The 56,234-nt window shown below is 40.0% G+C and overlaps 3 protein-coding genes across 4 annotated transcripts; 2 read left to right on the top strand and 1 right to left on the bottom strand.

The window, feature by feature from the left end:
- Window positions 1-22,992: 22,992 nt before the first annotated feature.
- Window positions 22,993-28,956, top strand: LOC108991631 (probable disease resistance protein At4g27220). 2 transcript variants are annotated; one of them, XM_035685665.1, is made up of 7 exons: window positions 22,993-23,123; window positions 23,425-26,023; window positions 26,428-27,117; window positions 27,473-28,171; window positions 28,465-28,519; window positions 28,594-28,661; window positions 28,802-28,956. In XM_035685665.1, the coding sequence occupies exons 2-6, from the start codon at window positions 23,492-23,494 to the stop codon at window positions 28,620-28,622; spliced, it is 4,005 nt and encodes a 1,334-aa protein (XP_035541558.1). In that variant the 5' UTR covers window positions 22,993-23,123; window positions 23,425-23,491; the 3' UTR covers window positions 28,623-28,661; window positions 28,802-28,956. The 2 variants fall into 2 exon arrangements, with proteins under 2 accessions (XP_035541558.1, XP_035541559.1); XM_035685666.1 differs by having other exon boundaries at window positions 22,996-23,123; window positions 23,425-24,640.
- Window positions 28,957-32,356: 3,400 nt separating this feature from the next.
- Window positions 32,357-32,803, bottom strand: LOC108991630. The gene has a single exon (XM_018965961.1). It carries the CDS (start codon window positions 32,801-32,803, stop codon window positions 32,357-32,359), a length of 447 nt encoding a protein of 148 aa, XP_018821506.1.
- Window positions 32,804-41,367: 8,564 nt separating this feature from the next.
- Window positions 41,368-42,916, top strand: LOC108991629. The gene is made up of 3 exons (XM_018965960.1): window positions 41,368-41,919; window positions 42,026-42,151; window positions 42,407-42,916. Exons 1-3 carry the CDS (start codon window positions 41,368-41,370, stop codon window positions 42,914-42,916), a joined length of 1,188 nt encoding a protein of 395 aa, XP_018821505.1.
- Window positions 42,917-56,234: the final 13,318 nt, after the last annotated feature.

Below are 56,234 nucleotides of genomic sequence, written 5' to 3'. Positions count from 1 at the left end.
AAACCCAAAACTAACATCTTAACGAAGGAAAACCCAAAGTATCCAAACGACACAATCCTCTAAGAACCCGAGGCAAATTATAAATATTAAAAAAATCCCAATCAGAACCCGAAGCCCCTTCCTTAGCTAGCCAATCCGCCACCCTATTACCTTCACGAAAGACATGCTGAAACTGACATTGAACCGAGCATGTTAAATCAACAATTTCCTCCCAAAAATCCTCAAGGTACCACACTCCACATCTTCCTCTGAGCCACCAAGAAATAATTACCATAGAATCCATTTCAACAATCACATTTGAGATATTCAAAGATTTGCATTTTCTCAATCCATGCAAGAGAGCTACAAGCTCCGCCTTATTATTCGAACCAAAGCCAATATGAGAAGCATAAGCCTGAACCATCCCACCAGAATCATCCCGAATAACCCCACCAATGCCACGAGAACCAGGATTACCAATACTACTACCATCTGTATTCAGTTTAAACCACCCCAAGGGCGGTTTCTCCCACCTCACCACTCTACAACAAGGAGCTTTCGGAATCACCGGAATAATCCGCAAGGCTTCCAATATCAAGCCATCACGACGAGATAACTTGTTCTTTTGCTTAGCCACCTGAGAAAGTGACCCTAACCACCCACAAATAGAATGAACAACAGTATTATGAGATTCCAAGATACCTTCCATTCTAACAAGACATCTCCTCCTCCAAAGACACCAAGTAATAATAATGGGAATAATGCCAACAATAACACCCACCTGTGAGGAAGAGCTAGCACGTCTAAACCAAACCTCATCATTTTGTTTCCAAGTCCTCTACCAAGAGGTAATCCAATAAGAGAACCAAAAAAAGACCACACTCTATGAGGAAATTCACCCTCAAAAAGCACATGATTAATGTCTTCGATATGACCACAATTGCAACAATCACATTTAGAAACAAGCGGGATACCAATGCGACGTAATCTATCATCCACACTCAAGGCCATAAACCATGACCTCCAAAAATGGATAGACATTTTTAAAGGTAGAATTTTATGCCATATCCATGCATGCCAATCCATAGCATCACCTCTCACACGAATACAGTTCCATGCAGATTTAGTAGAGAACGTACCTGAATCCGTCGAAGTCCAAATTAGAACATCCTTCCCATTCTTCAAACCAGCTAAAGCAATGACAATCTCATCCACCTTTTCCTACCCTACCAACTCCTCCAATAACTCCACATCCCAAAATTCCGAAAGCCTACAATCTTTTACTTTCAAAAAAGGAAGACCCGTAATATCCATCTCATTAATTAAAGGACCATTATTCCTCCAATTGTCATACCAGAAAAAAAGATCACCCTCTTTAATCTTCCATTTAGAATTATTTAATAATAACGGAATACAATTAGCAACCATTCTCCAAACACAAGCACCTTTATTATTACCAATAAGCGACCACGGACGGTTTCCAACATATTTGGCTTTAAAAAAATTAGCCCATAAAGAATTACCTTGAAAAAGGCTCTAAGCAAAACGCATATGCAAGGCTTTCTGAATGTCACCAAGGCTTCGTAACCCAAGACCTCCTTCTTCCACAGGCTTACAAATCTTATTCCAACCCAACCACTTTTTTTTTTCCGCCCATCAGTTTCTCCCCAAAAAAAAGAGCTCATCAATCTATGAATTTTGTCAATAGTAACTTGAGGCACCTGTAAAACAGCAAGAAGATGAATATGCATACTAAAAATAACATGTCTTAAAAGAACCAATTTTCCTCCCGAAGAAAGAAGCCTCATCTTCCATCCACTAATCTTCTGCCTCACTTTATTCACCATATCTTCTAGATGAACCTGAGTCAACCGCCCTTGAATGATAGGCACACCTAGATATTTGAAAGGAAAAGTCCCTTCCATAAAACCCGTTTGACGTAAAATCCATTGCTTACGCCGATGTGGAATTTTATTAGAACAATACAAAGCAGATTTCTGAACATTAATATTTTGACCCGACCACCTCTCATATTGCATCAAAATTTGTGGAAGAACCCGCACAGATCTTTGGCTTCCATTAGAAAAAACCATGATATCATCAGCATACATCAAATGAGAGATAATAGGCGTACCTCGGGCCTGAGAGAAAAGGCCAAACTGATTTCCTTGCACACTCCTATGAATCAAACGGGAAAGGACCTCTTGTTGAATAATAAACAAGTAAGGAGATAAAGGATCACCTTGGCGTAGACCACGACCACCCGGAAAAAAACCCTTAACAGTGATGTTCATCATGACAGAATACCACGGGCTAGAAATACAAGAATAAATCAAAGCACAAAACTGAGAGGAGAAGCCAAACCTTCGCAAAACCGAAATAAAAAAACCCCAATCCACCCGATCATAAGCTTTCGCCATATCCACTTTTAACAAAATATTACCCCCATGAATTCTATTATTGATAGACTGCACCAACTCCTGAGTGAGGCTAATGTTCTCAAATATACTTCTTCCAGGAATAAAGGCACCTTGCTCAGCAGAAATAAGGCGAGGTAAAAAACCAGTTAATCGAGAAACAATAATCTTGGAGCAAATTTTATAAAAAACTGAACAAAGACTGATAGGACGAAACTTATCAAAACCTGTAGGAGACTCCATCTTTGGTATAAGAACCAAATATGAAGCCGTGAAAAATTTGGGAAGATTCTTGATCATAAAAAATTCCACAACAGCCTTCCAAACATCAACCTTCACCACCTCCCAACAATTTTTATAGAAGCCCGATCCAAACCCATCAGGACCTGGAGAGCTTTGATTAGGAATGGAAGATAAAGCCTCAAACACTTCCTCTAAAGTGGGCGGTCTAAGCAAAAAATCATTCTCCTCCTCAAGAATAACCGGCTCAATAAGACCTTCCAGATTAGATTGCTCTAAAGGAGGTTCTCCACGAAGAGAATTCTGAAAAAACTCCACCGCCCCTTGGTGTATAGCCTCCGGACTCTCATAATTAACCCCATTAGAACTCATTTCAATTACCCTCTTCCTTCTCTTATTGGCAAGACAAGCATGAAAAAATTTAGAATTACTATCCCCCTCCAACTGCCATTTAAGCTTAGCCATTTGAGCCAATCTTATCTCTTCCCGCTTTCTCCACCCAGCTAGATTTGAGACAACTTCATTAAGTGCAATCTCCAAGTTAATCTCCCAATTTGATTGAAGCTGAATCTCAATCTCCTCCACCTGTTTTTCAAGGGCCTCAATACACCCTTGAGTGTGACCAAATACTCGTTTATTCCATTCCCGAAGCATCACCTTAGTAAGTTTTAATTTCTTACTTAAACGCAAGATCGAGGAACCTTCCATTTGTAAACTCCAAGCAGCTCTAACACAATCCAGAAAATCCGGATGATCCACCCACATTTGTTGAAACCGAAATGGGGACGGCCCATAAGAAAACGGATCTTTCTTGAACTCAATAACCATGGGAGCATGATCTGACGTCGATCTAGACAAATAAGAGCAAATAGAATTAGGAAACAACATATTGAAAGAACTATCCATTAGAGCATGATCAAGCCGAGCCCATGAACGAGCCAAACCCGATTGCCCATTACACCAAGAGAAACTACTCCCTTTTTTTGCCATTTCCATAAGACCCCCTTGATGAATCCAATCATTAAAATCATCCATAGCCACAATCGGTCTAGGCCTTCCTCTTCTCCTTTCAGAATCATTCCGGATAATATTAAAATCCCCTACAACAACACAAGGATCTAAACCCAACTGATTAATATTGAGTTCTTCCCACATATAGCGTCTCTCCACCCATGAACATTTGGCATAAATCACATGAAGAAAAAATTTCTCCATACCATTCTCTATCATAACTGAAATAAATTGCATCCCCATCCTGACAACTTGCACTTTATACAAACTACTCCACAAAATCCAAATTTTCCCCCCTTCGATCTCATTAGAAATAATCTTATCAAAATTTAGACTTCTAGCCAATTTACGGGCACCCTCTAAATTTTCAAAAGGTTCTAAAAGAGCAACAATTTTCGGCTTATATCTTCCCACTAACTTCTTTAATTTGATTCTAGAGGTACCAACCCCTCTAATATTCCATACCAAGATGGAATCAATCATTAATCAATGTTAGAATTTCGGGCTAGCACCCGAGAAGAGCTACGCATTTTTATAAATTTCTTTTTGTTGTACCTCTTTTTACCTTCATTCACCTCAGATTCAGTAAAATAGTCTTTCACTTGTGAAAATACCTCTAGTTGCATTTCTAGTTCCGGTTCCGAGACACAATTTTCATCCAACAGAATTTTTTCTGCACCTTCCTCATCAGATTTCTCTTCCACCACTGACTTATTCTGCTCCAGACCAGCATTGTCAATCCGTTCCGCAAGCAACTCCTGAGCCTCATCCATAGAATTCTCCACATCACCCATACCCGTAATCTTCCCAGCACCATTCAGATCAACAACATTTAATACTTCTTCAGTATCCGCCTCTGTTTCCTCAGGATACAACACTTGCACCACACTGTTATTTACAGGAGGAATAGAATCCATCCTGTGTATCGATTGTTCCTCCTTCTCAGGAATCAACTGCACCATTTGATCTCCCAACTGCAAAGACACTTCCGTCTCAGGAACCAACTGCACCTGATCAATAGCAATTATCTCTGACTCCTTACTCACCCCAGCATCCTCTGTTTCCTGCTCCATCCTCCTCCTATTTTCTGCATGAACAATATTATCCACAACAACCAGTGAGGGAATATCCACATTATCAACAGATTGCTCCACCCCCTGATCATCTGCCAGAATCTTTGTCTCTTGGTGAATTTTTTTAATCACTTTTCTTCCCCCAATCTTACCAACTTTCCCAGGATTACAAGTCCTTGCATTATGCCCCTGCATATTACAAGAAGAGCAATATGCCGGGAGTGTTTCATAGATAATTTCCTGCCTACGACTTGAAGGCAGCCCAGGCGCTCCAATCCAGAAATGAGACAGCGGTGGTTTCGCAGCATCCACTTCCACACAGAGTCGTGCACCATCCGTTCTGGTTGCACACCGAGTCGGGTTGTCACGACGGATGAAATGGCCAATAGGTGCCATCAATATGTTCAAGAACGCTTCTTGATAAAAATTTGGAGGGAGACCCGGCAAGGTAACCCATACCGGGACCCTAGAAGGCTCTGCATCCTCATTAAAATCTGGTGACCATCTGAAAGCACGGTAGAATACTCCATTTATCTTACAAACCTCCCGTGATAAAGCCCTGGTGAAATCAACTTCATTAGCCATGCAGACGAATACATTACAAGGCCTCCTCATGGATGATACGACAGGAATGGCCGTAAGACCCCAGCGACTGTGAATAAAAGCCCTCACTGCATCCAACGAAGGTCTGTTCTTCAGAAACTTCAGCACTACCGAATAGCGGAAAGGCTCTGCCGAACGTGCGATCTCCTCTTTTGTGAATTGAAAGTAAACCTCTCCTTCCACCATCTTCGCAGGTCTGGGAGCAAGAAACATCTCAGGTATAGGTTGAGGGACAGCAGCCACCAAATCGGCAAGAGAAGGCCGACCGGAGCTACCATCAACGGCTGCCATGCCGCCTCACGTAAGGGCCAGACACAGCGGCAGCAAGAAACCTATTCTGTAGAGAGAAAAGGGTAAAAACCCTATTCTGGATTCCATGAAATTGCTTAAATTAGCCGGAGCAGCATAAACTACACATTTGAAGTACAGGTCGCCAAGTCTCTATCCTTCACCTCAAATTTTTGAACTCCATTGATGAATAATATTGTCATGGACAGTAAGAAAATGCACATTGATTGTGTAGACAACAATTAGAGCAGCCTTACCTTAAAGTTTTCTAGGAATAGAAGCATAAATGAGAATGGCTCTTAGAATGTCTAAAGTGTGACAATATTTTCTTTCTGTTTGTCTATTTTTTTTAGCAGTATATGGGCACGAATAATGTGAGAGTATCCCTTGTCGACTCAAGAAATCAAGAAAATATTTGTAATTATATTTTATAACATTGTTTGAACGAAGGATTTTGATGGTACGAAAAAATTAAATTTGTACTATTTTGTGAAAGTTCTGATAAATTTGAGCAAATTTAGAATAATAGTATAAGAGATATATCCAAGTATAGGAATAATAATCATCAACAAATATAACAAAATAATGTGATCCCCTATGTGCAAGGGCATAACTACTAATAGGCTTGGTCCCCCCCAAAATTTTCAAAATTTGATGAAAATGAAATTTTGGAAGGTGTTTTTATAAAATAGACTATATAAAAATTAGTATTTGTCTTCCCCCCAAAATTATTATTATTTTTTAATTTGGCTCCCCCAAATCAGATTTTCTTATCCTGCCCCTACCTATGTGAAAATGGGAGCGGGTCGCCAAATACCAAAATGTGCATAAGAAAATAATCACTTTTATTAAACAAAAAATGTGTTTATTTTCCAAATTGGCATGAAACACAATCAAAAGACTCAAATTGTATGAATCTAGATAACTTTGAGAAGCTAATAAGTCTCTCTCTCTAACCGTTTTCTCTGAAAATGACTGAGAGGAGTTTTGTTAGTCCGTTTCTACTTCCGCTGCTGCTCCATGCTGCTGCTGAAGGAGGCGAGGGTCGTATCTGCACGTTATGGCGGGTAGAGGTGAAGGTATGGAGGAAGTGACAAGAATCTGGGAACGATTGAATTTGAGCGAGGTAGAAAATATGCCCATAGGGGTGAACTGTAGGTATTCGGAAAAGATAAAAAATAAAGGGAAGAGAAGTGTAGTTGGGAGAATATGTTCGAAGAGGAGGATAGGGAAGGAAATTGTGAGATCAACAATGGATAAAATATGGAGGGTAGGAAGACCAATGGAATTTCAGGAGTTTGGGACAAACTGTTTCATTATCACTTTTGCTTCGGTGAATGATAAGGAGAAAGTTATGAGTGGTTGTCCATGGTTCTTTGATAATTTTTTGTTCGTGATTAAGGACTATGATGGTGAAACACAACCGCATCTGATGAATTTTGATCAAGAGTGCTTCTGGATACAAATGCTAAACTTGCCGCTAAGCTGTATGACTCTGGGGATGGGAGAACAGATTGGTGATTCTGTTGGGACTGTGAAGGGTGTTGATGTACATGAGGATGGGGTGGCTTGGGGTAGAGTTTTAAGGGTTCGAATTTCTTGTGACTTAAAAAAACCTCTGGCAAGGGGACGAACCATAGAAGTAGAGGGGAAGAGAATGTGGGTTCCATTTCAATATGAAAAACTGCCAAAATTTTGCTATTATTGTAGGGATGGGAAGATGAGTAAACAGGGGATGAAGGGTGGGGAATTACAATATGGTACTTGGCTGAGAGCTCCATCAAGGAATCGAAGGTGGTTTGAGAGAAGGGAAGAATACAAAAATAATGAATCAGGGAATGAAGCTTCACACGGCTCTTTTACAGGGTCAAAGGATAGGGAGGACTCTTTTGGAGATGGGATGGAGAAAGGTGTGGAAGTTGAGGGTGAAAGAGAGAAGGGAGGACTGGGAGTTGGGATTGAAGGGGAGAATGTTATGGTGTGTCAAATAGATGGGATTGATGAAGGTGATTTTAATCAAGAAGCTGAAAAGAATTCTCAAATGAACAATAGTGATCTGGATATTTCCTCAAATGAAAGAAACGTGACTTTAGTGATGGCTATGGAGGAAGTGCAGAATAAGGAGAGTTCTCGTGGGGGAAGGAGGGGCAGTTGGAAGAGAAGAGCCAGAGGTAGATCAAATACTGGTAAAATCTCAAACTCCTTTCTTTTTCTGAACAAAAGAGATGCTGATAGTATGGAAGGGGATAAGGAGGAGGGTGTAATGAAAAAAGCCAGAATGGAGAAGGTAGTTGTTGAGGAAGGAGATTTAGGGGCGGTGGCTGTTGAGCAGCCCCGCCTAGTATTATGAATATTATAAGTTGGAACTGCCGAGGGCTTGGCAACCCTCGGACAGTTTATGATCTTTGCCTTATGGCGAAGGAAAAGAAGGCCAACATGGTATTCTTGATTGAAACCATGCTCACAGTTGGGAGAGTTGAAATTCTAAAGAGAAGACTTGGGATGGAGGGATGTTTTGTAGTAGATTATGTTGGAAGGAAGGGGGGTTTGGCATTGTTCTAGAGGAGTAATGAAGAAGTGGAAATAAAAAACTATTCTACTTGGCACATCAATGCTGAGGCCAAAAGAACAGGAACCTTGGTGTGTGGTAGGGCATTTCAATGAGATTCTCTTCCAAAATGAAAAGGTGGGAGGAAGGGCAAGACCTGAAACACAATTGAGTCAATTCAGAGAAGTGTTAGAAGATAATCAACTTTTTGATTTAGGCTGCTGCAGTGGTTTCTTTACATGGAGCAATAGGCATGTTGATCTCTCTTTTACAAAAGATAGGTTAGATAGGTTTTTGGCAAACAATAAGTGGAAGGAATTGTTCAGAGAAGTAAGAGTGGAAGGCTTGCCAGTAAGAAGTTCAGATCATTTGCCTATATTGATGTCAACAAATGGGGCTGTCAATATAAAAGGAAGATGGCAGGCTTTGTCAGGTTTGAGGCCAGCTGGATTAAAGAGGAGGACTGTGAGAACAGAATAAAGATAGAATGGGATAAAGGACAGCAGATAAAAGACCATGGGAGAAGGGTGCAAGCTCGATTGAATTGTTGTAGCAAGACTCTTATGACATGTTTTAAAAGCAAAGATAAAAGGAGAGCAAAAGAGATTGAACAGATTACAAGAAGGATTAAGGAAGTACATGAAGAGTTGGGGCCTCATAATGTAGAGGAGCTGAAAAGCTTACAGAAGGAGGTGGGAGAGTTGATGGAACAGGAGGATATTATGTGGAAACAAAGGGCCAAGAGGAACTGGTACAACCATGGTGATCGAAACACAAGGTTCTTTCATAAGTGTGCAAATCAGAGGAAGAAAAGAAGTAAAATATCTTCAATTGTAGACAGAAAAGGAACCTTGAGGTTAGAGCAAGATGGAGTTGCAGAAGCTTTCAAAGACCATTTTGATGAGGTGTATAAAACTGCTAGTCCGAGAGTTGAAGTGATTGAAAAGTGCCTTGAAGTAGTAGAGAGAAGGGTAAATGACGAAATGAATGAATCTTTGGAGAAGGTTTTTATGAGGGAGGAAGTAGAGGAGGCTCTGAAGATGATGGGACCTTTAAAATCCCCAGGACCAGATGGTTTTGGGGCATGTTTCTTTCAATCTTTTTGGCATATTGTGGGTGATGATGTGTGTGGAGCAGTGCTTCAGTTCAATGTTGTGTATAAGCTTGCAGCAAAAACTCTTGCCAACAGATTAAAGAAAGTTATGGATGTTATCATTTCTAAAAATATGGATGTTATCATTTCTAAAAATTTCTGACAACATTGTAGCAGCTTATGAAGTGTTGCATTCTATGCAAACAAGGCAAAGAAGTAAGGATGGCATCATGGCTTTAAAATTGGATATCTCAAAGGCTTATGATAGAGTAGAATGGTCTTACCTTGAAGTAGTGATGCAGAAGATGGGATTTGGGGATAGGTGGACTGGTTTGATAATGGATTGTATTTCTTCAGTGTCTTATGCAGTTTTAACAAATGGTAGAGCAGGAGAGACTATCTTCCCTACAAGGGGACTGAGACAGGGAGATCCCTTTTCTCCCTATCTTTTCCTTTTGTGTGATGAAGGTCTAAGTGCAATACTCAACAATGCTGAAAGAAGATCAGAACTGAGAGGGGTGTCAGTTGCTAGAGGAGGTATAACGGTTACTCACTTACTATTTACAGATGATTGCATTATTTTTGGGAAGGCAAGTTGGTTGGAATGGAGAAAGATTAATGGTATTCTTGAGCTTTATGAAGCTGCCTCAGGCCAGAGTTTAAACAAGCATAAAACTACAATCTTCTTCAGTCCCAAAGTCCATGTTTCTATGAGAGAAAAAATGATGAAAGAGATGGGGGCAAGACAGCAGAATAATTGTGAAAAATACTTGGGTTTGCCAAGTATGGTTGGTAGATCAAAATACAACTTTTTTAGAGTCATTAAGGATCGAGTGTGGAAGAAGATTAGTAATTGGAAAAATCAATTTCTATCACCCTCGGGTAAGGAGGTGCTGTTAAAGGCTGTAATTCAAGCCATCCCAACATATCATATGACTGTCTTCCAGCTTCCAAAGAAATTATGCAAGGAGATAGCTGCTCAAATGGCTAAATTCTGGTGGGGTTTCAAAAAGGAAGAGAATAAAATTTAATGGAGGAGCTAGGCAAAAATGGGGGTTGCAAAAGCTAGTGGAGGACTGGGCTTTAGAGAACTTGTAAGTTTCAACAAGGCTCTATTAGCAAAGCAATGTTGGAGAATGTTGACAAATCCTCACTCCTTGGCTGCAAAGGTCCTGAAGGATAAATACTTTAGGCATTCTGAAATTTTGGTTTCAAAGCTGGGTCATAGGCCATCAGTTATTTGGAGGAGTTTATGGGATTCTTTGGAGTTGTTAAAGGAAGGGTTGGTGTGGAGAGTAGGTGATGGGGAGAGTATCAACATCTGGAGAGACAAGTGGATACCAAAACTGTCTCATTTCAGGATTCAAACTCCCAGAACTGTACTAGCAGCTGAAGCAAAGGTCAAGGAACTCATTGATGGGGATACTAAGACTTGGAAAATAGAGATGGTAAAAGACATTTTAAATGAAGAAGATGCAACTCTTGTCTGTAGCTTACCTATTAGTTCATCAGGGCTACCTGATAAATTAATTTGGGCTCATACTAAGACTGGTCAGTTTGATGTCAAAAGTGCATATCATTTGGAGTTGTGCAGGAAAAATAGAGAAAAGGGGGAGGTATAGAGAACTGGAAGGAGTTGTGGAGTTTAAATGTACCTGGTGTAGTGAAAATGTTTATTTGGAAAGCCATGAATAACTGTCTTCCTACAAAATTTAACTTGTCTTGCAGGAAGATAGTTAAAGATTACTACTATCCAATTTGTAAATTGCAGAAGGAAACAGTTTCTCATGCTCTATGGAGCTGTGGTGGAGCTATGGATGTTTGGGCAGATAATCTTAGTCCTGTGCAGAATGGGCATCTACTGAGAAGGATATACAGGAGCTATGGGCAGACTGGTGTAATAAACTGAAAAGAGAAGAAGTGGAGCTAATGGCAGTAGTACCGAGAAGGATTTGCTTGAGGCGAAACAGCTTTGTGTTTGAAAATAAATTTGAAGGGCCTGATGTGATTTTTCGGCAAGCTACTGACTTTTTGATTCAGTTCTAGGAAGCTCAACAAAAACAACCCAGGAGCCAGATTAATAGAATTCAAGTAAGAAGGTTATGCTGATGGAAGGCTCCTACAGAAGGCAAAGTGAAGGTTAATTGGGATGCTACACTAAAGGTTAATGATGGAAGGATGGGGATCGGTGTAGTGATAAGGGATGAGCATGGAGATGTGTTGGTCTCACTGTGTGCTCAGAAGGGAATAGTAACTTCTCCTCTAGTAGCTGAGTTGCAGGCTCTTTGGCGTGCTATGAAGTTGTGTGCAGAGTTGAACTTATCGAAAGTGGTCTTTGAAGGGGATGCTCTGGGTGTGATTAAAGCAATGAATGATTCTGAAGCTAGCTGGGAATGGCATGGTCAACTGGTGGAAGACATTAAAGGGGTTTTGAAAAATAGAACTAACTGGATAGTCATACATACATATAGGGAGTGTAATTGTGTAGCTCACTTCCTAGCAAAAACTTCTTTACTTGTACATGAGGAAAGAATCTTGATAGAAGAAGGCCCTGTAGGTATACAATACCATGTTCAAAAGGATAAAAATGTAACAGTTGAAAAAGAATGAATACAAGCTCGATGTTTTTGATTCAAAAAAAAAAAAAAAAAAGATAACTTTGAGAAGCTGAAAGTTGAACACAAGAAAAAGTGGCATGACCCAATTCATATTGCCATAAACGAGAGGAAGTAGTGAGAGTAGAAACATTTGTGGATGGAGGGAATCTAAGAAGAGAGCTCAAACAGACATCCAATGATCCTCCGGTTGGTCCCAAAGAGCTAGCCTGTCTAAAGATCTTGTACATCAAAGGCGATACATCCTATTCCTCAAAGAAATATATTTTGGTTTTATCTTTTCGTTTGTTTTTATATTTTGCATCGTAACTTTTTGTTTTGGGGGTATATGTCTTACCATATTGTTAATTTTAACTTATGCAGAAAAAGAGAGAGACAAATGAAATAATAAAAGAGAGAGCAAGTTTGAGAAATAACCAATTAAAAACATAAACGATAGTCTTCTTTAATCATACTAATCCAATTGAGCAGTACTTATCGTGTAACTCTATTACAAAAATAATCTTCTTATTGAAAAATCCAATACATGTAGAGAATTAAAGAGTAGTTATCTAATATTAATCATCATAGTATATAATCATCATATTTGTTAGTAATTTAAATTCGAAAGTAATGAGTGACATTTAAAGAAACTTATGTCGGGTAATTCTTAAATGAAAAATGATATTCACCATCTTTTTAAATTTTAGTTATCATTCTTTTGTCATATTCTAAAACAATATTAAATGATGAGTAATGCTATATACAGTTTTAGGGTGTGCAAGCCATATGTACTCTCTTAAATGATCTTCTCTCAAAGGAGCTAGGCATCGTCTTCAACTTTCTAAAACTTTAAATTTCTCCATTCTATTGTGAGATATGTGAGGTCATGAGAGATTGTAAAATTGTCTATAATAAGTCATTAAAGATTGTATAAAATCTTTTCTCAGTCTTACTCGTAACTATAAGTTTTACGTCTCATAGAACATTTGTGGTCACAAAGAGCACAGAAAAAATTATAAAATAAAACCCTACTTTTGGAAAATGGAAATTATTTTTCAAAAAATAGTAGAATACTCAATTGGTCCAATCAAAGACCAATGAGGCTATATTATTTTCTACAAGAGCAAAATCAATTCTCGTAGAGAATTCTGAAGCTACTTGAGAAGGGGGTAAGACTGTTTTTCTGTGCTGAATTTTTTTCTAGCCAGGTCTGAAATCTGAATGACAGGTTCCTATTGTGGGTTCTAGCCCAAAGAAAACCCGAGCTAGTAACCGCATAACCCGAGCATACCTCGGTCCGGGTACCAAATTAAAAAACAAAATATATCATTGAAACGACGTTGTTTTTCGATTTTTCCTTCATTAAACCCTTAGCCGGCCTTCAACCCCCTGAACAAATTCATGAGCCTAACTAATCTCATAAAATCGGATTTACAAGAAATGATTGCTCATTCCTTAAAAACATATCCAAGACCTTGTTCACAAACAATGTAAGATTATTCCTCAACATCCTCCCTAACGTGCATGTCATTATTTTTTCTGGTCTTTCTCACGGGGTGAGTAGCGTGGACCTCCATTTGTTCTGTGATAGACGCTGATACCTTGAAGTCAGCACTCTTCCCAATAGCTTAAGCTAATAGGAATATATAGATTTTATTATTTATTTTATATCTTAATACTCTCTCGTGCCGAAACCCTAGCCACTACATCGTGCCTTTGACATCATTGTCTCTCGTTGGACAATTGCAATATTGGAAAATTGCAATATTGCTACTAGCCTTTGGGGTCTGTTTTCTTCTCTCTCTGTTGAATTTGTTTTGTTCTCTCTCTGTTGATTTGGGTCTCTTTTTTTTTTATAAGAATGTTTAAATGGAATAATCTTTGTGGAGTATTTTTATGAGTTAGATCTGAATTTGTGAGGGCGATGGGATGTGTGGGTTTTTCTTTTGGGTAGGAGCCAGGAAGTGGAAACTGTGTGGGGGCAATCACTTTCCCAAAAGCACAAGGAAATAAGAATGCAAAGAAAACACCTTAGTGTACATAACTGCATGGTATGATCGATCAAGCCTTATGGAGTTCATATTGCTTTACAAATGAGTACAGTTAAGATTGCTTTACAATAATAAATGTACCTATTAGATAGTTATAAATTGTTTTGTTTAGACATGATTCAGGGCTTAACGATTTTATATATGGTTTTATTATTAAATTTATTTTCAGTGGAGCATTGTGGATGTTGGGCTTTTTTTTTTTATGAAACTATGAGATTTTCATATATGAAATTCTCTATAACAGAGAGACAGTATATAGTGAGGAGGATCCTCAATGTCTACAAGACATTCAGACAGTCCTAAGGCATTCTTGCCTTACATGTGTGCAATTACATTTGCTTCTCTTTGAATGTGTTTGATGGAACTGCATTCAAAACATTGAAGCTTGGTCTTTATATCTGTTATCTGCATCCCAACAGAGCTCCAATCTTCCATACATCCTTTAATAGCCTGCACAACTTCCTCTGAATCTCCCTCCAAAATGACTTTCCTCAGTCCTAGGTCAATACCAAAGCTAGTTGCTTGAAGAGCAGCATAAGTCTCTGCTAGTAAAGGATCAGGTAGTAAAGCTCGTCTCTTCCTCATTGTTACCAAAATATTGCCTTCACTGTCACGAACCACTATGCCAATTCCTATCTTACAATTAACCCTATCAACTACTACATCCCAGTTAATTTAGCATAATCATTTGGGGGAGATACCCAACCTGCATTCCTAAAAATGAAGCTTGAAAGTTGACTTGTTGCCACTTCCTGAGATGCTCTAAATTCTTGCAAAAACTGATAAGCTTGATTAACTAAATGATTAGGATGAGTGAAGGCATTTCTGAAAATAAGATCGTTCCTTCTCCACCAAAGCTTCCATAATACTACTGACAGTTCCTCCATCTCCTCTTTGTTTAGCTTCATGAACATGATATTTAGAAATTCTTGAAAGCTGTTGAAAGAGCTAATACTTTTTTGGATTTTCATAAAGCATTGTCCCCAGACATCTCTTGCTGATATGCAATCTCATAAGACATGTTCAATAGATTATGGTTCCTGCAAACATAAGGGACAGAGAGGGTCTACCAAAATTTTCTTTTACACAAGTTGAGTCTAGTAGGTAATATGTTAAGAGAAGCTCTCCACATAAAGGTTTTTGTTGCTGGAGGAATTGACAATTTCTAGATTTTACTCCATTCTTCTGCATTTTGTTTTCCTTGTGAGGTTTGGCCTTCTAATATGCTCTGTATTTAACCTTGCAGATGATATGCACTCTTTACATTGAATTTTCCATTTGCTGTACATCTCCACATTAATACATCTGGCTTGTTTGTGTGACTGATGGGTAGTTGGCTGATGAGGTCTGCTTCTTTTTTGGTAAAAATTTGTTTGACTAAATTGAGCTTCCAATCCATAGTGTCTGAGTTGATTAACTCCTCAACCTTAGCTTCTGTATCCAGAAATTTTATTGGACTTTTTACTGTGAAAGTAGTTGGTCGAGGCAGCCATTTGTCAGACCAGATTCTGATTGTTTTACCATTCCCAACCCTCCAAATGATCCCTTCTTTAAGCAAAGGCCTAGCTGAAATCAGGTGTAACACCCCCTTCCAGTAGTTTAGGTGTGTCACGTGTTTTTCATAAAATAAACCCGGCAAGAGATCTCATATTTAATAACTGAAATTAGGATTTATTTTGTAGAAAAACTGTCTAATAAAAATGTTTTCTAAAAACATTAAAAGAATAATCTGAATAAAATTTGTTATAAAAGTAGTTTTATTTTAAAAGGTCTGAAACTAAATTAACTGCTGCTTCTATTCATGGCATGCCTGCTCTTATTCATCATCCTCACCTGGGTGGTTAAAAACATGAAAACAATCTAAAATGAGTCGAAGACTCAGTAAAAAATCCAGCACAACGTAAACGTAAGAAACATAAAGTTTTCATAAAAGTTTTCATGCTGAGAGCATAAAATTTATGACTGTTTATACTGATGTTAATGCTATGCATGACTGATTTATCTGAAATAACTAACTGATCTGATTTAACTAATTTATCTGACTGGCCAACACATTTAACCCTGTGTGCGAGGTTGTGCATCGGCCCCACGTCCCGCGGTCGCAAGGGGAGTCGCTGATAATATTCTGGCATACTATAGTGGGCCACGACTGAGTTCGTGGCTTGCACATCCACCCTGAACTAAACTGCATTGGTACCATGCATCTGAATGACCATCTTATTATTAACTGATCTGATCTTATCTTGCACTTTGAACTTAAGATAGCTTACGTGTCTTATACACATGAGATGCATGACATAATACATACATAATTATAACTTCTGAATTTGAACATAATGCAGAATGACATGATCGTATGCTATGCTGGATGACATGCTTGCATATGACATGAACGGTTCATAAATATTGGTTGTCAATGAACTGTCTTGAATAATACCTATATATAAGCTAAACTGTGATGATCCTAATTTATGATCAAATTACTTACCTTGCTGCGCTTCTTCTTGAATAATACTTCGTAACTTGACACCTATATGCAATATTAATTATCACTAACTTTGTTTGGAAACAAATAAGTACTAATATCCTACATAATTAAATTCACAATCTAAAAGATAGTCAAACAAATTTTTTGTTTAACCCTATAATCAATAAATCATAGTATTTAAATTACTAATCTATAATTTAGTAGAATACTGGAGTTATTTTAAAATAATTCATAAAACTTAAATTCTTAAATAAGTTTCACTTCTTAACATAATTATTAAATCTTATAAGAAACCTAATAAATTCTATTAAATATTCTTAACATAATAATTTTATTAAAACCTTAACATAATAATTTTATTAAATTCTACTAAATCAACAAAGGAAATATTAACTAAATTATTAGGCTCAATAGTATACTTTAATATATTTTCAATTCTTTAAACACTTTCTTATAAAATAAGTCTATGACTAATATGTTTATTTAAGGAAAATTTCAACCTTAAAAATATTAATATTAAGCCTAATAAAATTACTAAAATAATAATTATACTTAAAACAATCATTCTTGATACCAGGTAAATAGAAATAAAAGGGCATATATGTAATATCATCTATTAACACCTGAACACTTAAAACGCAACATGTATCATTAGAGGAGAGAACAGAGGCTCGGGAGAGGGACGAGATACTCACCGAGAGAGGGACGAGATACTCACCGAGAGAGGGACACGCGACGGGGTTAGTCTGAACGACGGCTCAAGGTGGCCGGGACTGGAGGCGGCGCAACCAGAGGCTTTTCGGAATGGGGTGCTACACCGAGAGAGAGAGAGAGAGAGAGAGAGAGAGTTTAGAGAGAGAGAATTGATTACCGAAAACGAAAGAGAGAGAGAATGACCGACGGCCGTGGCTTACCGGAATGGGTGTGGGTGCGACAGGACTAGGATGGCCGGCATTTTATGGCACCGTGGGTGGTGCTCCGATGTCTTCTGTGGTGGACTCCGGCGAAGCAAGTGGTTCGGTTGCTCTGTTTCGGAAGTGCAAAACAGGGGTGCGTCCGATGTAATCTATGGTGGCCGGTGGTGGCTTCGGCGTGTTCTGGGCAGCGTGGAGTCACCGTGGGTGATGGTTGGTGCCGTGTGAGTGCGATAGGGTTGTGGGGGTATCGGGTTTACGTGAATGGATCCTCCTATGGTGGTTCACGGCATGCAAGTCAGCATGGGTGGAAGAGATGTGGCTGTCCGTTGGCTTACCGTGGTGCTCTGACGGGGTGGTTGAATTAGAGCTTCGACTTCATGGCTCCCTAACGCGAACTGTCGTGCATGGGGTCTGTTGATGTAGCGACGTGGTGCTTCGGCTAGTGGTGCGAAGTGAGGTCACGGTGGTGGAAGTCTCTTCACCGTGGCGTGCATGGTTGTGCATGGTTGTGCATGGTCTGGACAGTGGAGTTGCCGCGGTGGAGGTTTGCTGTGAAGCAAGGCTGAGACGTGCATGGGGAAGGCTTTAAAGGAGGTTTGCGGCTTGGAGTTTTCTCTGTATTCAGAACTGATAAGCGTAATATACATATATATATATATATATATATATATATGTGTGTGTGTGTGTGTGTGTGTGTGTGTGATGAAATCAAGAGGAGACCTAGAGGAAAGAGACGTGCATGGAGTGGAGAAACTGCTCATCAACTGATTTGGTTTCCAATAGAATTTGGATTTATCAAATAGGGGATAAGGATGAGGCTTATCAGATAAGAAAAAATAAGGCTTAAAATTCAAAACTATTGTAAAAAAAATCGGGTCATAATAAAATTACTAAAAATAAAATGATAAGAATCTTATTAAAATTAATAAATGTAAAATTTGATAAAATAATAATAATAATAATAATAATAATAATAATAATAATAATAATAGACTATTTATAGATATATGAAAAAAAATATATAAAACTTATATTATGACCTAAACTTAGGATCGAGTTGTTACATCAGGCTTCCCCATACAAAAGATGGACAACTACCCATATTAGCTTTGAAAAAATCATTTCTTGGGAAATATTTCATCTTGAGAACCTGATGCACAAGTGAGGTTGGGGATTGGAGAATTCTCCAACCTTGCTTTGCTAACATAGCAATATTAAAATTTTCAAAGTCTCTAAAACCCAACCCCCATGTTTTTTTATTTCCCCATTTGATTCCAATTTAGCCAATGCAATTTCCTTTCCTGTCCTATTTGTCCCCACCAGTAACCCCTCATTAGTCTATTTAATTCCTACAACAGTCATGTAGGAAGTTTAAACACTCCCATGTTATAAGTGGGGATGGCCTGTATCACTGACTTTAGGAGTATTTCTTTCCCAGCTTGAGGTAGCAGTTTCATTTTAAAAATGCCAAGTTTTTCCCTCACTCTATCTAAGATTCCTTTGAAAGCATTACTTCTGGACCTTCCTATTAGAGTAGGCAACCCTAGATATTTCTCATAGGAATCAATGGTTCTAACTCCTGCAATGGTGGTAATGATGTCTTTGGTCTCTAACTTGGTGTTTTTGCTAAAGAAAATGGAAGTTTTGTCCTTGTTTAACCTCTAACCTGAAGCTTGTTCATACATGTCTAGCAAACAGATTTACCTACTCCAATCCAATGAGGAAGCCTTGCAAAACAACAAACTATCATCTGTAAAGAACAGGTGATTGACATGAATCTGACCTCTTGCCATTGGAATCCCTGTAATTGAACCAGAGGCTTCAACTTTGTTAAGTAATTGGCTAAGTGCTTCAGAGCATAAAATAAATAGGTAGGCTGATAAAGGATTACCCTGCCTAATACCTCTTGAAGGTTTGAAAACTATTTAAGGGGCTCCATTCAAAAGTAAAGAGTAAGATACAATTGAAACACAGGTCATGATTAGGTCAATCCATTTCCTTGCAAAACCCATTTTTTCCATCATTGCCTCAAGAAAATTCCATTCAATTATGTCGTATGCTTTGCTCATATCCAATTTCAAAGCCATATAACCCTATTTTCCTTTCATCCTGTTGTTCATTGTGTGCAAAGCCTCAAAAGCAACAATCACATTATCAGAACTTATTCTTCCCTGGACAAAGGCACTTTGAGTGGTAGATATGATCAAGGGAAGGATGTGTTTCAGTCTATTGGCTAGGATCTTAGCAATAATCTTGTAAGTGACATTACAAAGACTTATTGGTCTAAACTCAGTCTATGAGTTGGATTTTTTATTTTTGGAATCAAAACAATGAAAGTTTCATTAATAACATCATTCCACCTGTTATGATTCAAAGCTGCCATTACTGCTTCACTAATGTCTTGCCCCATAATGTTCCAATGGTCCTGAAAAAAGCCTGCTGAGAAACCATCTGGGCCTGGTGAACTTAAAGGATTCATAGAAAAGATAGCCTCTTCCACCTCAGCAACAGAAAAATCTTGTATTAGCTTTTGATTCATCTCCTCTATGATTAAGATTTGCAATGGTTCTATGCATGCTGTAATTCCTGAATTATCAGTAGTAGTGAATAAATTTTCATAAAAGGTCTGAAATGTGTCACTGATTCCTTGTGGAGATGTGTTGGTAGTTCTAGTACCATCTGTAATGCTCTTGATAAGGTTGATTTGTCTTCTTTGGTTGGCACACTTGTGAAAGAAATTTATTTTTCTGTCTCCCTCCTTAAGCCATTTTTGTTTGGCTCGTTGTTTCCATTTCAAATCCTCTATTTCTAGCATCTGAACAACCTCTTTCTGAATAAGTTTGATCTCCATTGTGTGATTGCCAATGTTAGTTTCTTGCAAGGTTTTAATCTGAGCCAGTTTAGCCTCAACAACTCCCTTGTTTGTCTTCTGTAAATCTTTGCTCCAATGAATCAACTTATTTTTGCATTTTGTCATTCTGTTTGTAATTGCTGCCAATGACATTTCCTCATTTGTTTGACCCTTTCATGCTTCTTGAATTAGAGTAGAGCACTCTCCTTTTCTTCCCCAATATGTTTCATACCTGAAAATCCTTCTATGCCTTCTTTCTAATTCTTCATGACTGCTCGAGTTAATGAGTAGTGAATTGTGATCAAAGTTATATGCTACTAAGCTTGATATGCCAAATTCATTAAAGTCACTGATCCATTGAGGATTTCCTAGAGCTCTATCAATCCTTTCTTTGGTGAAGTCAGGCCCAGCTCTATTATTAGACCATGTAAATTTAGCCCCTTGGTAGCCCAAATCATTTAAATCACTGTCTTCCATTGCTTTCCTGAATTCTTCCATCTGAGCATATGATCTGGCTGCTCCTCCATACTTTTCATGTTGTTGTAGTATTTCATTAAAGTCCCCCATACACAACCAAGCCCTATTGTCCCTTGTTTTAAAACTCTAAGCAGCTGCCAACTCCCTTGCCTTTTAGCAGTTATAGGATTACCATAAAAACCAGTGAGGAGCCATTTTTTGTCATTTATAGTATCTGTCACACTCATAAAAATATGACTAATGGTATAAGATTCCAATTCTACAAGCATGGTGGAATTCCATAGCATTGCTAAACCCCCACTATACCCTTTACAGTCAACTACAAAGCTTCTATCATACCCAATCTGATTTCTGATTCTTTCAACCTTCTCCCTTCTGCATTTGGTTTCCATAAGAAAAACCAAGTTGGGGCACTGATTCTTCACCATCAAGTGAAGTTCTCTAACTGTTCGAGGGTTCCCAAGCCCTCGACAGTTCCAACTTAAGCACTTCATTGCGTTTGGTGGGGCTGCTCAACAGCCTCCACCATATTTTCCTGATTTATACTCCTTTCAGGATTGAGTTTATCTTTGGATTTTTTTAACTGAGTCTCCTGCTCAATTGATTCAGAAACATCCCATCCTCTTTTTAGACCCGACAAGCCTTCATATTCTATTTCCTTCTCACTCAATTCAGTATCAATATGCATATAAGCACTCCTGGCTCTCCTTTTCCACCCTTGTTTCATTGTAGTATTCTGTACAGGAATAATAAGATTATTGTTATGATCAGAGGACCTTACCGAATTTTTGCAGTTGTTTTGGTTATGTAAAGCCAAGATTGTGCTTTCTAGAGGCACCTATGGTCTCACTGAATCATTAGCAATCTGTTTCTTCAGAAGAAAATCAGGTCCTTCATTAGCAGCAGGTAATTCAGTAGCTTCAGTTAATTCAGACCTGATTATCAAATCATTCCTCTGACTGTTATCTACCTAGTTACTGTCTGCATTTTTTTCCAACTCTACCTCATTTGGTAATAACTTTATCTGATTTCTTCAGTCCTGTTCATAGAAGTTCGAGTGGTTTGTATTTTGTCCCCTCTGCCCCCATATTTCCTGCTATCAAAACCCTTTAAGTTAGCTTGTGATGCCCATACTGTGCATTGTCTGTCTCACTTCAAGTATTCAATACTCAATAATCTTCCTGTTGCTATAGGTTTCATAATATCTAGCTTGACTCTGATTCTTAAGAATTTTCCCCAACCAATTCCTTCCTCATCAGTTTCAACCTTTATTACCTCTCTACTAAAGCTTTTTCCATGAGAATGAGAACTATAATACATCTTTTGCCTCTGTTTTTTGATTTAGAAGTTGCTTCTTCTGATAATAAAACTTCTCCCTTTTCTTCCTCTGTTAAAGAAAAGCCTTCCCAAAAGAGTTCCAGTTCAAGCTCCATGATAATCACTATGTTGTCCTTAGTACCAGTCTTGGTTTCTGCATGACAAGGCTCCGTCTGTCATTAGTAAATATTAGTAAAGAGCCCATCAAATGATCGAATTATGAATTCCTATTCCTGATCACTTGCTTCGGCGAAACCTTTCTCCGTCGTTACGGAGTTAATCTTCTTGCTTCTAATAATGTTACACGGTCTACATAATATTTCACTGCATCGATAATTGCATCAACATGGATCTAAGGATTTATTTTGACACAGTATTTCAGAATTTTCAAAATTTATGATAATTTCATTACAAGATATCAGTACTAAAAACAAAACAGTATTTTTTTTTATTTTAGATTTTTAATTTTTTTATTTAATCATTAGTTAAACACAAAAATTAATATAATTTTTATAAATTAAACAAAATATATTTAAATAATTTTATTTTTAGAATAATTTTATTTTACTAATTTTTATCTCTTCTTTTTAAGAAACGTGCACTTAAGATTATTTTTAACAGTGTCAAAATGTTACGTAACATTTTACTGCATCAATAATTGCATCGTCAAACTCCGATCAAATAATAAAAAATGATTGAGGTCTGTCCAGGCAAATGTCTATGAATAATAATATAAATTAATAGTAATAAATAATTTATAAATATTGGTAAATAGTTTGTAGATAATAATAAAAAGAAGAAATTAGATGTCTCATCACATGTTCGAATTATGAATTCCTATTTGCTCGACTAACCGACAAGAAGTGTGGTTATAAGAGATCTTTTGTGTATTTTCCTCGTTAACTTTATGCAGATTGTGTGATCAGAGTTATTTGTCTTTTTTGCTTTTTTTTCACGCGGTTTCCTGTAAAGGCAAACGTAAATGGAGAAAATGATTACAACCTGGTTGGTCCCATAGAGCATTATCAGGAGAGGAAAGAGCGAGATAGGCACATTTGTCTTTCTTTTTGCAGAGGATAGATTGGCTGAGGTAGTCTGTCTAAGGGAGAGGGAATGCAGCTGGAAACTCGGATGAAGAGCTGAAGGAAGTCGTTGATCTTGCAAAATTAAGAGGTTCTTACTAATTTCTTCCTCGATCACTTATTGATATATGTGTGTTACCTTGTAAATGGAATGCCAAAAAACTAAAAATATTTTTTAAAATTGCTCGCAAACTTTGAAAATACTTGTTCATTATGTTTATGAATATAATGAATCGTTTATAGACGAGAGAATTTGATACAAAAAACGTGTTGGTAGTTGAGATGTCCCCTACTATAGCCTTCTTTTCTTACAACTTGCTTGTTTTTTTCTGATATTCCAATTTTCAACTTACTTTTTTTCTGTTTTGCTTCTTTGATTGGTAAATGGGCAGGTGGCAGATTTCGTCCCGTTCTTTTAGAAGAAAGTATTACAAAAACAGAAAAACTACATTTGGAAAAATGGAAAATATTATTTCGTTAATAGTAGAATACTCTGTTGGTCCAATCGGAAAACAATTTGGCTATCTTGTTTTCTACAAGAGTAGTATCGCAACTCTTGAAGAGAAATTTCGGAGGGCACTTGAGAAGAAGGAGGCAGTGCAACAATCTGTTAATGGAGCCCAATGGAATCAAGAAGTAGTTGCAAGTGAAGTTAAGACTTGGCTGACAAATGTGGAGAAAAAAATTGAAGAAATCCAGAAATTCCTTGGAGAAGATGTGAAAGCCAATAGGATGTGCTTGAATGGTTGGTGTCCGGATCTGAAGCTATGCTATTCCTTGGGTAAGAAAGCTAAGAAGAATACTCAAGCTATCATTCAGTTGCTAGAAGAAGGTGAAAAATATGATAGGGTGTACAACATTGCACCTCCATTGAAAGTAAGATCACCATCCACAGAACTGTTTAAGGATTTTGAATCACGAAAATCAACTATTCAAAATGTTTTGAATGCTCTAAAGAATGACAATATCGACATGATTGCATTATGCGGCATGGGAGGGATGGGCAAGACAAAAATGGCCAAAGAGATTAAGAGAAGAGTGGAATCTGATAATTTATTCCATAAAGTTGCCATTACGGTGGTGTCTCAAAATCCAAACTTCATAAAAATTCAAGGCGAACTTGCAGAATCGCTAGGTACTAGACTTAAAGCAGAAAGTTTACAAGGAAGAGCAGATGAATTACATTCAATATTGACTGAAAATAAGAAAGTCCTTTTGATATTGGATGATGTTTGGAAACCACTTGATAATCAGGATATTGAGGATATTGGAGTTTACTATGCATTTAAAGAAAAGAGCTGCAAAATCTTGTTGACGTCAAGAAACGGCGAACCTAGCAATGGGATAGAAATTCACGAGACTTTTCGAGTTGACCTTTTATCTGAAGAAGAAGCGTGGAATCTTTTTGTAGAGATGACAGGTGATTGTGTCAATAGCTCCGATCTAATCTCAATTGCAAAACAGGTTGCGAAGGAATGTGCAGGTTCACCCCTTGCCATTGCGACAGTTGGAGGCGCTCTTAGCAACAAAAGTGACAAAAATGAGTGGAAAGCCGCGCTTCAGCAACTGAAAATGTCTATCCCACAAAATATCAATGGTCAGCTAAAGGTATATTCCAACATAGAGTTCAGTTACAATTACTTAGAAAGTGACGAAGCCAAATCATGTTTTTTGCTATGTTGTTTGTATCCCGAAGATTATGATGTTCCGATTGAAAATTTAGTCAGGTATGGAGTTGCAAAAAGGTTTCTCAAAGGCTTGGGTACTGTGGAACAAACAAGAGTACTTGTCCACACAATAGTTAAGAATCTTAGAAGATCAAATCTCTTGTTGGATAGCAACGAGAAGGAATGTGTCAAAATGCATGATGTTGTACGAGATGTTGACATATCAATTGCATCCAGAGACGAAAATGGTTTTATGGTAGTGTTGCACGAAGGACTTGAAGAATGGCCACAGAAGGATAGATACGACAGTTACACCACAATTTCTCTTTTACTTGGAGAAATGAAATGGCATCCTACTGAGTTGAAGTGTCCCAAACTTCAGCTTTTGCAACTATTATGTTTGAACCTTTCAAAAACGTTCCCAGACAATTTATTGGACGGGATGAAGGAGCTGAAGATGTTGTGTTTGCAAAATAGTTACTTCACCTTGCCGACGTTGCCACCATCAATCCAAATCCTCCAAAACCTTCAGATGTTGAATCTGCAGCATTGTAGCTTAGGAGATGTGTCGGTAATTGGAACCCTTGGAAACCTAGAAATTCTTGGCTTTCCTGACTGCGATATCGAGGAGTTACCGTCGGAAATAGGAAATCTTAGTCGATTAAAGTTACTTGATATGAAGGAATGTGTTTTTCTAAAGCAAATTGCAGCTGGTGTATTATCTAATTTATCTCGACTAGAAGAATTGTACGTGGGAGGATTCAACAAATGGGGATGTAGGACTACGATGGAAGCAAATGGAGAAGTAAAAGCTAATAATGCAAGCCTTGTTGAACTAATTCCTTATTCCAGTCAACTGGTGGTTTTAGAAATCAGTGTACCAAGTATCTGCTACTTGCCAAAAGAATTGCACTTCAGTAACTCCAATTTCAGATTTAGGATAAATATTAGTATAAATGATATACCAGGCTCAGATGGGAGCCTAGATGAGAGGTATTTATTTGAAAATAGTTTGAAACTTGAAGTGGAGGATGCAAGTGATCTTGGGGAACACCAAACAATTCGTTCATTGTTGAAGAATGCTGTAGTTTTGAATTCGGATATTGAAAAAAATTGGAAACATATTTGGTTTGAGAAAGAGGAAAAAGAAATTTTACCATGCAACTTGAAGTGTCTAACAATTAATAGATGTGAAGATTTAGAATATCTACTTGAAGCCACATCGGATAGTACTCCACCTAATAGCTTCCATCTCCTGGAGTCACTATCATTACATTACTTACCAAGGCTCATTGGCATATGTAAATCCACGGATTCAGTTGAGGTAGGTTCTCCTAGTTAACACTGCATATATGACTCACTTTCTATATGGATTAGTTGAAAATTTGTGTACATGTTACCAAGTCCAACAAAGAGTTTAATGGTTTTAAACCTTGCTGGAAAAGTTTTTAATTTGAACCTATTCTAAAATCTCTACATTGCACACTGCTTACATGGTATAATTTGATTTAGAAGTTAAATCTTAAAATTTGAATCTTTCAAATCAAATTTATTGTTTAAATAGTGTGGATAATGTGCTCTACACAACGACTTAAAAATAGAATAATTCTTCAGGAATATGGTCTTGTAGGGAATAAACATCTTATTACTTTCCTATGTTGAGGAAATACATTTTATATATGAAAACTACTCACAACATTGTAATGGTTCAATTAATGGATTAAACAGGTTGAAAGAGAAGGTAGCTCTGCATCAACAACCGTTGCTCATAAACTATTTTCATCCAACACCATTTTGTGGGTACCCAATTTGAAACGTCTTATAGTAGGAGACTGTGGATCACTAGAAGTGGTATTTGATCTGGAAGGACTAAAGGTCAAAGAGAACCGCAAGCCCATCCTAGCAGTACTTTCTGAACTAACATTATGGGACTTATCTTGGATGTCACATGTGTGGAAGAATATTCCACCAGGATTTCAAGGCTTTCAGAACTTGACATTAATTGATATCATGGGATGTGGTAGTCTGAGAAATTTGCTCTCTGCTTCTATAGCAAAACTACTGGTGCAACTCCAAGTCGTTACAATACGGGATTGCAACTTGATGGAAAATATTATTCAAAGGGAGTACGAAGCTGGAGAAGAAAGGAGAGCATATATTTTAAGTAACGACGCCCATTCTCTTAAGTGGCCATCCATAAAGAGCATCAACTTGTGGGAATGTCCAAAATTAAAAACATTTGGTTCAGAAGTTAGAAACGAAAGAAAGCTAAGAAAGCCAAGAGCCAAAGAGCCTAGTAGCGGCTCCTTCCCGGCAAGAGAATCTTCAGGACTTTTCAACCGATGCCTAGAGTCTTGTGTATCACGTCACAGGAATTATAGTCCAGCCCAAGGAAAAAGCAACTCAATTAACAAAGAGGTATGTGATTAAGGTTTATTTATTATTCTTTTCATTTATAACTTTTTTGAAACACTTCGTTATACAATTGTATTAATTATTTTTTATCAATATTTTTACTAAAGCTCCAGAAGGAACTTTGGACAATTCATTTAAAGATCTTAGACTTCCATTAGACTATAAATAAATTAAAAAAACGATTATTTGCAATATCAAATTATTGATTTTGCTAGTTTGGCCGTGTAAGTTAGAAAATGTGGTAATTTAGGGGCTTAAATTGAAGTTGAGCGAAAAAATATCCTCCTACGAGTCTACTTGAAAGTGTCATTTGTTTTTAAGATTATGTACTCCTTCACACTTTTTGATGTTTTGGTAGATTACATTGACAAAGGAAGAGGAGCAAAATGTGAGTGAGACTGAAAATCAAGCAAAGATGTTGTCTCTGTTTCAATACAACATGATTGAAAGTTTGGAGAATCTAGAAGAACTTTCTATACATCTATGTGATTCATTGGAAGTGATATTTGAACTTGAGGGACTAAATGCTGAAGAAAGCAATATCTTCAATAATTTGACAGTATTGTCATTAATATATTTACCGAAGCTATTGCATATATGGAAGAAAGACCCACGAGATATTAAGGGATTTAATTACTTGAGATTGCTACGAGTATGGGAATGTGGTAGTTTGAAATGTTTGTTCACACCATCCATAGCAAAACTTCTTGTGAAACTAGAGGAAATAGAAGTATATAGTTGCAATGAAATGGAAGAATTCCTTGGAAAAGAATTGGGAGATGAAGAGAATAGAGATGTGATTGCATTCCCCCTAGTGAAGACCCTCAAGCTCGGGAATTTACGAAAGTTGGAGTGTTTTCACACCGAAGATAATCATGCTTTTGAGTGGCCATCTCTGGATAAAATAACAATAGTTGGATGCCCCAAATTAAAAATGCTTGTTTCGACAAGTACAAAAACACCTAAGCTAAAGGGAGTGCATATGAAGTCCAGAACTTTTCAACCAATGGTAGAAGGAGACCTCAATGCCACCATACAACACATTATCAAAGGAGAGGTATGTTACACTTTATAACAAACATTGCTTAATGGGAAAGGTTTTACTTCAACTATTTGTTGACCATCGTAATAGTAGAGATGCATATAGTTTGGTTATATTACTAAATTATAAAACTTACATTGCATTCTTTATGTTAGAAAAATGGAAATTAAACATCTTTCACCACGTAGTAACATAGTGTTTAGATACCCAAGAGTACTATAAATCAATTTTTCAATTGCTAGGCATCTTATGAGTTAATAATTGAGTTTTACGACGTGGTTTGATACATGGGTTCTCTTTTCTTTTAGGGGTTGAATCAATTTTCTTCTCCACCTTTTTACGATATACGGAGTTACGAAGCAGGTACCTCATGCGATTAAGTATTTTTTTTCTTTTATAGAATCTAAATTCTTAAAGTCAGTTTCTTTCAATTTCAGGGTACGATAAAGATGTTTTTGATTTTTAGAGGTTGTGGAAGTTCCAAGTCTCCATATACATTGAGCACGTAAGTTTCTATACTTGACCGATTCCCATATTTTCATGAGTACGTAAGTTGAATCAATTCCCATATACATGTGTGTATATATTATTTTTTATTTTCTATGGTCAATAATAATAAATTAGATAAAAAATACATCTTTGCAGTGAATGTTATGCACATGAGCAACACATGGAGGCATTTTCCGTAACATTTGATGCTGCTGGTAGACTGAAGGGGGGAATTGATAAGTTTTGAAAATAAGCGGGTCCACTTTGATGCAATTAATAGTTTTGGAGGTACATTGTGAATTGAGTGAGAGTTTGAGGGGGCAAAGTGTAATTAACCCTATTATTTCTGTTTTAGAATTTGAAAAAGTTGAATTGTTCATTTTATTTTGTATGAGAATTTTAAAAAGTTATAATGATTAAATGAGATGAGTTAAGAAGAGTTGTGAAAACAAATCAGGCCTAAGCTGATGGGAAAGAGTAGATTTATTTATATGTATTATATTCTTAACACTCTTCATCACGTGTGGGCCAGATTTATCATCAATGAGTGGGCCTAAAATGTAAAATATTTAATGAAATAGGGTAGAGTGTAGAGTAAGGTTCGAATTCAAGACCTCTAATTTGATACCATATGAAATCAACATTTGCTCAAAAAATTTAAGGTATGTACATAGAAGAAACTAGTATTCATTTTCATGTTCTATCTTGTATCTGTTCTAAATATTAGAGTTATTAGAAGCTGAAGTTGTCATGAAAATGCCCACCTTAATAGTTCTTTTTGGGGGTTCCGATTACCTATTCAACGATCAGTACTTTTGTTCTTTTCTTCCTCAACAACCTAACTAACTCATTTTATATAGAGCTGGCTAGCTAGGACAACCTCCCCCACATGGTCACATAGTATGTTAAACTTCTAAAAAGTCAAAGTCAAACATTGATGAACTTCAACCCACCAACAACAACTCAAAGACGGTAAGAGACCTTTCCAAATAAGAGGTTTGTAATTCATAACATAGCATATGGACAGTAGGACAGTATGTACTTTATAGGAACATCCAGCCACGAAGCACTTTTCAAGTATTGATTAGAAATAATTGTTTTCCACAAATAAGTGTTGTTATTGATGAGGGTTCGTTTTAATTTGCACAAAAGAGCTTTGTTGAAATGAGAAATGAGTCTCAGACCTAAAGCTCCCATTGACTTAGGCTTGCAGATTGAGTTCCAAGATTTAGGAGTGAAGTTGTGAGATTTTTTTTTTAATTAAACCCCCACCAGAATTTCATAAAGGAGTAATCAATTTTCCTCACAATGGTTTTTGGAATCAGAATACTAGACATCATGTAGGCAGGAATAAAACTAGCTACAGATCTGATCAAAATAGTTCTACCAGCTTGGGATAAAAGCTTGGCTTTCCATCCTGTCAATTTCCTCTGAATTGTATCCCTTACTTCTTCGAAATAGCTGTTGTTAGACCTGTCAAAATTCAACTGGAGGCCTAGGTATTTAATTCTAGAGGACGAGACTTTAAAGTTCGTTACTGCTTTGACAACTTTGATTATTGAGGGAGAATAATTCTTACTAAATTGGATAGAGGACTTATCCTTGTTAATTTTTTTACCAGACCATGACGAGTAATTGTTAAGGCATTTGAGATAAGAATTTGTATTCATGACAGAAGCTGAACCAAAGAGAATTAGATCATCAGCAAAGAGGAGATGGGTGAGGTAAGGCCCATCTCGACTAATTTTAATGCCTTTGATGTTGCCAAGATGATCCTCCCTAGTGATTAATCTAGAGAGCACTTCACTGCCAATTAGAACAAGAAAGGGGAAATGGGATCTTCTTGTATTAATCCTCTGAAAGGATGAAAATAGCCACAGGATTCCCCATTGATTACCACATAGAAAGAAACCATTGAGATGCATGTTTTTATCCAATTAATCCAAGTAGTATGAAAACCAAGACAGCTAAAAACCTTCAGCAGAAAGTTCAATTCCATATAATTGAAAGCCTTTTCATGTCAATTTTAATTGCCATGAAGCCTCTCTTTCTCCTCGATTTTTTTTTTTTTCAAAAAATGGAATATTTATTGGGCAACTATAGTATTCTCTTGGATTACTTTACCAGGGATGAAAGCAGAATAATGAGGAGATATGAATCTATTGAGTACAGTCTTAAGTCTGTTGGCAAGAATTTTAGTAATGATTTTGTAACACACATTAAAGAGAGTGATTGGTCTGAATTGATGTACAGTGTTAGGGGAATCAGACTAGGGGATTAAGACAATGTGAGTATGTTTTAGTTCTTTCAAAAGACACCCATTGGTGAAGAAGTTCTTTATGGCCTTTATGAGATCTTCCTTGATAACCTCCCAATAGTGCTTGTAAAAAAAGCAAGTAAAACCATCGATCCAAAAGACTTAGAAGATGGTGTTTGTCTAATGGTTGACAAAGTTTCTTCTTCAGAGGGAATTTTACAATGGATGTCATTGTCCAGATTTGAAATTTTATCAGGGAACAAGTTGTCCAGATCATCAGGGAACTCGGGATTTGAGGTTTGATAGATTTTTTTTTTAAATGATCAAAAAACATGATTTTAATGGTGGATGGATCATTAACCCACTGATTAGAGAGGTCTTTCTGGCAAGAGATATCATTCCTTCTCCTTCTCATCGTGGAAGTCATATGGAAAATTTTAGTGTTAAGGTTAGTGGTGGTGAGCCATTGCAGTCTAGACTTCTGCCTCCAAAGAATTTCCTCCCTGATTCTTCAATGAGGATGGAAGAATCAGAGGGGTCACTAGACTGGATTTGAGCTAATTGGTTATTTAGATCTTTTATCAAAGTTTGAATATGACCAAAACTCTCCCTATTCCAAACTTTTAGGGCTTTCTTGTCTGCTTGCAGTTTTTGGGAGAGAATATAAGCTGGTGAGCCTACAAAAATCCTATCCCAAGCATTTTTAACAACGGCTAGACTGGCAGGGTCCCTAGCCCAGAATTCTTCAAACTTAAAAGTTTTAGAGGCCTTTTTTGAACCAGAAGTGTCCACAAGGAATGGAGTATGGTCATAAGAGTGGATTGACAAATGTCCAAGTTGGATTTGCAATCTCTCTATCCAGCCTTTCATGAATATGACTTTTGCCAAATCTTTTATTGGACCATGTATATTTTGATCCAGAAAAACCTAACTTAGCTAAACCGTTTTGATTCATGAAAATACTAAGACCATTGGGTTGAGAAGAGGAGGCAAAAGGTCTTCCACCTATTTTTTCAGAGTGATGTAGGATTGAAATAAAATCTCCTAATCCTAGCATAGGTCCAAGAAAGGCCAATGCAATAGAACTAAGATATGTCCAAAAAGCATGCTTTTGATTAAATTGAGCAGGCAGTAAGCAAGAAGTAATAACCACCATGTCTCTTGGATTTTCACAATGGCAAAGATCCACCTTCATAGTTTCTTATTAGCTAGTGTGCATTTTTTCTTTGAGTCTATTTATAATAAGGACATTATATTAATGAAGTTTACCTTTTGAAGAAAAACAAATGTACCATTTTTTAGATGTGCATCATAAATTACTGAGAAAGTTTAGTATGGACCATAAACAACAAAACCGAGAGTGCACATTCAAGCTGAAGATAATTTAAGGTGAATATTGTAATTTTTTTTTTTTTTTTATAACAGGAATACTTTCATTAATGCAAATAGTTGGATTACATAGAGTTATCCACCCATACAGCTTCTTTTACAAAATCTGGGCATGAACCCGACCAAATGGTTACATCTTGAACATACCACGCATGCCTGGCTAGGTTGTGAGCTACTGTATTTCCCAAACGGCCAACATGTTGCACTATGCAACTTTTAAACCTTGTAGAAAATTGCCTCGTTTCCTTAATGATGTTCCCAAATAAAGACCATGGTTTTGTGTCCTCATTCATCTGATTAACCATTAGGAGAGAATCACTTTCTAGGATAAGCTTCTCAATGCCCATTGGAATGCACAATTGAAGACCACGTAGCATAGCCACCATCTCTATTTCAGCAGGATCACCAACCTCAGACTCCTTCATGCTAGCTACTAGTAACACAGTGCCTTCACTGTCTCTAAAAATCACCCCCACCCCTACCATATGCGGGTCTGCGAAGATAGCCCCCATCAACATTCAACTTTAGGACCCTTGAGGAGGTTTACTCCATCCCACTGTGCTTCACCTTAGTCTTATGTTGCCTTATTGACTCTTGATGTGCCTGAAGGAGAGACCACGCATATTCCAGGGACTGATTGGAGAATCAAGTATCCCATCATGAGTCCACAGATTCCGTCTATACCAGAAGCTTCATACCAACATCACAAAAAACTCCAAGTCTTCTGTCTTGCCTCTTGTACATATCTGATGGACCATTTCCTTGAAATTGCTTCTCCTTTCCAACACTCCCAGAGCCACCAGCCAAGGATGACTGGTCCAAGTTGTTGTCAACTGATCACAAAACACTAAGGCATGGGAGGCATCCTTCGGTTTAAGTTGGCACAACTGGCAGATATCATCCTTAAGAACCTTTCAAATTATGTCTGGTATGGAGGCTCTCCTTACAAGCTCTCCACGTAAAAACCTTGATCCTTTGAGGGACCTGCAATTTCCATATCCCCTGCCATACCACCTTGTGGCCACTGTCTAAAGAACTTGCCCCTCCTCTGAGTACATGTGCTTGTTTTCCACTGAAACTGTAAGCTGACTTTATGCTATACCTGCCATCCTATGTTTCCCCCCATATGAGCTTATCCTCATGGACCTCTACACTCAATCCCATTTTGGTAATCACAACTACAATCTGGGGAGGGAAAATTATACTGAGGCTTCGTTTGGTTCTCTAACTACTCTCAACTCATCTCAACTCATCATTACAATTTTTTTAAATCCCAACACAAAATATAATAAACAACTCAATTTTTTCAAATCTCAAAATAATAATAATATTAAAAAATAATATTCTAACAATATTTTATCATCTCAACTCAACTCAACTCAACTCACTTCAACATCCAAACACAACCTGAGTTTGAGCAGATCCCACCATTTTGTTATAGTGTCAATTAAGCTTGAGACAGTGGACTCTGAGGGGGATTGAGCTAGACCTCCTCATTGGTAACTAGATGGCCTGAAGCCCGGGATCCAGTAATCCTCCCAAATATCAATCGTAAAGCCATCCCCCACCCTCCAGATGCAACCCTCTATAAGGAGCTTTGTTGCCTCCTAGATACCGCTCCATGTATATGACAGATTCATGCCTAAAGATGCTTGGAATATATGACAACAAGGAAAATTTCTAGCCTTCTAGACACGGTGTAAGAGGGAAGATGCCTCCTGTAGGACACGCCACCCTTGTTTGGCTAGGAGGGACATGTTAAAAGTGCAAAGGTCTTTTGAATCCCATCCCTCCTTCGGCTTTCGAGGCACACAATTTGGCCCAACTAACCCAGTGAACATTCTTCTCTCCCTCCTTTTGCCCCCACCAAAACCCAGCCATAAGTTGTTCCAACTCAGAACATAAAGACACTGGTACTTTGAAGCAACTCATGGAAAATTTCAGAATCGAGAGGGCCACTACCTTGATAAGCACTTCCTTCCCGCCTTGAGACAATAATTTCTCTTTCCAGTTATGAAGTTTCATCCATACCGTGTGTTTGATATTCGAAAATGCCTCACTCCTAGCTCGACCTATCATGGGTGGGAACCCCAGATATTTGTCAAATTGGCAAGGCCTTTGGACCCCCCCACAGAAACTAAGAATTTGTTGTTGCACTACCAAACTCACATTTTTACTAAAGATCATGGCAGATTTTTTGCGATTCACCCTTTGTCCGAGGCTCGTTCATACTCCTCAAGCAGTCCTTGTATATTTTTGCATTCCTACAAGGTAGCCTTCCCAAACAACACACTATCATCCGTGAATAGAAGGTGGTTCAAACACGGGGCCCCTCTACAAATGTTTAACCTCGAGATGCTACGATTGGCAGCTGCCTTATGCAACAAAGATATGAAACTCTAGGTACACAGGAGAAAGAGGTAAGGGACCCCTTGTCACCTAGCCTCAGTCCTCTAGAAGGGGAGGAAAGACCTGTGGGAATCCCATTAATAAAGACTAAAAAGGACACCGATTGAACACACCACATAACCATTCTCACCCATTTTTCATGGAAACCCAACTTCAACATTGTCTTCTCAAGGAAAGGCCACTCAACTCTGTCGTACGTCTTGCTCATATCGAGCTTGAGTGACATGTACCTTGTTTTCCCCCTCTCTTCCGTTTCAGAAAGTGGACAACTTCATGGGCAACTAGGAAGTTGTCTGTGATGAGCCTCCCTGGCACGAAAGCACTTTGAGATTCTAAGATAAGCTGTGGTAGCACCATCTTGAGCCGATTGGCAAGAACTTTTGCCATCAATTTATAAACTATGTTACAGAGACTTATAGGGAGGTAGTCTGTAACTCTAAAAGGTTTTGCATTCTTTGGTATCAAAGTAGTATAGGTATGGTTAAGGAGACTAGGAAACATACCAGAGTTAAGAGCCTCCAAAACAGTTGAGGTCAATGTTTCGCCAATAGTCTTCCAGTAACTCTAATAGAACATGGGAGCCATTCCATTGGGACTAGGGGCCTTTGATGGGTGCATCTGATGAAGGGCCTTAAGACCTTCTTGCGCATCAAACCCCTTAATGGGGACTTGGTTCATCTCCTCACTGACTTGGTTTATCGCCAATCGCGCCGTGTTGTAGGGAGCAAGAATAGATGTTCTTAAAATAGTCCAGGATCACTTGGTCCCTCCTATCCTCAACCTGCCATCTGCCCTTCTCATCCAAGATACCCTTGATAAAATTCTTCCTCCGCCGCTGTGAAGCTTTGTGGTGGAAAAACTTTGTATTGTAATCTCCCTCCCTTAACCGCAGAGACTTGGACCTCTGCCACCACATTATCTCTTCTCGTTCTAGCCAACTTTGTAACTTAGCTCGAGCACCCTGTTGCTCCTCCATTCTGAGGTTTCTTGGGTCCTCAGCTTGCAGTAAATGGATCTGCTCTCTTGCCTGATTGATGCGAGTATGAACTTTTCCAGGTACTTCCCGATTCCAAACCGATAGTTCCCTACTGCAACGTTCAGTCCTGTCCATCACTGTGTCAATGACCTCTCCGTAGCACCCCTCCAGACGTCCTCTATAATCTGGCCACACTCCTTCGAGCCAATCTACATGACTTCAAGCTTAAATAAATGCCTCATTTTCCACTTCTAAGAGGTATTACCCTTCAAATGCAGGCAGATTGGGAGGTGATCCAAGTGTGCTGCTTGCCATGCACCACTCTCGCAAACGGAAACCTTTGGCACCACAACCAATTGGCAAGGCATCTGTCAAGTCGATTACTAATACTGGCCTGATTTTCTCTTCTGTTGCACTAGGTGAATGGTGGCCCCTCGAAGCCAAGATCCTTTAAATAACAATCATCAACTGTGGCCCTGAACGCAGCAAGTTGTCTCTCGGGCCTTTCCCTGCAGCTTTCTCATCTCTTCTCAGCAGCTCGTTAAAGTCTCTCATTACTAGCCATGGCAGAGTACCACCCAACACAGCCTATAATCTCATAAATCTCCATGTTTCCTCCCTTCTAGATGTCTCAGGATGGCTATACACCCCTGTAAAAACCACCTCCCATCCCCCTCCCCATCTGTAATGTATGCACTAATATGGTGCTTCGAATAGCTAGAGATCGTAACACATATCTCCTTCTGCCAAAACAACGCAAGTCCCCCACTTCGCCCTTCACTATCCACAGCTAAGCAACAATCAAACCCTATCCTAGATTTCATGGCCTGCATCCTACAATCTAAAATTTTCGTCTCTTGCAGAAATACAAGCATGGGACTGTCCTTCATGATCACATCACGAAGGGCTCTAACTCCCTAGGGGTTCCCAAGCCCCCAGGAGTTCCAACTTAGGGCCTTCATTGCGATTGGCCTCCATCGATTTCTCCTCTACATTTTGCTTCCTACTACCAGCCACCTTCTGGCGTTTCTGAACTAGCCATAGGCTAGCTATTAACTCACCTTTCCTATGCGTGCCCCTTTTGCGTTGATTCAAAAGATGGGCTGTTTCATGTGGGTCGCTCACTAAGAACTCCTTCGAAGTCTGCTCCTTATCACCCCTCGAAATAGTGGGCTGGGCTCCCATTTGCAAAATAAGGCAATCCACCATATTCCCTTCATAATCCAATATATGTTGGTTACTGTCCAAACCCTCATTCCCCTTTTGTGCTACAAACTCATCCCGAGGGTTTCTCTTTTCTAAAGGTACTTCTACAAAACCATGTCCCCTCTGCACGCCCTCTCTTTGACTTGCACCTCGGTATTTTTGGTACATGAAGTACCAACTTCCTTAGTCCCCAGATTGTCCTACACCATACTATCGTGACAAGGCTCAGCCTCCCTTCCTGACACCGCCATTTGAGCAGCCCCATTTCTAGCAGGAAAATTGAATTTCTGAAAGTTTCCCGCCATCACGAAATCGTTCTTGACACGCCCAATCTGAGCTACCCCCTCCCTCTCTGTCACCGAAGCAGCACCCTGGTTACCTCGGTTAAACTTTACCTGAGTATCGCGTTGCTCAAACCATCTGGGTGGATTGTCACCAGCGCGCATCCATTGCTCATAAGGAAGCTTCCCTTCCTACATATACTCCCCCCAATCCTTCCACAAGACACAATCCTTATAGCCATGACCAAGCAGACCACAGGCGTAAAAGAAGTTTAGCATACGTTCGTAGATGAAACGTACCCAATGGGTGCCAAGGTTACCCAGGTTGACCCAAGTTGACCCTCTTCCCCCTCATTAGCGGCTTAATGCTGTCTACTCTTGCTCAGATCCTTAAGTACTCCCCCCAGGCTCCTTTATCCTCCTCTGCTTCCACTCCCTCAACAACCCTAAGAGACGACCCCACCGAACTCCCCACCTTCTCATTCATGGCATGAAGGGGGAGTTAATATAGCCGCACCCAAAAGGAAGCTTCCCGAATCTCTATCTGGTTTAAGTTTAAACCCCCTTCCATTTCCTTCATCAAAACCAAGTTTTTATCAAAAGACCAAGGGTCCTCAGCCCGAATTTTCTCCCTATCCCTTAAGTCCTCGAACTCCACTACGATCAACATAGGTCCCAGACTTTTTAACGCAATACCATGTACCTGTTTCCAAACCTTCTTCATGGTTTGTTTAAAGGCCTCCTTATTGTAACATCAGTCCGTAGGAAGAGAAATAATTAAACATCTCTCCCCTTTGAGATTGCCTCAACCAGCAACTTCGCTTCAACTTGGATCTCTTCATTCTCCTTCTCAGAAAGGGAGAGCTGTTTGTCCAGATCTTCCAATCTTAACTCCGCCATCTTAAAGCGTAATTCAAGAATAACCCTTTTGCTACCCACACTAAGGTTCACCAACAGTAACTCCTCAGGGAGATACAGAAGAAAAAAATACCCACCCCATACTAGTACAGAGAGAAACAACCCTCAGAGCAAAACGAGGGGAGAGATGTTTAGTTCTCTTATTTAGGAGATGAATATTGTGAATCAAGAATATAAGAATATAATATAAATAATTATATTCTTAATACTAAGACCATTGTGACTTTTTCTCATCAGTCAAAGGGGGACCGACTTTGCAGGCAATGCACATGGTGCTACAACACTTCAATTAATTAAAAGATTCAAACCAAGTCTGGCTAATTTAACTACTAATTCAATATTAATGGTTGCTTGGGGAAAGAGAAATATCTCTTGGTTTGCTACCCAAATCTTATGGCTCTCTCTCTCTCTCTCTCTCATTAAATAAGTTGCATCTTATTTCAGTTTGATCTGCTATAGAACAAGGCTACTATCATGATACCAACTTGGAATGTATTAAACTCAAATATATCCTTTACAAGGACTATATTGCTCTCTCCCCCTTTTCAATTTTGAACTCGGTGCACTTCTTGAAAGTTTTTAGCTCTCATAAGGCATCCCAAAGAACTTGACTTCATTTCTAAAAGATTGTTAAAAACTTTTTGGCATCAATTTTTTGTTAATCATTTTTGCTGTGAGTTCTGCTCTAAATTGTAACATATCCAATATTGTTAAGAATATAACACAAATGATTAAATTTACATCTTTCCATCAACTTAAACTTTTGGGACAAATGATGATTTTACATGGTATCGGAACAGGTCCTAAGTTTGAGCCATGATTCTACACTCTATATATACCATTTAATTAAATATTCCAAGTGTTGGACAGAGTTATTGAGTGGGAGTATTAAGGATATAATATAAATAATTAAATATATCTTTTCCCAATAGTTTAAACTTTTGAGACAATGAGTGATTTCACAAATATGAAAACTGATTTGCCATTGTACTAGGGAGTTTATTTGCTTGACGTGAAAATTTCAGGCAAAGAAAAGCCTCCTTGTTTTGTAACTAGACGCTAAGCAATTACAAACCCTGGGTTTGCTTTTCAATCCACATGATAGTTTATGTTTCAAGTTACAAGCTCATTTAGCCATACTGATCTTAATTATCATCTAACACTTTTTAAATATCTTGAAGTCTCTTCACCTTGATTCCATGTAGTAGCTTAAATTAGCCAGAGCTGCATAAACTACACATTTGAAGTACATGTCACCAAGCCCTTTATCCAAACTAGTGACCATGAATAATATTATTACGAATGGGAAGAGGAGAAACAATTGATTTTGTAGACAAGAATTAGAGCAGCCTTACCTCAAAGTTTTTCAGGAAATGAAGTACAAATGAGAATGACTCTTTACAATATCTAAAGTGTGACTGCATTTCCTTCCTATATGTCCATTTTGTTGAGTAGTATATGGAAACAAATAGTGTGACAATATTCCTTGTTGACCCAAGAAATAAAGAAAATATTTGTCATTATATTTCATAACATTGTTTGAACAAAAGATTTTGATGGTACGTGAAAATTGACTTTGTACTATTTTGTGAAATTTTGATAAATATGAGCAAATTTAGAACAATGCTATAAGAGATATATCCAAGTATGGCGATAATAATTGGAGGGCCTATTTTAGTTGAGAGCCCATTCCGTGTTAAAAGCCCAATATGAAAGAAGCCCACTATAAAAGGCTCTTTGTTAACCAAGGGAAATTATAGAGTCCAAGGCCCAACAAAGTCACACATACATCACGCGGGAAGATAAAGATTTCATGAAGATACGTGATCAGTTCGGTTACTGAGTAGTGATCCACATCCGATAAACTCTACACCAAATAGGCATCACGTTGGAATCTATATATACCAGGTAACCCTCAACAGTGAGGGATCAATCACTTTTTTTAATTCTGAATTGTTCGTTACACTTACTGACTTAAGCATCGGAGCTTTCCTAGGCGTATCACGCCGAAACTTCTTACCATCACGTAGGTGATCAGTTGCAGACTGGAAGTGAGACACGTCCCGTATAGTGGCGCCGTCTATGGGATACATTTCTCTTTACATGGTTCTCACATGCCAACTGTTACTCGTTCCTTAACAAGCCAAGCGATGAATACGTTGCCGATATCCATGGAGGCACGACTAGCAGTAGCCGAAGAAAAATTGAAGCAGGTGTTGGAAGCCGTGGTGATCCTGAAGAAGGAGAACGACGATTTACGACGAAAGCATGCTGAATCTAGCAATATCGCCATACCCGCTCACAGTAAGCAAGGTGAGGGGGAGGCACCAAGCAATATGGAGTCAAACCTAGGAAGGACAGAGAAGAAAAAAATGCATGACGAGTTGAAAGAACTGGCCGGAAAGTATGAGGAGATGGCGAAGAGGATGAGGGGATCTTCCTCAGTGGAATGCTTGCTAAACCAAACAGATATGCCGTATAGCAAACGAATCATGACCATGCCCCTCCCACCGAAGTTCAAGGTACCCCAGGTAGACATGTGTGATGGGTCCAAAGATCCAGTAGACCATCTAGAGAATTTCAAGGCCCACATCACTCTCCACGGGTTTCCAGGAGAGATTCCATGCTGGGCTTTCCCTTTGACCCTAAGGGGATCAACAAGAGAATGGTTCGGGACCCTCAGGCCAAAGTCAATAGACAGTTTCGAAGAATTGGCTAAACAGTTCCTAACCCAGTTTATGCCCAGCAGGATGCGCCGGCACCTCGCCGCCTACCTGCTAACAGTCAAATAGAAAGAAGATGAAGACTTGAAGACCTACCTTACCCGCTTCAACAAAGAACGTTCGACAACAGACGACCAGGACGAGAAGATCACCCTTGCTGCCCTCCTAGGTGGGATCTGGCCACGGAGTCCCTTTATGGCAAAACTAGCAAGAAGGACTCCTTCCACCCTCAAGGAGTTCATGGACAAAGTAGATGATTTCGTTAATGTTGAGGACACTCTGCAGGCCTTGGTGGATCCTTGTAAGGCAGACAATAAGGCCGAATGGAGGAGCAGGCAGGTTGACAGAAAAATAGGCAAAAATCGACAGGAGAAGAAGCGAGAAAAGTGGCCAAACTACGATCCTAGGCTGATACATTACAATTTGAATGTGCGGGAGGACGAAAAAGACAAGGAGGAACAACGTCAGCTCAAGACAGGCATCACTACTTCAAATACCACCAGATTGCACAACTATGAAGAAGAGAAGTAACTGAGCTAGCAGGAATAGGGGAATCAGAACGAATGATTGCCAAATGTTCAAAACCCAGAAGGCGCCTAGAAACTAAACAGGAAACTAGGAGGAGTGGTAGTCCTGAGCAACGGCACCGAGCAAGTGGCCGCCAAAACGATGGGAACAGGGCGCCCCCAAAAGGCGATAGGGACAGAGCGCCCATAGGAGAAATTTGGACAATAGCAGGGGGCTTTGCAGGAGGCGGGGTATCCACATCCAGTCGGAAGGCGTACACACGAAAGGTAAGATATGAAGAAGTATATGTAGAGAACAAAGCTCCCAAGCAGCATAAGCTTGGTGGTGATCAGGAGGTAATATCCTTCGGAGAGGCAGATTGGGAAGGAGTACTATACCTGCACGACGATGTTTTGGTGATCACCCTTGTACTAACCAACTATACGACCAGACGGATACTAATCGACAACGGAAGTTCTGCCGATATACTATTTTGGGAGGCATTCATCAAAATGGGTATCGACGTCGGTAAACTGAGGCCCTCCTCGACACCATTAAAGGGTTTCTCCGAGGACACGATCCAGCCCATTGGAGCTATCACCCTTCCGGTGACCGCCGAGTACGAACAGCGACCACCATGACCGATTTATTGGTAGTGAAAGCCCTCTCTTCTTACAACGCCATATTGGGGAGACCGACACTCAATCATCTCAGGACAGTGACATCCACATACCACCTCAAGATAAAGTTCCCAACCGAAAACGGGTGGGGGAGTCGCAAGGCGAGCAAGCTTTGGCACGGGAGTGCTATGTGCAAGAATTGAGAAAGGGCCAGAGCAAGGTTTGTGTGATAGCAGGACAGAACGAGGCACCGACACTCCCTCTTCCTCCACCTTTGGCAGAGACTTTAGAAAAGGATGTGGAAGCCAGGAATGAATAGAATCATCAACATGCCGAAGTCAACGACCCATTGGAGCTCGTGACGTTACATTCAGACTGCCCTGGAACTACTACACGCATCGGAACACAAGTCCCGCCAGCGGACAGAGAAGCCCTGAAGCAGCTGTTGATCAAACATAGGGATGTCTTTGCATAGAGCCACGAGGAATTGCCTGGCATAGATAACGACATCATTGAACATTGCTTGGGCGTGGATTCCGCGAGCAAGGCAGTGCAACAGAAAAGAAGGCCGTTCAGTGTAGAGAAGTACGCCGCCATTAACAAGGAGGTAGAGAGTTTACTCGCCTCTGGTTTCATCAAGGAAGCTCATTATCCAAAATGTCTACCCAACGTGGTCTTGGTGAAAAAGGCAAATGGAAAGTGGAGAATATGCGTTGACTTCATCAATTTGAATAAAGCTTGCCCAAAAGATAGTTTCCCCTTACCATGCATCGACGTTATTGTGGATCCAATGGCAGGGCACCGCATGTTGAGCTTCATGGATGCTTACTCAGGGTACAACCAAATACGGATGCACGTGTCAAATGAGGAGAAAAATTCTTTCATAACAGATCGTGGGCTATACTGCTATCGGGTCATGCCATTTGGATTGAAGAATGCAGGGGCAACCTACCAGAGACTGGTCAACCGAATGTTTAAAGAGTAGATTGGAAAATCAATGGAGGTTTACGTGGACGACCTGTCGATAAAAAGTAAGGAGCCCGCCTAGCACCTTGATGACCTACAGATGGCGTTCGGGATTTTACGCCATTACAAGATGAGACTAAACCTTGCAAAATGTGCTTTTGGGGTCGAGTCGGGGAAGTTCTTGGGATTCATCGTGTCTGAAAGGGGAATCGAGGCTTCTCTAGAGAAGATAGAAGCCATACTTAACATGAAACCACCAAGAAACCTGAACGAAACCCAGCGGTTGGCGGGCAGAGTATCCGCCCTGGGTAGATTCATAGCCCAGTCAACAGACAAATGTCTCCCCTTTTTCTGAGTATTACGCAAGGTGTATCCCGGGAATGAAGAGTGCGATGAGGCTTTCGAGAAATTGAAACAGCACCTGGCCAGTCCACCACTCCTGAGACAGCCAGAGAAAGGCGATGTGCTATGTGACGCCCACAGATTCCGCTTGGGATCGGACGGACATCTGAAGCGTCGGGACATGCAACACAAGGTTACATGCCCCCTTTCATAACATATAAGATGCAATGTTCCTAACATGCATCTAGCATTATGCAATATGCGCAGCAGATAATTTTCTTTTTCTTTTGGCAATACTATGCACCAAACTTACAATATCCCAAATACTTAAAACATACTTCATACATAAAGACATGCTAACAACTGAGATCACAACACTAGTCCAAAATGATTGTGAACAAAAGAGTGCTGGAGATTGAACTCTACAAAATACAAGTAGTAATCTAGGGCAACTACATCTAAGTCACACCGTTGCTTAGTCAACCGTTTTCAGTTGGTCGATCTCCGGTTCTCCTTCAGATCCTGTAACAAGATCTACCATTCGGGGGAAATGGTAGTTGGGACTACCACAGTGAGATTTGATTACAAATCCCAGCAAGTTAACAAAAAACCTTCACACAGGTTAATTATGCATGCATGACAATAAATGCATGAATGCACAATCAAAATCAATAGTAAACATAACATAACTTGACATAACGTGATATAAAATAATAAGCATAATATGACTTGACATAACATGGCATGAAATAATAAGCACAACGTGACTTGACATAACGGCATGAGCTGACATAACTTGAACTGAAACTGAAACTTAGCTTGACGTGACATAAACTTGAAACTTGACATGAACATAAACTTGAATATAACATAATGTGAAACATGACTTGAACATGAAATACATGAACTTGGAATCTTGCTCAGTGGACTTAATTAATAGAGTGACCATACGAGTGCTACACGGGTCCCCTTGACCAGTGTGTCCCTGCCGATTACCGCATCACAACACATGTGTCTATACCAGCTGTGAGTGCGTTAATACGTACTCCACAATTGCTGTGGCCCCACGTATTCAACGTGTCACAATTGTTGTGTCTCACATAGTGTATGCTTCACAGTTGTTGTGGCCCCATGATTTGTTTGTGCCACACTTGCTGTGGACACACGTAAAGTAAAATGGCTCCATCGGCGTTAGTGTCTGGCGCGCTCCGGTGACCAGCTAGTTAGGCCACATTCGCAACTTGTTGACTGTACTTCGCCAACCCAGGGAATATCACACCTATTTAGACACTCCAGCGTGAACAAAAGAATTCTACTTGGATATTACCCTATCCTAGCGCTTAAGGTCGTGATTGAGATGAATAACTTAACAAGACTGTTCTCGAGATACACAAATTGTATTCAAGACGGGATGACATGAATACAAAAAGACAGAAGTTCTGACGTAGCGTAACGTGACATGAACGTAAGACGACAAACATGACATATGTCGAGACATAAATGAAACAGATAACATTCCATAATATGACATGCATGTAACAGACAAAATTTTGTAACATGGAATAACATGTAACAGACAACATTTCATAACATGGCATAACATGTTACAGTGAATATTACGTGACATGACATACATGTAACAGATGGCATATGTAATGTGACATACTTGCAACAGATAGTAACATGAGACAAAATATATTATGTAACATATAAGTATTTCGTGACAGAATAATTCGAGTAAAAGATAGACATGAGATGAAATAGCATGGCATGGCATATAAAACAACATATGATCATAAAATGTAGTTCCCTTACCCATCACACATACACAGTAACCTGATAGTAAGTTAAGAGTTAACTTATCTCGATAGTCACGTTCTACGAGAATAAGCGCGAAACACGAGGAACTGTAAGAGGGTATTCTAAAAGTTAGAAATTAATTACTAACAATTAGAAATGTGGAAAGAGACAACTTAGAGTAAAATTACCATTTTACCCTCTACATGTGAGAAAATGACCATTTTACCCCTAACTTAAGGATTTCACATCCTAACTCCAAAAATTACCAAAATTTACATTCCTCATATAAATTTTGTCATAAACTCAAATATTAACTCAGAAAAATTTAAAATCATTCACAACTATGGAAAACTCACTATGGCCGAAACCTACATAGGCCATTTCTCTTGATTTTGTTTCAATTCTTTCAAAATTCAAAACTCATGATTAAACCAAAATTTTGTAACAAAGATCTTCCTATCCTAAGTTTAAAAACACACTAAAAATTTCCATTAAGAAAAATCTATTCAGCAACACCAAACTTTTTAACAAAGAGTAAACCCTTAAATCACAAGTTTTGACCTTAATAAAAACATCTCCAAGAATTCCAAAAAAAATCAAATCTTACCTCTAACATATTTATAACATCATTCTAAGATCAACCATGCTTTAAATCATCAAAAAAAAGTCACCAAAAATCACAAAATAACACTTGGAGTTTTTGGTTTTAAACATAGTCCAAGCAGAAACTTTTCTCTCAACTACCTTTTGTAACATCACTCCATAAAATTTTCGGACCAAGATATGTCTATCAGCTTGGTCAAAAATTCCAAAACATATCATACTCTTCAGTTTCACGCCCAGAATGACCTTTCCATGATTAAAAATACTTTTTACTGATCAAATGAACATGGATTGAGCCTAATAAGATATCCACGGAAACTAGACTCAAAGACGAACAACTTATGTGAAGGAATAATCATGTGAAAATACTTAAAAAGGGTCTAAAATGGCCACGCCAAAATACACAGAAATCTGCCCGAGAGAGCACTTTTGGGTTTCTCTCTAAGAACGGGGGAAAGAAGTGATAAAATGGAGAGAAGTGTGTCTTGCACAACTTTAGACTCCTGGAGGGGGAAGTTATGGGCTTGAAAGACCCTTGATTGGAGTTGGCTATGTGACATAAAGTGGAGAATAGTGAGAGGCGTGGACTGCCTGCAGCAGCTGTGAGAGATGGAGGTTGATGGAGTGGATTTCTCCTTCACATCAAGGCACTATTGGGTGCAGCCAATGGCAGTGGATGGTCTGCCATGTGGGGGAGGAAACTTCTCCAAGAAGCTTTGCCAAGGTGGCCAATTTCGTGGGCCTTGGTGGGCCCCAACCAAGTGGGCTTCAATTTGGGGTTTAAAGGGGATTTGGTTAGGGTTTGAGATGCTATCAAGCCGAAAATCAATTTTTATTGGCCCAATCAAATTTCAAAGGTTTAAAAGGTTGGATAATGATGTCATGATAAGGATTTGATTAATTAATAGCATGTGGAAGTGATTTAATCAAGTGATTAAACACAATGCTAGAAATCGGATTAAAAAATGGTTTGGAGGCGAACTTAGGGTTTGGGGAAACCGTTTAGGGTTTTGGTTTCAATCAAGCTTTTGGGGTTTCAATTGGATTCCAACCATTTATGGTTTTGCTAGGGTTGAAACCCTCTTTGGTCTGGCACAATTTGGTTTAACAGATGAAACAAGGTTTTGCTTAGGTGGCATAATCTCACACCTTGATTTCCTTCACAAATCTATATAAAGGTTTCTCTTTGTGCCAAGTGTCTAATACCACTCACTATGTGTGGCTAAGATCTTGTCAAGTGTCCAAATAAAACTTTTCTAACCTAATTTGGACATTCCACACTGTGATTTTGAAAACACTGCACTAGGTGCACTTATCGATGTTACTATTCACTCCAAAAAAATGCATAATAAACTTAGTACTGAAAAATTCTAAATATTCATATTAACCTATAGTGAAAATCGTTTACCGAAATTCAACCCCGAAGTGCCCCTAAAAATAATTTCACAATTTCCAACAGACGTTTCGTCCGGAATTATGAAAATAGGCTATTGCGCCATAAAATCCTAAATAATCCACTGAGTCTAATGGCGTAGCCCATAACGCATTCTGACACTTCTAACTACCTCAAATACTTAAACTCATAAATCTAACACCATATTGAGAGATAACACTGATTATGACGACGGACTAAAACTTGAGCGATTGGTCGATTCGTAAAAACTTATGGAGTTTTTACGAGATTCCTAAGGTCAATAGAAATTATACCCGTGAATTTCTAGTGGGCTGTTACATGCTATGTGCATACTTAACAGTTTCCCCATATGCAATGCCTGCCGTCCTTGTGAAAGAGGAAGGGACTGCACAACATCCCGTCTACTGCATAAGTCGGGCTCTCAGAGGAGCAGAAGTAAGGTACCCTCGGATTGAGATGCTAGCTTTTGCCTTGATAACGACGTCCAGAAAACTCTGCCCATATTTTCAAGCCCACACAATAAGAGTGCTTACGGAAGCCCCGTTAGCAAAAACGTTGAGAAAACCAGACAGCACGGGAAGGTTGATAGGATGGTCGGTGGAACTGAGCGAGTTTGACCTAGAATACGTGCCAAGAAAGGCGGTTAAGGGACAAGCACTGACAGATTTTGTGGCGGAGTTCTCAGGTTTCCCCCAAGAAGACATGATAGCCCCAGTAGGAAAGCCATGGGTACTTTTCATAAATGGCTCATCCTACCGGGTGGGCGAAGGCCTGGGAATACATTTGGTGAGTCCCAACGGCCAAGAGCAGTACTGCATGGCAGCACTGGCTTTCAAAGTAACAAATAACGAAACTGAATATGAAGCGCTCGTGGCAAGACTTTCTATAGCTGCCAGGATAGGGGCAACCGAGATAGAGGCCAAGTCAGACTCGCAGAAAGTTGTAAATCAAGTTCTGGGCCTGTACGGGACAAAAGGGGAAAATTTGAAAAAATATTTAGAACGAGTCTAGGAGGCGCGCGACCTCTTCTCATATTTTAATATAACTCAGATACCAAGGGTGGAGAACAAAGTAGTGGACAGGTTGGCACGAACAGCCTCAGGAATGGAAGAGGCACCTCTCCCGTGGCAAGTTGAACGAAGAGTCATCGAGGTCCAAGCCATTGGAACAGAAGCGGGCACCCTGGGTTCCAGCATCTCAAAGTGGGCAAGCGAGGTGGTTGAGTACTTAGAAGAATGGAAGCTACCAGAAGCAAAGGAGAAGGAAAGGAGGATAAGAAGGAAGGCGGCAAGGTTCCTGCTCATCGATGGAGTCCTTTATAAAAGAGGTTTCTCCGCCCCACTACTACAATGCATTTCCACCAAGAGGTGCAGTATGTCTTGGCAGAAATACACGAAGAAATATGTGGAAACCATTCAGGTGGAAGAACTTTGGCCAGAAAGGCAGTAAGGGCAGGATACTACTGGCCCAAGGCATTGAGGGACGCTCGAGAATTCAGTAAAAAGTGCATCGAATGCCAGGCGTATGCCCTAGTTCAACACCCCTTTTCCAGAAGAGTTAACATCTATGACAGCGCCCTGGCCTTTTGCCTAATGGGGCGTGGATCTGGTTGGACCTTTCCCACCAGGAAAAGGCGGGATAAAATTCATGATTGTGGCTGTGGATTACTTCACAAAGTGGGCGGAGGCAGAATCACTGGCATCCGTAACAAGCAAGACCGTCACAAAGTTCCTGTGGAAGAATATTGTTTGCAGATTCAGGATCCTGCAGAGCATAGTGACAGACAATGGGCGTCAGTTTGACTCTGACCATTTCAGAGAATGGTGTATAGAGTTGAAGATTAAGGTGAAGTACTCCTCACCAGGCCACTCGCAAGCAAACGGGCAAGCAGAAGCAACAAACAAGGCGTTACTCTCGATCCGAAAGAAAAAGGTCACAGAGAAAAATGGGGAATGGGCGGAGGAACTGCCAAGGGTGCTTTGGGAGTATAAAACATCAGTAAAGACCCCAACGGGGGAATCCCCGTTCACATTGGCGTATAGTTGAGAGGTGGTAGCCCCTGTCAAAATAGGGCTTCCAAGCTACTGAACGAGTCACTACTCGGCCGCCCAAAACAATAAAAAGATGGAGGAGTACCTCGACTTATTAGAGGAAGAAAGGGAGATAGCGGAAGCCAGGATGTTGCAAGAAAAAGCTAAAGCCAAGCAGTACTTCAACAAAAGAGTAAGGCCCAAGACTTTTAAAGTAGGAGACCTGGTTTTGAAGAAAAGTGGAGTAACTACCCAAGGCGAAGGAAGAATGGGGCCCCGATGGGAAGGTCCTTACCTGGTGGTAGTTAACAACAGGCTTGGGTCAAACCAACTAAAAGACAGCCAGGGCAAGGAGCTTCCACATCCATGGAATGCGGAACACTTAAGGAAATTTTATCAGTAGCATTTACAGTATTTCCATTTTTGTTAATTTTGATTCTTCCATATTCACGTTATTCATTTATATCCATGATTGCGGGAACATTTGCATTATCCAGTAACTTCTCACAATTTATCGTGCTTTCTTTGATTGGTAAATCCTTAGTAAAGTTAAGCACAACCAGGGCGAGCACCCAAAAGCAAGCCTTAGCAGCTTGTGATGCCAGGTAAAAGGGCGTGGAGGACATCAGACCATGCCACCCCTAAACACCAAAAGCAAGCCTTAGCAGCTTGTGGTGCCATGTAAAAGGGCGCGGAGGTCATCAGACCACACCACCCCTAAACACCAAAAGCAAGCTTTAGCAGCTTGTGGTGCCATGTAAAAGGGCGCAGAGGTCATCAGACCACGCCACCCCTAAACACCAAAAGCAAGCCTTAGCAGCTTGTGGTGTCTTGTAAAAGGGCGCGGAGGTCATCAGACCACGCCACCCCTAAACACCAAACGCAAGCCTTAGCAGCTTGTGGTGCCATGTAAAAAGGGCGCAGAGGTCATCAGACCACGCCACCCCTAAACACCAAAAGCAAGCCTTAGCAGCTTGTGGTGCCATGTAAAAGGGCGCGAAGGTCATCAGACCACGCCACCCCTAAACACCAAAAGCAAGCCTTAGCAGCTTGTGGTGCCACGTAAAAAGGGAGCGGAGGTCATTAGACCACGCCACTCCTAAACACCAAAAGCAAGCCATAGCAGCTTGTGGTGCCACGTAACAAAGGCGAGGAGGTCTTCAGACCGTGCCACCCCTCTCAAGAACTCTGGCAGTTCACCAGACCAAGGGCAAAAGAGAAATTAACCCCAATAAAGTAGAAAGCCCAAAACCAAAGACATATAGCAAGAAATTAACAGACATACATCATTACAGGTTTTAGAACAAACCAAAGTCCATTAAACAAAATAGCAAGAGCAAAATACAAAGTTCCCAGGAAAAATAGAGGGGCCAAAAAGCTAAGGAGCATCATCGGGCGGCGGTAGCGGAGGTACGCCTATGAAAGCATCTGGCATCTCAGGCGCTCAATCTCAGCCCGACGTCAGTTGTTTTCTTCAGGAGAGAATAAGTCGGTCTGTAGCAGGATCAATCATAAAGCAGGACCTAAGCCTTAGGATGCCAACCCCGTAACCGTAAGCAAAGGCATGATCCATGGTAGCAAGGGCTTAAGCTAACTGACCACGCAGGTGCTCAATCTCAGCCTGGGCAACAGCAAGCTCATCTTTCTTCTGGCTCAGCTGACGGTCCTTGGTGATGGCAACCAAATTTGCCTTCCTAAGGTCCTCGTCTGAGTCCCTTCCTCCAAGGAGGCAGCCAGCTATTGTGATAACTTGTGACCATACTTCTGCCAACGAATTAACTCTTCGCTGGTCGAGTCCAAATCCTTGCTACTGGCGAGGAGATCAGAGTTAAGGAGGGCCAACTAAGCTTCAAAGCCTTTTTGGGCCTCAGAAAGCTGGAACCTCACCGAGTCCCTTTCAGACTGGAGGAGCTTCAGAGCAAATTCATCCCTGACTTTCACCTCTTGGGCAAGGCGTGCAACTTCAAGAAGCTGAAGGACTTCTTCCTCGCAATTCTCCAAATCGCCTTGTAGCGAATAGGAGTAACCCTCCGACTGCTCTAGTAGTATTTCGAGCTCTTTATTCTTTTCCGCTAGGGCGTTCAGCTCAACCCTGTCAACCTGCCACTTCTCGAAAGCACGCTTGGCGACATCACACAACTTCCGCCGCTCCTTGACCTCATATTCTAGGCAGGCATGGTCTACAACAATCCACGCCACCAGATCATTGAGGCCCTAAAAAAAGGGAGGGTGAAACAACCCAAGTAAGAAACTGCGTGGAAGCACAATGAGAAGAAAAAAAAGCCGCATGATACCTCAGAAAACCAGTCCTTTAAATGATTAGTCATCTGAGCGATGGCTTCAGCTTGGGCATTGGCAGAAGTAGAGGAGGCATCGCCACTGGCATCACCACTAATGATTTCCCTAGGGCTAGGAATGACCCCAGGCGAGGAAGCCTTTATGAGCATCAGGGTTGAATCTGCCACTCTTTCTGGCAAAACCCTGAGGCGTGTAGGTGGAAAAGGGGACTTAGCTTAGGCCAAGTCAGTCTCGGTTAGGCAAGTATCTTCTTGTAAAAAATTGCCCCATTCCTTTTCGAAAGGGGAGTCGGAGTCTCCCCCAAAAGATGGGACACAAAGGGGAGGAAAAGAAAGGCCTTTGCCGCTGCCGACCAAAGAAGGGGTACTTCCCCAAAAACAGTGACTGGCGGGGTCTCAAGGGAGGGTTGTTTTGCCGCCACCTCAACAAGGACGCCCTCACAAAAAGAGGGTGTAGGCCCAACGACGCCGCCTTGATCGGCAACCTTGGCGCCCAAGTTTTCACAAACATCCCCAGCTGGGGAAGAAAGGAAACCACCCGCCTTGGGTGGATGAACCCCTGCGCCCGTAACAACATTCAAGTTGAAAACGGCCACGACCTCAGCTTCCAGCTCGCCCTCCCTCACCGGCCTTCAACAATTGGAAATTCAGATATAGGGTTGGCTGCCAATGGGTGTGCTAGCCGAGGGGGCTCAACCTGGAAAGTAGTAGCCAAACCAAAGAGGGCCATGCTGGCCAAACTTTCAGCATCTCGCAATCCAGAAGAATGTGGCTGAACCTGATCGCCCCCAGAGGGTGCAGCAGTTTCCTCCAACTACAGCACAGGGAGCGCAGCAATGGTTGGCTTCATAGGCGTCTGAGTGTGGGCGCCCTCCAAGGACGCCAAAGCTTCCATAGGGAGTGACACGGGAAACACGGTTGCAGCTGGCAACGTGGGCGTTTGGGCAAGGGCACACTCCGAGGACGCCAAGGTTTTCTTTTATGGAGGCAATGAGGGAGAAGAATCTTCAGAGCGAGCTCTTTCTCTAACCTTTATCATCATTCTTCTTCTTGTTCTTACCTCTCACTTCTCTTCAATTTCTTTCTTTCCAGACCCTTTCTTTTTCTTCTCCTTCTTTCCTTGCTCGGAGTGGCCATCCTCCTTATTTTTTTTAGAGGGTTTTCGTAAAGGAGCAGGAATTATGTCTGAAATCATGAACGAACGCCCCTAAACATGGGAGCGATTGGGAGACATCAGAAAACGATCAATATAATCGGGCGTCAGCAAAAAATATGTCCAAAGATCTTCAGGGTGGGCCACAGCCCAAGAACGGACAATCTCAATTCGGGCTAGCTCCCGACGCGACAAAGGCAGCACAGTTACCCATAAACTCTTATCGTCAGGAAGAGGGCGCCAGATCGCCCTAACTGGAAAATCTCGGAGAAGAGTTTCTTGGTTGTCCAAGCTTTGGCATTAGAATACCGTGGTTCAAATCGAGCCAAAGCCTGCCCTTTATCTTTCTTGCAAAAGCTGACAACATTGCCCTTGGTGGCCGGCCTCACGATGTAGAAAGCCAAACACTCCCGGGCGGTCAAGTCTGGGTAAAAATCCCCAAGAGGCTCCAAGACCATGCAGAAAATAATGCAAGCACAAAGGTAAGCCCTCAATGCAAAAGGGTGGAGTTGAGCGAGCGCTATCACAAGTAAGTCCAAGATGTCGAGAAAGGGGCGACAAAAGGGAAGTCTTAACCCATGAGACATCAGGGACGTGGTCAAAGTAACCTTGCCTGCAAAACCCTCATCATCACAGCAGCCCGACGGGGGAATCTCCATTACCGCCTCCTTAGGGATGCGATATTCCTCCTGAAGCCCGGGAAGGTGCTTCTTTCGGAGGGCTGAACGCCACCTATGCCCATCAAAGGTCTTGCCTTCCGGGACTTGAAAAGGTTGTACAGAGCTATCACCATGTTCAGCCATGAAAACTGGAAGAAAAAAGAAGCAAGAAGACAGGGAAGACAGAATGGGCAGGAAGCAAGAACAAGAACAAGAAAGGAAGCGTGAACAAGAAAGACACAAGGAGGAAAATGAGCAAAGAGAAGAATGAAGAAGAGAGAGAATGGGTATTTAAAGAAGGGCGAATACAGAACGCCAGCAGCCGTAGACATCATGGCCTGACACTGAAGCTAAGGAATAACCGTCACACGAAAGCCCCCTTTCGCCACATCAGCGGGAAATTGTGGGGGCTCCTCAAATTTTGAAAAAAGTGAAACGACGCAGGAAGAGGAATATGAAAGATCGGCGGGTGCTCAATAGTTCATAGATGTGACGGGCTTGTCCCAACAGCCATTTGTCTTTCTATGAGCCATGTGCGTTGCGCATGCCCAAGCCCGTGGTAAGCCATTAAAAGATTTAGGGCTGGAAACAAAATGGGGGCCCATAACAAGGTCCATGACACTCATGAGGTAGCAAGATTAGTCAACATGAATTTCCTACGCCATGAGGTGAAGAGAATTAGCGGGGTAGCTGGAGGGCCTATTTTAGTTGAGAGTCCATTCCGTGTTAAAAGCCCAATATGAAAGAAGACCAGTATAAAAGGCTCTTTGTTAACCGAGGGGAATTATAAAGTCCAAGGCCCAACAAAGTCACACATACATCATGCAGGAAGATAGAGATTTCATGAAGATACGTGATCAGTTCAGTTACTAAGTAGTGATCCACATCCGATAAACTCTACACCAAATAGGCATCACGTTGAAATCTATATATACCAGGTAACCCTCGATGGTGAGGGATCAATCTCCTTTTTGAATTCTAAATTGTTTGTTACACTTACTGACTTAAGCATCAGAGCTTTCCCAGGCGTATCACACCGAAACTTCTTGCCATCACGCAAGTGAATAGTTGCATACTGGAAGTGAGACACGTCCTGTACAATAATAATCAACAAAAGTAACCAAATAATGAGATCCTGGCCCCCTATGTGGAAATGAGAGCGGGTCCCCATATATCGAAATGAATCAAATCAAAATGTGCGGAAGAAAATGAGTCACTTTAATTAAACAAAAAATGTGTTTATTTTCAAATTGACATGAAACAATGTATTGCCGTGGATGACCTTGAGAGACTAAGAGTTAAATACAAGGAAAAGAGGCATTGCCCAATCCATAATGCCATAAACTGGAGAAAGTATTGGGAGTAGTAACATGTGTAGATGCATGGGAGGGAATTTGCAAAGAAGATAGATCGAACAGACGTCCAATCTTATGATCGGTCTCAAAGAGCTTGCTTATCTAAAGATATTGTACATCAATACCATAATTAGAAAATGTTAGCGTAAAACCTAACTCACAAAGGTGATACATCCTCATCCACAAAAGAAACTTATATAGGACGAAAATATTTTGGTTTTATTTTTTCGTTTGTTTCTATATTTTGCATTGTAACCTTTTGTTTTGGAGTATATGTTGAGATCCCCCATCCCCTCTTACCATATTGTTAATTTTAGTTAATTTTAACTTATTCAGAAAAAAAGTGACAAAAATAAATAATAAAAGAGAGAGAAAGTTTGAGAAATAACCAATTAAAAACATAAAAAAATTGTCTTCTTTAATCATACTCATCCAATTGAGCAGTTGTCGTGGGAACTCTGAAAGATTATTCCAATACATGTAGAGAAATTAAAGAGTACCACTCCTACTTATCTAATATTTATCATCTTAGTATATAATCATATTTGTTAGTCATTTAAATTTGAAAGTAATGAGTGGACATTTATCATCTTGAGTAGCTAAGGGAATGCCAATTGGTTTGAATCCTGGAAGTCCTTCTCAGTTGAAGTGGAGCCTGTCCACTCATCTAACCATAAACCTTTACTGGTGTTTTGGAGTACTAAGAGCAGTTTGAGTCCTAAGAGGATTAGACCTTTCAGGTATGAAGCCAACTGGGCCTCTAGAGAGGAATGTCAAAGGGTGACTGAGGAGGCATGGAGGAGACCCCAACTATTTACTAGTAAGATGGATAGGACAGTGGTTTCACCCGTTAATTGTAAGAAAGGGCTAATCGAATGGAGCATAGTGGCATTTGGGAACTCAAAAATGAAACTTAACTGCAAACTCAAGCTCTTAAGATCACTCCAAAACTCGAACACAGGGAACCTAGGAAAGGAGATTAAAAGAATCCAAGGGGAAATTGATCAACTATTGAAAGAAGACGATATCTCCTGGAAACAAAGAGCAAAACAGAAGTGGCTTAAGGAGGGGGACAGGAACTCAAAGTTCTTCCATCTTTGTGCTAACCAAAGAAGGAAAACAAACTTTATTCAGTGCATCAAAGATGAAGAGGGAGCTGAAGCAATCACTCAACAGGCTATTGCAGACATGTTCCAGGCTTTTTTCAAAGGGTTGTTCACTACCTCCCATCCTAAAAGAATCGATGAATGTTTGGGCAGTGTGGAAGCCATGATCAATAGTAATATGAGCCATCACTTGTCAAAAGATTTTACTGAACAAGAAGTAGAAGAGGCTATATTCCAAATGAATCCCCTCAGTTCACCAGGACCTGATGGATTCCCACCAGCCTTTTATCAACAACACTAGAGCTCAATTAGAAGGGAGGTATGTGATGCTGCTCTCTTTGCTCTCAACTCAGGAGGTAGCTTATAGCTATTAAATGAGACCTTTATAGTTTTAATCCCCAAAATAAAAGAGCCTAAGAAGGTCACTGATTTTAGGCCTATAAGTTTGTGCAATGTCCTATACAAGATCATTTCTAAATCCATTGCCAACAGACTTAAGAAAGTTTTGCCTGAGATCATTTCACCCACTCAATCAGCCTTTGTTTCTGATAGATTAATTTCAGACAATATAATTGTGG

The sequence above is a fragment of the Juglans regia genome, chromosome 15 (assembly GCF_001411555.2).
Source record: "Juglans regia cultivar Chandler chromosome 15, Walnut 2.0, whole genome shotgun sequence".
NCBI classification, from domain to species: domain Eukaryota; kingdom Viridiplantae; phylum Streptophyta; class Magnoliopsida; order Fagales; family Juglandaceae; genus Juglans; species Juglans regia.
Note: the sequence above shows the minus strand (reverse complement) of the source record. Positions and strands in the feature narration are given on the sequence as shown.

What these genes read in the sequence shown, in the direction of transcription:
- LOC108991631 (XM_035685665.1), top strand. Translation starts at nt 23,492, where the DNA reads ATGGAAAATATTATTTCGTTAATAGTAGAATACTCTGTTGGTCCAATC. An exon ending in GCAACTCAATTAACAAAGAG is followed by an intron (nt 27,118 to 27,472) that starts GTATGTGATTAA and finishes ATGTTTTGGTAG; the next exon opens with ATTACATTGACAAAGGAAGA. An exon ending in AACACATTATCAAAGGAGAG is followed by an intron (nt 28,172 to 28,464) that starts GTATGTTACACT and finishes CTTTTCTTTTAG; the next exon opens with GGGTTGAATCAATTTTCTTC.
- LOC108991630 (XM_018965961.1), bottom strand. Translation starts at nt 32,803, where the DNA reads ATGGGGGCTATCTTCGCAGACCCGCATATGGTAGGGGTGGGGGTGATT.
- LOC108991629 (XM_018965960.1), top strand. Translation starts at nt 41,368, where the DNA reads ATGATTGCCAAATGTTCAAAACCCAGAAGGCGCCTAGAAACTAAACAG. An exon ending in TTGGAGCTATCACCCTTCCG is followed by an intron (nt 41,920 to 42,025) that starts GTGACCGCCGAG and finishes CAATCATCTCAG; the next exon opens with GACAGTGACATCCACATACC. An exon ending in TGAGAAAGGGCCAGAGCAAG is followed by an intron (nt 42,152 to 42,406) that starts GTTTGTGTGATA and finishes GTCTTTGCATAG; the next exon opens with AGCCACGAGGAATTGCCTGG.